Genomic DNA, 72,089 nt, shown 5'->3' with positions numbered 1-72,089 from the left:
GAGCTGTGATCTGTGACTATAATTTAGGTACATTGCCTAATCTGAATTAGTCTGGGACACACCCCGTTTAATCATTGGTTGCAGTGGAGGCAGGGGGCGTGTCTCAGTCATTGTAGCTAAACTAGTCACAGCTCTGTTCCAATGGAGCTGAGCTAAAAAGTAACCAAGGAGCAAGATTTGTGGCTAATAAATAGCAGGTAAACATTCCCCTATAGGTACTGACTTACATATCAGTTTTGAGCTCCTGGCTGGAGGGTCACTAAGTTTCCGTTGTTTCTTTTTGCTAGGATACAGGTTTTATAAACTTCAGACACACCTGATCTTTTATCGTAGGCCTCCTGTGATAGCTCATATTTCTCCACGCGGGATAGATCCTCGTACTCGCCGGCTTTGGCGCCGCTCTTATCTATCACCTAAAAATACACATCCATTGTGTTAGCATCAGTAGAATTATACAGATATTCTCCCACACCCTTCACATTATACGCCCAATACAAGCGTGAGATAAGAAGTATGTGTCACTAACGTGTATCCTGCATCCGTCATCCACAGGGTAGGAGCCCAGCAATGCGTCGTCCTGATCCAGGTTCTGGATAAACGTGTTATCAGTACTGAATAGCTGCAGGTCCATACATGATGCTGGCGAACCGACCACCAGCTCCAGCTTACACTGAAACAAAAGTCATTACAGACATAAGTCACCATCACTCAGATCAGACATCAATGCTCCTTTGGTAACAGCGTTGTGTCAGAAAACACTATTGCCAGAGGGGTTTGTGCTCACTACAGAGAACGTGCATGCTGGTAGTCAGTGGTGGTCCCGGATTACACACTTCATAACTAGGATCTCAAGGGCGGAGCCTGCTTCATACTTGCAATGGCCAGGATCGAAGATATGTCCATTCTCAGTTATTCAGCCCCTGTTCACACAGCAGAATCCGATGCAGATTTTTCCAAGCACAGTAGAAAAACACAAATGTCTACTGCAGCTGTACGATCACATATGAACACTTGGATTTAGTCCTTTTTTAATGGGCAAACTCATACGGAATTCCGGATGCAGAATCCGTGCCAAGAACCTTCACTGTATAGACTATGGCGCAGAGTCCCACTAACACCAGTGGGGCACAGAACTGATGTACATTCAACATCAAGTCAGCTTCCAGTTTTCCACCATGTGAACTGGGCCTTAGATGCTGCAGTCAATAGCAACCACAGCATATAGACTGCTAGACAGAGGAGGGCTCCCTCTCTCGCCCCATTGTGGGGTTCCTAACGGTTGTGATTACAACCCAGAACCTAATAATGGCCTCCAGGCCTGCCATGTCTGCGCTGCCATACAGGAAGTGTCAGGGACTGCGATACTCAGCGGCGCCCGAACTGGAGGGAGGGTATTTCGTGGGTGCCACTATTATTACTGCGGGCCATGATTATTATTGGGGTCACTACAACTATCCACATCCCCTCGAAACTAAACTGAACCCTCCACTTCTTTAGACCACCAAGAAAGGTTTAATTAAAGCAAGTCATTTTAGCATATTTTCTATTGTTTAAACTTGGCTGCATCTTATAGTCCCAAAAATACGGCAAGCATCATAGTATTATACAAGCGATCGCGTGTTCAAGCCCGCCGCAGAATCAGACTGAAAATAACAGGACACGGAAGCCACACAGACTCCACACACATGTTCCATAGGGGGTTAAAGGGATTGTACAGTTAGGATTTAAAGGGGTTTTCTGGGCACTGTCAACATTGGAAGTAAAATAACAACCAAACAAAAAAAAAGACAATACTCACCTACCCCACCGCCATTCTATTTACTTCAGCTGCAGTGGTTACATAGGCTGTCTAACCATGTGACCACTGCAGCCAATAGGAGGCCGGACAGGGTCACCATCAGTGATGTCCTGTAAACCTGCCTTGGGGCTTCTACAATAAAGCAGGGGCCCGATTCCACGGTGAGTATATTACTATTATATAGCTTTGGCCACGGGGTGGGGGAGGGAAATATAAAGAAAAAAACTCAGAAAACCCTTTTAAATCACTTAAGATAATAGGAGAACTCGCCCATCTCTCCAGCGCCACTGCTCTCCAGAACTCTGCGAACAGGTGACCGCCACCTGCCAATCAGAGGCCACCGCACCCATTCTCCTTACATTAGCGCTCACATCCTGGCCACCACAATGCCAGGCGCCCCAACTGGTGATGCTACGCCCTCTGATTGGCATCTGCGCATACAGGAAGGGTTAACGACTGCCGTACTCAGCAATCACACGACTTCTGTTGTCAGCAGAGACTGGGAGAACCGCAGCGCCGAGGACAGGAACGTAACCGCTTGTTTTAAGTGATTGGACTCTAAACTTAAAAGGTTAATTTCTAACCAGTTAACCCCTTCAAGGCCAAAACCACCTCTGACAGTCACATACAGACTAGATAAATCTGCTGCATAAACCTATGCTTATATTATATCCCCACTCACACATAGGGCATCTGCCATACAGCCCTGCGCTCCTACAGCCACCACTCCCACGTCTGTCACATGTGTCTCTCTAGGCCACCATTTTTTTTTCTCCCAACCTTTAGCTCTGCCAAAGTGAGCCCTCTGTCCAGCCTCTTCTCTGCTATGAATGTGTTGAGGCTGCTGCTGATCAAAACGGTTACCACCGGGGCCGACCTGACTGTAACGGAGCTCATGGCTAAGACGACGTCTGCTGCTGCTCCAAATCCCCGGTATGAACAAGACAAAAGAAGCATCCAATCAGAGAGCGCAGTGTTGCCTGAGCAGCCAATAACAGCGCTCGTTTTAGTTTAGTCATAGCCAATAAAAGACGCAAAGTGTGGGCTTTGTTTTGGCCAATCACTGTCTGGTTCTGGCCAACCATTAGTTATCCAAACCAATCATATGTGAGATTTTTACGAATGGTCCCGCCTTATTCCGTAAGAAGAGCCAATGGGAATAGATGCTGTTTTTTTTACCAAGGCGTGAACTAATTGACAGCTCGTTTTGTAGACCAATAGGAAGGTCAATGCCGCCCTACCCTCAACCAATCACAAGACAGAGGCGGATACCTACTGCTGCCAACTGGATACTGGAACGCAACTAATGAGACGCAAACAACTATGGCTTTGGGGAGGAGACGGTTGTGCATAGCAACCAATTAAAGGGGACGGTCTGCTTTTCTATATGCTTTGTTAGGCGACATATAAAGAGATCATCTGCAAATAGCAGTTCTCCTCCCGGAGGCTGAGCTCTTTGTACTGATTGTAACGGCCACCATGCACTGCTTGCTTGCTGATGATAGCGAATCACAGGGTCTCAGCAGTTGTACCCCCACAATGAGCAATTAGTAAAAACCTTACAAGGGTACCAGTGATTGTCAAGAATAGACTACTTGTCTATAGTATTGCTTTATACACTACTGAGCGATTGCAAGTTCAAATCCCCTAAGGGGACTAAAAAATGATGTAAATATTACTTTTTATTAGAAAAAGAAAAATTTGGTAACACTGCATATACAAAGGTCCAGATTATTAAAATATATTATTTATCCCATAGTCAGAAAAAAATATACGCAATACCAGAATTGTGCTTTTTTGGTCACCCCCATATCCAAGAAAAAAACGGAATAAAAAGCTATCAAAAAGTAAGGTGTTTTTTTCAAAATGTTACTAATAAAAAATACCTGTCGCCACACACAAAATCAGTCCATTCACAACCCGATCAACAGGGAAATAACAGTGAGGGCTCCTACCCACTTTTTTAACACTGCGATATCGCTGCGTTTTTTTAACATGATTGTCAATGAGACTTTCTAATGTTAAAAACGCATCGCACAAAAATCGCAAAGCACAGACTTGCGATGCGTTTTTAACATTAGAAAGTCCCATTGACATTCGCGTTAAAAAAACGCAGCGATATTGCAGCATTAAAAAAACGTAAGCGGGTGTGAGCCCTTATGGGGGTAAAAAGATGGCGGCAGAAAGCAAATGTTTTTTTCTTAAAAGGTATTTTATTGTTTGTAAGTAGAGATGAGCGAGCGTACTCGCTAAGGCACATTACTCGAGCGAGTAGTGCCTTAGCCGAGTATCCTCCCGCTCGTCTCTAAAGATTCGGGGGCCAGCGGGGGGCGGGAAGCAGGGGGGAGAGCGGGGAGGAACAGAGGGGAGATCTCTCTGTCCCTCTCTCTCTCCCCCTGCTCTCCGCCGCAACTCACCTGTCACCGGCGCCGGCCCTCGAATCTTTAGAGACGAGCGGGGAGATACTCAGCTAAGGCACTACTCGCTCGAGTAATGTGCCTTAGCGAGTATACTCGCTCATCTCTACTTGTAAGTCATTCTACATAGAAAACTATATAAATTTGTTATCGCCGTAATCGTACTAACCCCCAGAATAAAGATAACGCATCATTTTTACTGCATAGTGAATGTCGTAAAAGCAAACTCTTACCAAACGTTGTGCTATTGCATTTTTTTCCATTTCTTCCCAATTTTTAAAAACTTTCCATTCCATTATAAAGTGCCCTAAATAATGCTATGAAAAATACAACTTGTCTCACAAACAAGCCATGGTGTAGCCCTGTACCCAGAGGAATAGCCGGAAGTGGTTAAAGGGGTTTTCTACAAAAATACTATTGATCAGCCGGGACCAGCCACTCAGCTGATTGGACGCCAACTGACAGTGCCACCATATACTGGGGTCAGAGAGGAAGCTGCTGCTCTGCCCCCTGGGTAGTGGCCGGTGCTTGTAACTGCAGCTATGACTTCCGTGATCACTTTTATTGCATTTTTTGGGAGGTGAAATGAAAAGAATTTGGGCTCCATAGTTTTTTCATTAACTTTTTTATAGCGTTTGCCCTGCAGGACAAAAAGTGTGTTCAATTTATTGTACAGATGGTCACGGATGATACCAAATATGTATTTTTTAAATTCTCTTTATTTTTGCAAAAAAAAAAAAGGAAACGTTTAGAAAAAAGGTTTTTTACATGCATACTTTATTGACTCTTTTTGTTTTTGTATGTCCCTGTAGGGGATTTAAACCTGTGATCTTATGATCATTCAGATGATACACTGCAGTACTTCTGCAGTGTATTATCTCTTTTTTTGGTTGTAACAAGGCACTGGCGTCCATTCAAATGGGCAATTTTTGGTCGCTTAATAAAAATATCGCCGTCACAACCTAAAATCGGTGACCATTTTCAGTCGCCGATTTTTCTCATCTGAAAAGATAGGTTTTCTTGACCTATCTTTTGATGAAAAACGCAGAAAGCTCCCATGGACTCCTATGGGAGCTACAAAAAAGGGGAGGGAGTTTACCTGTGTCCAACGCTCAGAAAAAAAGATAGCTGCCGCTATTTATGCTATTGAAGCTATTAGACGTCATTGGAAGGATTTCTGTCAAACGAAGAATTTCCGTGCCGCTGCATATTTTTCCTGCGATATGCCCGTGTGAATGGACAAGAAAACTCTAATTAAGCTCAGGACTTGAACGCGCCTATTCTTCATTGATGCAATTTTCTGCTGCGATGCGGACAGCATAGAAACACATACGCTCGTGTGAGTGAGGCCTTACAACCAGCTCCTGCAATGCATAGCATGTCCTCAGCTCCAGAGTTTGCGTCACTACATGCTGTACATGTATTTCATTTCACACGAACCACCTTCCCTCTATGATGTACATGTACTCCATGGAGCGGGAAGGGGTTAATTTTTTTAAAGACACACTGGAAAATACAAGCAGTAATGTGATTGGTATCGTTGCAAACTTTTTTTAAATTTAGGGCCTCTTTTACACGACCGTATGCGCCATATAATCTCATGAATGAAGAATTGCCGCGATCGAGTCTCGATCTTTATTCGCGTATTTCAAGCCATTCACAGGGGCTGCTGCTGTGTATCAGCAAAAGAAATGCAAAAACGATAAAAAGCATTGAACGCTGTTAAATGCTCAGAATGATCAATAATGGTTAATTCGGGCCAGCTGTGGTCTTTTCTCAGCGTTGTACGCAGGGTAACTCCCGCCCTTTTTTACAGTTTCCATTGAAGTCTATGGGAGCTTCCTGCGTATTTCGGCAAAAGATAGGGCAAGACCAGTCTTTTCACATGGCCTATAAAATCGTCCACTGAAAACGGTCAGATATGTGCTATTTTTCCAGCGCCAAAAATCGTTCATCTGAATGAATACATTGGACTCTAATAGTTCGGATGGTCGCCATTTTTGGGTGATTTTTTTTTTTACGCGGCAAAATACCTGCATAAATACGGTCATGTGAATAAGCCCAAAAGGGTTGTCCACATACCCACTGATTAGTTTTCTAAAGCAGAAGTAAGCTGGATGTTGTATTGTTATCACTTTCATCAAATATACTACTATTTCCTTTTAGAGATGTTTCACAGATGGCGATTTTCAGATAAATACTGTGTTTTTGGAGATCTTTCCTTGCATTTTTTCTGCAGTGTTCCTTCTTTTTTAAAAAAAATATGATGAAAATGTGTATATAAAAAAATTGGCACCCAAAAATACACCTATAAAAATCCCATGGTCCATTTAAAAAAACTGATTTCTTTCTACATGTGGTTTTTGGGTTAAAAAAAAAAGAGCCAAAAAAGGAAGTCTTGTTGCACACGGCTGAGAATCTCACAAAACTCCTGCAAGTATGAACTTCATTCTTTGAATGGAGTCATGTACTACGATGCAGCGAGGGAAAAAATTGTGGCGTGTTCTATTTTCTTGCGCTCCTCACTACAAATCGCCCATTGATTTCAATGGGACCTGAAATACATTGAATGACTCTCGCATGCATTGCGATGTGCATGCGAGGTTTCCCAGTGAAATCCATGGGAAACACTTTCAACCCGCTATCGCACGTGAAACTCGAGTGAGAGGATCGCAATCTCATAGAAGGGATACAAGGCGATTTTATCTGAAAGCCACCTCGCATCCACAGATTAAACACAGCTTGATGAGTGCAATATCAGGCCCAAAATCTCGGCTCGATATCGCACTCCCCCGTCTGTAGGTAGCCTAAGGGCACACGCACATGAGCGATAGAAAGGTTGCAACTGAGATGGGACTACATATGGATATCCTGACCGTGTGCTGTCCGATGTGCTGAACACTGCACATTGATGTAGTATTCTCATCCGAAAATCAGATATGCTGCCATTTTTTTCTTTTTACTTGGACTATTCGTCGGAGTAAAAAAAAGCTGGTGTGTATACACCCCTTCAAATGAAATATTGCCCATGTGCCTGATATCACGCTTGAAGTCCTGTATTTTCACAACAATGCGGCGAGTTTTTTTTTTCTCAAAAAATGCCTTGCATCACTTCTGTGAAATTGCAATCCTCAGGTGTGTATTTCACGGGCGTCAGAGGATCACAAGTGTTATTGATTTCAGTAGGAAACATCACATCGCTCTTGCATGCACATCGGATGGCATGTGAGTGCCAGCCGATGTCTTTTAATGTCCCATTGAAAACAATGGGCGAGGGGTTCCATGACAATGCCCAAAGATGGAGCATGCTGCGATTATTTTTCCAAAAATCGCTCATGTGAACAAATCCACTAAAGAATGGATTTCATATTCGTGCAAATCGCATTGCACAAAACTTACGTGAGAATATCGCTCGTGTGAATAAGCCCTTAGGATGAATAATCATACTAGTCATCGTTCGCACACATAAGCCGATTCTTGGCCCATGTAAAATAAAAAGAAAGGAGCACCGATCGGCGTGTGTGTTGATCAACACTCATTACATTGGGCCAATAATTCCGCCAGCGTTAAAGGGCCATTACCGTCTGATCGTTACCTCCCAGACATCTGCCCTTGAGGGGCAGTTGGAAGGCTGCCGTGCACATTCGATGATCGGCAAGATCTCCCAAATTCAGCAAGTTTGGCCAATGCATATCTGATAAACTGCATTTTTGCAGCATTTTTCTTAGTTTTTTTGTTGCGTTTTTCCTTTATGGCCGTATTTTGGATCCATTGCATTTTTTTCCCCAAAACGAAGCATGATCTAGGTGTGTCATATGCCTTTCAGATTCTCCTTCATCTAGAAGGCTGTATGATTGGTTTGTGACAGCTGGGTGGCAGCAGCGGACTACAGTATATGAGGATGATGGAACTAGTCGCTGGACATCCTAGATTGCTGTTGGTGGATCTATTGCACTTGTGGTCTGCCTTCACCTTTACTGTTTGGCTGGATTACCATGGGTGAACTTGCCAACGTGCTTTTTTCACGCGGATGTAAGCGTTTTTGCACTTCTGTGAAATTGCGATCCTCAGGTGCATCTGTCACGCGTGTCCTAGAGGGGTGGAAGCAGGCTGAAGTAGATGGACATTGTCTCCCTTCAGCCTAACATACTATGTTACTATGTACACTACCGTTCAAAAGTTTGGGGTCACCCAAACAATTTTGTGTTTTCCATGAAAAGTCACACTTATTCACCACCATGCGTTGTGAAATGAATAGAAAATAGAGCCAAGACATTGACAAGGTTAGAAATAATGATTTGTATGTGAAATAACATTGTTTTTACATCAAACTTTGCTTTCGTCAAAGAATCCTCCTTTTGCAGCAATTACAGCATTGCACACCTTTGACATTCTAGCTGTTAATTTGTTGAGGTAAGCTTGTGAAATTGCACCCCACGCTTCTAGAAGCATCTCCCACAAGTTGGATTGGTTGGATGGGCACTTCTGGCGTACCATACGGTCAAGCTGCTCCCACAACAGCTCAATGGGGTTCAGATCTGGTGACTGCGCTGGCCACTCCATTACCGATAGAATACCAGCTGCCTGCTTCTGCTGTAAATAGTTCTTGCACAATTTGGAGGTGTGTTTAGGGTCATTGTCCTGTTGTAGGATGAAATTGGTTCCAATCAAGCGCTGTCCACTGGGTATGGCATGGCGTTGCAAAATGGAGTGATAGCCTTCCTTATTCAGAATCCCTTTTACCCTGTACAAATCCCCCACCTTACCAGCACCAAAGCAACCCCAGACCATCACATTACCTCCACCATGCTTAACAGATGGCGTCAGGCATTCTTCCAGCATCTTTTCATTTGTACTGCGTCTCACAAACGTTCTTCTTTGTGATCCAAACACCTCAAACTTGGATTCATCCGTCCACAACACTTTTTTCCAGTCTTCCTCTGTCCAATGTCTGTGTTCTTTTGCCCATCTTAATCTTTTTCTTTTATTGGCCAGTCTCAGATATGGCTTTTTCTTTGCCACTCTGCCCTGAAGCCCAAAATCCTGCAGCCGCCTCTTCACTGTAGATGTTGACACTGGTGTTTTGCAGGTACTATTTAATGAAGATGCCAGTTGGGTACCTGTGAGGCGTCTGTTTCTCAAACTAGAGACTCTAATGTGCTTATCTTCTTGCTTAGTTGTGCAACGCGGCCTCCCACTTCTTTTTCTACTCTGGTTAGAGCCTGTTTGTGCTGTCCTCTGAAGGGAGTAGTACACACCGTTGTAGGAAATCTTCAATTTCTTAGCAATTTCTCGCATGGAATAGCCTTCATTTCTAAGAACAAGAATAGACTGTCGAGTTTCAGATGAAAGTTCTCTTTTTCTGGCCATTTTGAGCGTTTAATTGACCCCACAAATGTGATGCTCCAGAAACTCAATCTGCTCACAGGAAGGTCAGTTTTGTAGCTTCTGTAACGAGCTAGACTGTTTTCAGATGTGTGAACATGATTGCACAAGGGTTTTCTAATCATCAATTAGCCTTCTGAGCCAATGAGCAAACACATTGTACCATTAGAACACTGGAGTGATAGTTGCTGGAAATGGGCCTCTATTCACCTTTGTAGATTTTGCACAAAAAAACAGGCATTTGCAGCTAGAATAGTCATTTACCACATTAGCAATGTATAGAGTGCATTTGTTTAAAGTTAGGACTAGTTTAAAGTTATCTTCATTGAAAAGTACAGTGCTTTTCCTTCAAAAATAAGGACATTTCAATGGGACCCCAAACTTTTGAACGGTAGTGTATGTTACAAGTGTTTCTCATTGATTTCAATGAAAAACATCACATCGCACTCACACGCACATCACGCAATATGTGAGCGCTATGCGATGTCTTTAAAGGTCCCATTGAAAACATCGGGCAAGTTGTTTGAAGGGAAACCCAAAGATAGAACATGCTGCAATTCTCTTTCCTCGTTGCTGCCAGGAAAAAGTCGCTCATGCAAATAAGAATGAAGGTTTGTTCTAAAATACAAACCGGTTTTATGCTTACCTAGTGGTTTCCTGGTGTGGCTGATCGCGGCTCCTTGACGTGTATTTTCTGATTGCCTGACATCAGACCACAAGACATGGGGTGGAGAAGCTGGCAGTACATTACATGCCTGCACAGTGTTATTCACAGTTTTAGCACAGTATAGGCGTGTGAAAAGGTCGCGTCTAATAGAACCAATGGTTGCACCTAATAAAAATAGGACATGAGACTGCAAAGCTCGCATCTAAGGTCCGCGGTGCGTGAAAAGATAGGACTGGACCTATCTGAGGTGCGTAATGCGTGGGAGTCTCCATAGACTTCTATGGGAGCTGGATAACACGCACCCCGCAGCTCCCAACTGTGTGAACGGGCAATTTTACTGCTAATTAAGCTCGAGACTTAACAGCTGGAAATCGCCCGTTCATGCTATTCTTAGTGCAGTATAGTCACGCGCCTATACTGCGCTAAAACCACGCTCGTGTGAACAAGAACTTAATCGCAGCCCAGGCAGATCTCACATTTGTAGAGATAACATACCGCTGGTGGGTCCACACATAAGATGCCTCTTCCTCTTGTTTATTCAGATTATTTGTCCTTACCATAAAATTACACCACATATGAATCCATATAATACAATAAAGATAAGTTGCGCCCAGACCTCTCAGGCACCGCTGATGTTACCATACAGCGCGGCACGGGGTCCCGCGGTCGGCGCGCGTCGCTCCGGCGTCGGCTCCAGCAGCCTGGAGCCCTGTGTCGAGGTTATCCTAGCAGCTTGGGACGGCCGGTGGGCGGCGGCATGGGCGTGTCCGCCCGTAGGGTGCCGCCCGCACTCCTCCGTTCTTCTTATACAGCAGTGGGTGGAGTTGCCTCCTCCCACTCTCCGCCCGGGGGCGGAACCTTGTGGTTAAGAGACTGGCAGTGATGTGAGCTCACTGCCAGTTATTGGTTCTGCTTTCATCTAGTCAGTCTGTCTGCAGTTTACCTCAGCCAGTCCCTAGTTGTCTGTCAGCCCTGCTATCCTTTCTCAGCCTGTTTCTGTTGGTCCTGTTAGCCCCTAGTCTGGTCTGTCCCAGTCAGCACTAGTTGCTATTCAGGTCCTGTCTATCTGCCTGTGAGCTCCATCTCCAGCCCTGCTTGTACTTGTAAGTTTTGTTGGTTTGTTCCACCTGCCTCTTCTGTCGGCACTCTGTCCCCTATTAGTAGTTCCATCTAGGTAGTCGCCAGGTCCCTAGCCAGCGCAGGGACCGCCGCCCAGTTGTCCGCCTGGAGTTAGCCAGGGCCGAGGCAAGTAGGCAGGGACAGTGGGGTGCGGGAAGATCAGGGCACCCCATCTGGCGCTCTGGGGGGCAGAGTGCCGTAACATAATAACTGGCCCTTAAAATACTTTTTTTTCATGGCGGCGATCAGCGCCCTTGCAAACCAGCTGCAAGACCTGGTGCCGGTGATCCGGGATTTGTCAGCTCGCATGGTGGCCCAGGAGCAGTGGGCGTTGTCGCAGGGGCAGAACGCCTTTACCAGTCCCGAACCCAAGTGCCCTCTCCCCGAGGTGTTCTCTGGGGAGAGGAACAAGTTTTTCGTTTTTCAACAGGCGTGTCGCCTGTTTTTTCGGATGCGTCCCCGTTCTTCGGGCTCAGAGGCCCAGAGGGTCGGGCTTATAATGTCCCTGCTGCGGGGCTCTGCCCAGACTTGGGCCTTTTCTATTCCCGAGGGTTCCCCCTCCCTGCAGTCGGTGGACTCCTTTTTTCAGGAACTCGGGGGCATCTTCGATGAGCCGGACCGAGTGGGGTTGGCGGTTTCACGGTTGCTGGCGCTGCATCAGGGGTCGCTTTGTGTGGAGGATTATTGCTCCAGTGTCAGACGCTATGCGGGCGACACTGCATGGAACGAGAGTGCCCTGAAGGACGTTTTTCTGCAGGGTCTCTCGGACGCGGTCAAAGAGCTGTTGATCTCCCATCCCATTCCCGGGTCCTTAAAGGAGGCCATGGAGTTAGCGGTGAAGGCAGATAGGAGGCTCAGGGCTGGGAAGCAGGACAGGCAGACCAGTAGAGTCAGGGAGGTCGTTTGTCCGGTTCCTTCCTCTTCCGTACCAGTCTCTGTTCCCGAACCTATGGAACTGGACCCGCTGGACCCCAAGGAGCGACGCCGAGTTCGGTTATTGCATCATCTCTGCCTCTACTGCGGGAAAGCTGGACATCGGGTGATAACCTGCCCCCTGAGGCCTCAGCGCCCACAGTCCGAATCGGCAGAAAGACTCCCAGTCCTAGGCGATTGCAGGGAGGGTCGCCTAGGACCACAGGTACGTCCTAGACTTCTAATACCCTGCCAGGTTAGATTCCGGAACTTCTCCCGCCTAGGGCAGGCGTTTATTGATTCCGGAGCAGCCGCTAACCTGGTAAGCATGCGTCTCGTTGAGCCCCTGAGGGCGGAATTTTTGGCGCTGAAGACGCCTATTCGTTTTGCTAGCATTGATGCTACTCCTCTGGCTTCGGGCTTGGTACGATGGAGGACCCCAGTGTTACAACTCACTGTGGGGGGTCGCCATTCGGAAGGTCTATCATTCCTGGTGATGGAGAAAATGTCGGTAGACATGGTACTAGGGATGCCGTGGCTGGCGTTGCATAACCCCCAATTCGATTGGGCCACTGGGGAGCTAACCCAGTGGGGGCCGTTCTGCCATAGCCATCGCGCTTCCCGTCCTCCCTGCTCAGTCGATACCGCACTCAGTCCCCGAGGTCTCACTTACCTTCACACCCCGTCCGCCTGCCCTGCTGCTGATGTCGCCACCGATGCCCTGCAGGGGGGACGGAAGAAAGGGGTGGGGTCTCGTATGCAGTTGCGTTGTGAGGAGAGTCTGTCGGTGTTTGAGCCGTACAGGGCGGGACAGAAGGGGTACCGGTCCTCTGGAAATCGCAAAAGGAGGGGTCGCAGGGGGTTCCATAAGTCTGTGTCGAAACCTGTTGTCCCTTCGGTGATGCCCACCTCCGGTCCCCCGCCGCCCAACCCGGTCCGTGATGAAGTTGAATACGAGGCCCAGGAGATCCTGGATTCTCGCCGGGCTACAGGAACCTTACAATATTTGGGGGCCCGGAAGAGTTTTTTGGAGTATGATAGCTCAGATGACAGTGATTTTAAAGTTGGAGATGCCTCAGATTTTGAAGGCAGCGTCATTGGTAGCGAGGATGGGTCAAAAGACAGTGGTGAATGGTTGGACATTGACTCGGAAGACGACCTGAAACATGACGATATGTCAACGGTTGGCCCTGAAGGAAATGGGGCAGCCACAGACTACCGAAGTCATGGACCTGAGGATCAGCCCATGGTGACCGCTCAGGAGGGTCACATTCTCGGGTTGGTACAGCGTTTTCACAGCCGCCTCCTGGATAAGCCTGGTCGAGTTTCCGGGGGCCCGGAGGTCCCCCGTCAGAGGGGGGGTAATGTTACCATACAGCGCGGCACGGGGTCCCGCGGTCGGCGCGCGTCGCTCCGGCGTCGGCTCCAGCAGCCTGGAGCCCTGTGTCGAGGTTATCCTAGCAGCTTGGGACGGCCGGTGGGCGGCGGCATGGGCGTGTCCGCCCGTAGGGTGCCGCCCGCACTCCTCCGTTCTTCTTATACAGCAGTGGGTGGAGTTGCCTCCTCCCACTCTCCGCCCGGGGGCGGAACCTTGTGGTTAAGAGACTGGCAGTGATGTGAGCTCACTGCCAGTTATTGGTTCTGCTTTCATCTAGTCAGTCTGTCTGCAGTTTACCTCAGCCAGTCCCTAGTTGTCTGTCAGCCCTGCTATCCTTTCTCAGCCTGTTTCTGTTGGTCCTGTTAGCCCCTAGTCTGGTCTGTCCCAGTCAGCACTAGTTGCTATTCAGGTCCTGTCTATCTGCCTGTGAGCTCCATCTCCAGCCCTGCTTGTACTTGTAAGTTTTGTTGGTTTGTTCCACCTGCCTCTTCTGTCGGCACTCTGTCCCCTATTAGTAGTTCCATCTAGGTAGTCGCCAGGTCCCTAGCCAGCGCAGGGACCGCCGCCCAGTTGTCCGCCTGGAGTTAGCCAGGGCCGAGGCAAGTAGGCAGGGACAGTGGGGTGCGGGAAGATCAGGGCACCCCATCTGGCGCTCTGGGGGGCAGAGTGCCGTAACAGCTGATCTATAGAGGTAAGAACCAGTAAGATAGGTTTAAGTTGAGCCCCAGTGACCCAGCCAAAAACCCTTAATTTGTAGAGGTTTTGCTGCAAATCGCTGTTGCAGCTTTTTAAACGAATCATGGAACTAATGGTGTGGAGAAGTGCTGGATGTGACAAGAGCCACAGTGTATGACAAAAAGCAGCACCAAATTCCCAAACTGGATAGTCCTCCTGATGTGTTCAGGGACGCCAGGCTATATGTGCCACACATGGTGGACTTGACCTGCCCAAAGCCTACAGATGCCCTCATCTACATGCTCAGCCAAGGACTCATGGGAGTCTCCTTAACAAGTGTCCCTAAATCAGCCCATGTTCTCTTGTCCTCCTGGATGTTACACTGACAATTATGGAGTCTTCAAGAAGGTCCACATTGGAGTTCTTTGTAGTCTTAGTATATGATAAAGGAAAAGCTGACTTCCATTATAAAGTACAGACAGACAATAATTATAGTATTGCTGGTGCGTGGACCCACTTTGCCCCATAAGGCATTGCTGCCTTTATAGTTCCTACTGTAGAAGCTGCTCAGACCCCTTGTGTGCTATCATTCTCAGCCATGTTTACCTTCCATTGCCCTCCCCTCTTGCACACCATTGGTGGTCAACGCTTTTTCAGTATTCCTTTCCCTACCCCCTTTTTTATCCCTTTATTCTCCATCTCCTCCTTTCCATTTTATCCCCCCTTTACTTTCTCATTTATCCCCCCATTTTGACCAAAATCACACTGCATGTGCAATGTCCATTTGGCATATGTAGCCGAAAAGCTTGGAACACATTCATCAAACATACCTATAGGCCTCCAGTTACCTAATAGAGAAATTGTGTCCTTTTGGCCTTTGTCGAGCAAGTACGGTATATGTCAGTAGACTTTTTTTCAACTGTATGGAATAGCACGGTCTGCTGCAGTATATAGAGGCATCACACAAAAAAAGTCTCAAGTACAGTATACATTTTTTTCAACATGGGATCCTATGGGCTATATATGTCACTGTATAGTTACACAGAGACATCCGTCAAAGATAAAGGTCAGGAAATGCTCTAGACCAGGACTGTCAAACTGAGTGCCACATTGGCCTTATGGATGCCTTCAAAGGGCCGATTATGATTGTATAGTAAGGCCTTGTTCACATGGGCATACTTGCGCAGCGTAATATGCGCACAATATTTGCACGCAATGCACAGTGAATAGAACCCATTGAATGCAATGGATTCATTCACATGAGCATATTAGTTCATGAAATCTAAAAACTAAACATATTATGCACCATAAGAGGTCATTGAAGTGAATGGGTGGGTGCAAATATGCAGGAAACCCTGTAAGCTAAAAAGAACACTTTTATGGACCTATTTGGAGTATATAAGCAGGGAATACAAACAGGGACAACATAACAGAACAGCAGTGATGGCAGAAGGTCCCACGCATTTAATTCTATCAAGGGACCAATAGAGGTAAAAACATGCAATACGATCATAGATTGCACATAGTCACTGCACGGCGTTTCACAAAAAGTCACAATGCAATTAAGCAGCATCAGGTAAAAACTAAAAACACACCACGAATCTAATTTATGGGAGGCAAAGGGAGTATAATGGCGTCTATCCACTCTATAGTGCGGCACTATTTAAAGAGGCGCGATCACACATCAGGTGCATCACTTCCTGGCAACCAGGTGCCGTCAGGGCTGGGAGAAGTGCATCTGTAGCTGCCTGCACTGGTGTGTGTGTAGCTCATTGCAAACATGGACAAGAAATGGAATTGTGAATAAACCCTAAAAGACATGAGTGAGGTCACCGCTAGCTCGTTCGCTTGGGCAGCCTGTTTATACAGCAGATACATCATCGGCTCGTTCAGAATCGTTCATTCTTTCACATTCGCTGTATCACTGACCGAGAAGGACTGGACGAGCGCTGGTTAATCCGAACGATAAGTGAATGAGCCAAGTGTGATTTTTATACTTGCATAAAATGAATGACGATGAAAAGCGTACGATTCTTGTTCGACATTCAGTCGTTGGCGCATGTTTAGACCAAGCGATTATCTTCACTTTCGCTCATTTGAACTTTTTTCTTATAATCTTTCCGTCTAAAAGCACCCTTTGTGTGTTATTAGTTAGACCGTGTTTGTCTATACAATCGTGACTTAGGGCTCAGTCACACGGGCGTTTATTGCCGCGATTTGCGCATGCGCATGCGTCCGGCGATTTTTTAAAACCATTGCTTTGCAATGGTATCGGACACATGAGCGCTTTTTATGCGCTCGTCCGATAAATTAGAGAACAGAAATCGCAGATCGCACCTATCTGCGATCTGCGATTCCTGTTCTCTTCTCTATATGCGCTCAATGGGGCCGGCGGCAGCAGCGCCGACCCCATTGAGAACATATAGAAGACAAATCCTTCTTCTCTGCCACAGCTGGAACAGCTGTGGCAGAGAAGAACGATGTTTGCCCATTGAATTCAATGGAGCGGCAATACAGCCGCTCCATTGAAAGCAATGGGCTGCCGGCGTGCGCGGGGTTAATTGTCGGGAAGGGGTTAAATATATAACCCCTTTCCTGCAATGCATCCTGAAAAGTGAAAAAATAAAAAAAAAGGATGTACTCACCTGCTCCCGGCAGCCTGAGATCCCCGCGGCGGTCCTGCAGTGGGTGTGAAGGGGGTGTGACTCAGGTTTGCCCCTGATTGGCTCAGCCTGAATTCATGAATGGGTGTGACTGAGACTTGCTTCTGATTGGCTCAGCGCTGAGCCAATCAGGGGCAAGCCTGAGTCACACCCCCTTCACACCCACTGCAGGCCGGCCGCCGGGATCTCCAGCTGCCGGGAGCAGGTAAGTACATACATTTTTTTTATTTAAGTACATACATTTTTTTTATTTTTTCACTTTTCAGGATGCATTGCAGGAAAGGGGTTATATATTTAACCCCTTCCCGACAATTCATCCCGGGCTCGCCCGCAGCGCTTGCATTCAATGGAGCCGCTGTATTGCCGTCTCCATTGAATGCAATGCGCTGGACAGCTCCGGCCCGTTTCTAATGAAACAGCTGTGGCAGAGAAGAACGATGTTTGCCCATTGAATTCAATGGAGCGGCAATACAGCCGCTCCATTGAAAGCAATGGGCTGCCGGCGTGCGCGGGGTTAATTGTCGGGAAGGGGTTAAATATATAACCCCTTTCCTGCAATGCATCCTGAAAAGTGAAAAAATAAAAAAAAAGGATGTACTCACCTGCTCCCGGCAGCCTGAGATCCCCGCGGCGGTCCTGCAGTGGGTGTGAAGGGGGTGTGACTCAGGTTTGCCCCTGATTGGCTCAGCCTGAGCCAATCAGAGGCTGATCTCAGTCACACCCATTCATGAATTCATGAATGGGTGTGACTGAGACTTGCTTCTGATTGGCTCAGCGCTGAGCCAATCAGGGGCAAGCCTGAGTCACACCCCCTTCACACCCACTGCAGGCCGGCCGCCGGGATCTCCAGCTGCTGGGAGCAGGTAAGTACATACATTTTTTTTATTTTTTCACTTTTCAGGATGCATTGCAGGAAAGGGGTTATATATTTAACCCCTTCCCGACAATTCATCCCGGGCTCGCCCGCAGCTCTTGCATTCAATGGAGCCGCTGTATTGCCGTCTCCATTGAATGCAATGCGCTGGACAGCTCCGGCCCGTTTCTAATGAAACGCGGCTAGGAGCAGATTTTCGGGCGATTTTTGGGCCTATTTTTCGGCGCCGGTCACGCGATTTGCGCATGCGCATCCGTCATGCGATGCGCAAATCGCGTGAAAAAACGCCCGTGTGACTAAGGCCTTAGATAACGACCAGACCATATTTTAGTCCATATTTTGCAGATCATTCCAAAGGGTTCACTTACTTTTTTTGCAACTCTAAATCCTGTATACTACAATAGCGCACTAGTAAATGAGCGCAGCGGACAAATCGCACCAATAATCGCACATGGCGAGATCTCCATAGGAAAATTGTATCCAGAGTTGTAAGGAGTGGAGAACAATTCTCCTCTTGGGTATTCCATGATCATTTAAGCATATCTGGAAATGTAATATGGCAGCTAGTCATGTGCTTCTTATTTGTGGGGGATAAAAGGTAATCAAACTGGTTAAAAATTTGCCGTCTCCACTTCGCTGGGTCATCTGAGGGCCGCAATAGAGATAAGAGAGGTGCCAACCTCTCTCTACCAGTAACCCACCTTCTAGCCGCGCCAATCACAGGTTGGCCAGAGTTTTGCCAAGCAAATAATTACACAGTAACCATATACTAAGCATACACACCACATAGGGTTAAGGGTTGTGAGCTGCACACAAGAATGGTTCTCTAATCTCACGTCATGCCGTTTATTTTGCCATTGATTCCATGCAGAAAAGCTGAGGATTAGCCCCGTTGATGACAATAATCGTGGAGATACCCTCTTTATCATTGGCGGGTACGCGGCAGAAGTCCACGTGTCATCCGGATTCCTTGTAGGAACCACATCGCACTTGTCATAGGCAAATCTGTTACCTATAAACATACCGTTAGGAATGATAGGCGGCACCATCGGTTTGGTATCCTCAGGGTATGCCTGCGGGGTCCTGTGCCAACACACGGTCTATGGGACTCTCAGGCGCTGTTTTTTACTCTCTGTAATCAGTACTATTTGGATGGGGCTTTATTTCCTCTCTACCTTTTTATTGTTTTGTACGATGCTTTTGTTTTAACTAAATATGTTGTATCTGCAGCCAAGAGCAACAACATGCATTATTTTACTCTGATATGACCTTTACTTTCTTCAGATTGGGATTTTTCAGTGGTGGTGTGCTGGATCTAAGGTTGCCACCCGGCTGGTATTTTTCCCGCTTGGCTGGTGCCGGAATTTTTTTTTTTTAACTGTCCATATTACAAGCCAGTATTTTAGTCAGACTCATGTACGGCTTCATTGAAGGCAATGGTCTGCCGACACCCCTGGAGTGATTTTTTGAGGGAAGAGCTTTAAATATAAGCTCTTCCCTGAAAAATCATCCTTTTTAGCGTAAAAAAAATAAAATAAAAATGTGAATGACAGGTGAGAGCTGCCTGTGATTGGCTGAGCACCTCAGCCAATCTGAAGCAGCTGCTTCAGGAGACTTTTTTTTTTAACACCAGTTTGGGTTGTTTTTCAGGGAAGGGTTTATATTTAAAGCCCTTCCCTGAAAAACAATTACGGGGTATCAGCAGCTAGATCCTCTACCGCAGCTGTCATCTGTGACAACTGCACTAGGGAATTCTTTATTCCCCGAGGGGATGAAGAACTCCTTTGCCACATCTGTCACATCTGTGACAGGTGCAGCAGGGAATTCTTTATTCCTCACGGGGATGAAGAGAACATCTGCCACATATATAATTCTTTTTTCATTTATTAACTTACACTAAAAGAGATGATTTTCTGGGAAGACCTTATATTTAAAGCTCTTCCCTGAAAAATCACTTAATGGGTGCCGGCAGACCATTGCCTTCAATAGAGCCGCCAGCGGCAGCCACAGCTCCATTGCGTGCAGGACCTATGGTGCATGCATGTTCTATCTTTACAGGCGCATGCCTGTAAAACATGGACATGTGAACACACCATAGAGAATTCAGTGGTTGTAATAGAAGTGTGTTTTTGTGCGCGCGTGGAGTCCGCCACAGCGCACCCCAAAACCCTCATATTTACCTCCTGGATCCAATGCGCTGTTCCTGTCCCTCCAGCTGGCGGGCATGCGCAGTACAGTGCTTTACGCACCGCCAGTATGGGATGACACAGTGGGAGGGGATGGGGTTTCACGTGCTACATCGGAAGTATAGCATGACAGCCGACTTCCATTGACTACAATAGAAGGCAGCCGCGTATATTCCTGTGGCAACTAGAACATGCAGTGGTTTGTTTCACGCTGTGGAATTCCGCAGCATGGACATTGAGCTATTAGGTTTAATGGAAGCTAATAGCTCCTGGGTAACATCGCGTAAAACTTACTGAGCACTTTAGATCTGGGGGAGGACCTGCCTGTCAGTGACAGCCTACAGAAAGTTACTGGGAGAGTCGTGTTATAGACTGCACACTGCACTGACCTGTTGGGATCTGTACGGGGATTCTGCTGGCATGCGATACAATTGATTATTGCAATGCAAATATAACAAGTCTGTAATAGCAGTCATCAACTGTTGACAAACTACAACTCCCATCATGTCATGTCATTCTGCAGCTGGCAGAGCATGCTGGGACTTGTAGTTTCACAGGAGCTGGAGGCTAGCAGGTCGGGGCTTACTTCCTCGGTGATGCACTCAGACCTGTGACATTGATGCAGCTGGGGTGACAAGTTTTTTGCCCCCAGAACTGCAGCAGTGATGAATAATAAAGGAGAAAAAATTGCTGTGATAAGCCACGCCCCGTAGACACGCCCCTTTTATCATGGTCTGTATTTTTTCGTGACAAAGGTGGCGACCCTAGCTGGAATCCACAGGGACACCAGCAGAGACCCCTCGTTGGCATAGTAGGGACTTATAGGGAATTTGTCATCAGAAAATGGCCTATTGTATAAATCCATTTTTTGTTTTTAAATAATTTTTGGTGATTTTTTTGATGCTGCATTCTATATTTAAAAAAATCCTAAAACATCATTTTGAACAAGCGAGCAATGTCAGAGTTCGTTTATACTCTTGGGCAGCCTGTTTATACATCGTTGATTCAAACGAGAAATCCTTCAGTCTTTCTCATTCACTGGTTTGCCTATGGTTAATGCGATGTGCTTCTTACAAGGAATCCGGCTGACACTTGGACTTCTGCCGTGTATCTGCCAATGATAAACAGGGGATCTCCACGATTATTGTCAGCAATGGGGCTAATCCTCAGCTTTTCTTCATGGAATCCGCAGCAAATAAATGACATGACGTGAGATTAAAGAACCATTTTTGTACACAGCTCACAACAACCTTTAACCCCTTCAGTGGCGGGTTTCCTACCACCCTGTCAGACCCACCAGGGCAGGTTCTTTAAATGGGCCAATCATTTAACTTCAACTAATTTTCCAGTCGCGTTCCAAGAGCCATAACTTTTTCATTTTTCCATTGACACGGCCATATGAGGGCTTGTTTTTTGCGGGACAAGTTGTACTTTTTGATGGCATCATTTTTGGGTATATATAATGTATTGCATAACTTTTGTAAAAAAAATGTAGGGAGATTGGGGGAAAAAAAGAAATTCTGCCATTTGTTTTTTTAGATTTCATTTTTACGGCGTTCAGCGTGCAGAATAAATAATGTGATAACGTTATTCTCTGAGTCAGTACGATTCCGGCGATAACAAGTTTATACAGGTTTTCTTTTATGTTTTGCTATTTTTGTAAATTTAAAACATTTTTTTTTCTTTGAGGTTTGCTTTTGTGTTGCCACATTCCAAGAGCCGTATCATTTTATTTTTCCATTGCCAGAGCTCTAGAAGGCCGTGTTTTTTGCGGGATGAACTCCAGTCTTCATTTATCTAGTTTTTAGGAACATGTAAAATTTTGATCGCTTTTTATCCATTTTTTTTCTAGGGGCGAGATTAACAAAATCTGTAATTCTGGCATTTTTTTTTCACTGCATTCTCTGAGCAGTATAATATATTAAGTAATTCTACAGGCCTGTACGATTATGTCAATACCAAATTGTAATAGTTTTTTACTTTTTCACTGCTTTTTCACAGTTTATAATATATATACAGTATATATATATAATTTTTTCAAAGACCCCTAGCATTTTAATTTTTTTAATCAATGCAGCTGTGTGAGGGGTTTTCGTTTTGCGGGATGAGTTGTACTGTTTATTAGTACAATTTGTTGATCTGTACAGCATTTTGATCACTTTCTATTCCATTTTTTGTATGGTGAGATAGGCTAAATTAGCTATTTTTGCCACATTTAAAATTTTATTTTTCATGCCGTGCACCGTGCAGATTAACCCCTTCCCACTCCAGGACGTACATTTACGTCCTGCAGCGTTGGGGTATGTATGAAGAGAGATCACAGTATTACAGCTGACACCTGCGGGCAATATCTGCAATCGCACAGCATTATGTCATACTGCAGGAGCAATCAAAGCATTGCTAGTTGTGGTCCCCCAGGCATATTATCAATTTCTGTAGCACCTCTGCCATATTCAGCAATTTCAGCAAACAGATTGGTTCTGATTCACAATTCCAGCAACCTGATTGGTTCTGATTCACAATTCCAGCAACCTGATTGGTTGTTTGGGTTGGCTGCTTCAACCTGATTAGTTGTTTGGGTTGGCTGATTCAACCTGATTGATTGTTAGGGCAGAGCTGTAGCAGAAATTGATAAAAATAAAGTTTTATTAATTGTAAAAAAAAAAAGTAATGAAAGTTTAAATCGCCCTCCTTTTGCCATTTCTATAATAAAAAACTCTAAATCATAAAAGAAAAATACATATTTGGTATCACCGTGTCCGTAAAAGTTTGATCTATCAAAGTAGTGCATTATTTACCCCACATAGTGAACGTAGTCCGCTTCAGCAGACTTTTTTTTTTAACACCAGTTTGGGTTGTTTTTCAGGGAAGGGTTTATATTTAAAGCCCTTCGCTGAAAAACAATTACGGGGTATCAGCAGCTAGATCCTCTACCGCAGCTGTCATCTGTGACAACAGCACTAGGGAATTCTTTATTCCCCGAGGGGATGAAGAACTCCTTTGCCACATCTGTCACATCTGTGACAGGTGCAGCAGGGAATTCTTTATTCCCCGCGGGGATGAAGAAAACCCAGAAATGCACTGCTTCCCAGAAAAAAATGCAAGAAAAAGCAATCAATAAGTCTTATGTATTCCGAATTCATACTAACGTAAACTACAGGACATCCCACAAAAAATGAGCCCTCGCACAACTACATTGACAGAAAAATAAAAAAGTTATTGTGCGCAGAAGATGCAGCAGAAAATAGTTTAAAAAAATTAAATGTCTGAAAAAATACAGTTACTACAGCAAAAACAGAAACAACTATACAAGTTTGGTATCGTAGTAATCGTACTGACCCATAGAATAAAGTTGTCATGTCATTTTTGTTGCAGTTTGTGCGCCGTAGAAACAAAACGCACCGAAAGATGGTGGAATGTGTGTTTTTTTTTTTCATTTTACTTCACTTACAATTTTTTAAAGTTTTTCAGTACATTATAAGGTACTTTAAATAGCACCATTGAAAAATACAACTCGTCCCACAAGAAACAAGCCCTCATGCCGCAATGTCGATGGATAACTAAAGGAGTTATGATTTTTTTAAAAAGGGGGAGGAAAAAAAAAGGGGAGCATCATTAAGAGGTTAAATAATGTACTAACTTCTTTCTCTGGGTCATTACGAATGCCGGGATACCACATATGTAATTTTCCTTAAAAATTTTTTATTTTTTACAAAGTAAAAGGGAGAAAGGTGGGGTTTTGGCGTTTTTTATTTTTATTTTTTATAATTTTTTTACAATTTTTTTTTTACTGTTTTACCTTTTTTAACATTTTGGTCCTTTAGGGGACTTGCATAATACTTTTTTATTACTATTCTAATACTCTGCTATGCTGACGCATAGCAGGGTATTACACAGGCTATGACACTCAGAGTCTGAGCATCATAGCCAGCTGGCAGCCCCAGAGGCTATATTCAAGCCTCCAGGTGCCACAGAGACCCCTCTCTGCCTCCTTTCCACCCCCCTGCACTATTTTCAATGAGGAGAGGCGGGACGGGGGTGGAGCTAATTTCCTGGACTTAGCCCCACCCTTGTTCTGCCTCCTCTCATTGCAAATAGTGCAGAGGGGCAGAGAGGGGACGGGAGCTCAGAGCACTGCTCCCGGATCTTCCAGCCTCCTCCCCCTGCAGAGAGAGACGCCGTATATCGGCTGGGCGTGAATACCTGGCCAATATACGGTCATCTGAATGCACCCTAAATACGCGCAAGTTAACAAACCCATCGAAATTAAATTTTACATGCACAAATATGCCTGTGTGACGCCGGCCTGAATCTGTGTTTGTTGGTCAGCTGCATTGCAACATTCCTGTGATAACCCCGACTGACACCAGCCGGCCTCGCCTCGTTTTGTTCCTGTTCTGTATCCTGTATCCATTACTGTTCCCATCAGCCATGGGTGCGGTACCGCCGATTCCTGCTTATTGTCACCTCCAAGCACCACACTGTCATCTTTAGGGACTCGGTCCCCCTAAGGACTATACATGCCCATTACTACCCCTAAAGTGAGCATACAAAGCTGCAGAAAGCTGCGTCTAAATGAGGCCATTGATGTTTATTTTTAGAGGAAATGTTTATTTCTCTGCAGGATGTGACTGAACAGGTTGAACAAGGTTACAATTTGCAGGGCATGACAAGGTATTGGGGAGTTCTCTGTTCTTTCGCCTAACAGGTTCTTCTTGTAGTTACATGGGGATCTTATCTGTAAATGAGTTTATTCTGTTGACAAAGAGGGAGTATCCTATGAGAGGGGTGAGACTGTTCCTCCCTCACTAGTGCCACTGTCACACACCTTGTCACTCTCTCCTCGCAGGCTGACTATAGGACACTTCACAGGTAACGTACCATATACTCCTCTATAGGGTTTGGGATCGTGCGCAGCGGCTGGCAGTGACTATCCGTATACTCAGATAGTGTTGTGATATTGATTTACGTTTTTACCTTGAATCATTATGTGACGTCGATCATTGCTGCAGTTGCCTCACTCTAGGATCAAACGATACTACTGCTTCAGGGCTCATTCACTTGAGGGACCTGGTAGAACAAAAATTCTGCGCGCAAAAAACATCACGTGAATGGACGATTTTCCTCGGTTGAGTCCTGAGCCTCGTTAGCATGAAAATCACAGAGCTGCGTGTTACAGAAAAAATGCGCTACTGTTCGGAATTCTCTCGGTCGCTAGAAATCCTCTTAATGACTTCTAATATCTTAAATACCGGCACCTATTTTCTTTTCCAAGCATTAGACACAGCTAAACTCAATCCCCCTCCCTTTTTTTCAGCTCCCATAGGAGTCTATAGATACTCCTGTGTTTTGCGCACCAAAGATGTGGCCTATTTTTTTAGGTGCGTTTTTTTTTTGTCTGAATGTTTCCATAGAAAATCATTGGCTGTAATCCAGTTTAACTTGGCTGCACAAGTTCCCTCATGTGAATGAGCCCTAAACATGTAACAGTATTACAATGGATAGCTACAGAGCAAGTGCAAAAGTATCGAGCGATTGCAGAACCGTGATAATAAAGGTAAAGCAGGGAGAGGACCCTGGTGTCACTAAGTGTATCCGCAGGTTCGGATGCTCACATTAACAGCATGTATTTTAGTTAGCCATTAAAAGGACTGATGGCTACAAGATTACTTGGTTTCTATTGCTGGGAACAATCACATTTTGAGCAATGGCTGTCTTTTACTTATGGAGAAGATTCTGATTTGGGTCGTATCCTTAGACAAGTTGCAATGCCTGCTAAAATGTCGCAAATTGTCTTAAATTGTTTAAACGAGCGAAGAGGAACAATAATTGTTCAGTATAAACCCAGACAATGATCGGGCGATGAACAATAAATTGTTCGCTTTTTGTTCATTTTATGCAGGCATAAAAATCAGTGTTGGCTCATTGACTAATCGTTCGGTTTAAATACCGATCGTTTAGTATAAACAGGCTACCCAAGCGAATTCTGACATCATTCGCTTGTTCCAACGATAAATCGGACACTAAGGTTCCATTCACACGGGGCCGTTCGGTTGCAATAAAACTTCACCAAAAAGTGCATTTGCAAAACTGTGTGCGTCTTTTGCCACATTTTACTACAAACATAGTAAAAACACATATGGTTTCAAGAATGCACTTTTTGGTGAGCGTTTTTTATTGCAACCGAACTGCCCCGTGTGAATGGAGCCTTATAGGGATGCTACCTTCCAATACCTGGCGCCACAAGGGATTTATACTATCCTTTTTCCCGAAGAAGCATTGCATGACCTACTAATCTCACGCCAACTTGGCAATCTCCATAAGAAGTGGCACCCCTCCAGACCTCATTCTAAGGGCTTATTTAGATTACCGTATATCGGCCGTGTATTCACGCCGGCCGATATATGGCGTCCCTCTCTGCAGGGGGAGGAGGCTGCAAGAGCCGGGAGCAGTGCACTGAGCTCCCGCCCCCTCTCTGCCCCTCTTCACTATTTGCAATGGGGGAGGCGGGGCCGGAGTAGAGTTAATTCCTGACACTTAGCCCCACCCACTCTTATTGCAAATAGTGCAGAGGGGCGAAGAAGGGGTGGGGAGGAGGCAGAGAGGGGGCGGGAGCTCAGAGCACTGCTCCTGGCTCTTCCAGCCTCCTCCCCCAGCAGAGAGAGAGGCCGTATATCGGCCGGCGTGAATACGAATGTACATTTTCTCCATATTTGGTAATATGTATCTATTTAGGAGCTAATATGTATCTATTTACATGACCATTATTATTTACCTCCTTGTTTTACAATGCAGCATGCGCTACTCTTGTCCGTTTTTGCCTCCGTATTTGCATTCATCAGTGTTATTTTATTGGACAAATACAGATCCATATTTAACCAGCAGAAAATAAAACCAATGACAGCAAATACGGATGACACAGCGATGAGACACTGATGACATTCGGTCGCAATGTCAGCTGTAACACCTCTGTATTACGGATGCGTGACAGTAGGATCATCTAAAAGATGGTCCCAGATTTTGGATCAGGCTCTAGAAGCAGCTCAGTAAAGACGTCTCTGTAATTCCATCCGCAGGTGACTCGTTCCACTTCCGGTTTTCCATCATGGGTAATAAAGTGGTAAGGGATAACTTTGAATGGGTGTACACAGACCAGCCACACTCAGACAGAAGGAAAGAGATTTTGGGTGAGTACAGATTGTAACATATATAAGTGATATCTGTAGAAATGCTAGAGTAGAAAATGACAAATGTAGGGCGGCTTTAGATGACCGTATGCGCAAATATGCTCCCCTCAGCACAATGTATTTGTGCAGTGAACGAGGTTGATTTACCCACGTATTGGTGCATAGAACTGTACTGTTTTGCGCACGCAGGGCCAGATCATATGCATGCGGACCCCTTTCCTCCCTGATGTAAAAGGCTAATGAGCCAGATATGATCTCGTTTTCACTAAATTGCATGGCATATTGTGCACGGGCGCACCTCCCATAGACTTCTATGGGAAACTTTGCTGCATAAATATGCAGAAAAATCGGGTAGGTCCTATTTTTTTTTTGTTCGCGTGCAAAAAAATTGTTAATGAGAACAAATTCATTAACATCAACTGGTTCTATTCTCTATTCATTGCGCATGCTAATTATGCGGGCAATGTGCGGCGCAAATATGTCTGTGTGAAGCCACCCTTTTATTGATTTTTACGATGTATAGATTATGTGATTTCCGATGAACAGAAATTAAATGGGTATTTTATTTTGTCTGCTACGCACAATGGAGATAACCATTTTGTAGGATGCCCCCTGACTCCCAAGATACATACCTTAGTGATGTCACTACTTTCTAGCAGTAACTAAGGGAGCAATTTATTCATTATGTGCTTTTTTTTTTTTCTTTACAGTAGTTTTGCTGGAGGCTATGTTATTGTTATTTCCAACAAATTTGAATGTTGCACACTGATAAAAAATTAGTTGCATCTTTAAATATGTCTAGAGATATGGAGTCACTTTGTAGACCCCCCAACTAGTGGAGTAGAAGTAAAACGAATTTTGTAACTATTTTAAAAAGTTACATTAGCAAACCTGTTTAAGAAGCTCATTCCACTCAAACCCCAGAAAACTAGAGTGAGAGGTATACAACAGTAAAACGGCGCAACATTCTTTAGCAAAACCCTACATGCACAAACTTTGCGACTTTTTAACAGAAAACTATGACACAGTCTTAAAAAAAATCCCCCCTCAGTTTTTATATAATTTCAACTGCACAAGTGCTAATGTTTAATCCAAAACTTAAAGGGATAAGGAAGCGGAAGCTGGGATAGATCGGGGTCGGCGGCTGGTGCTCGTAATTGCAAGCGCAGCTCTCATTGAAATTAGTGGGAGCTACAACTGCAATCACAAGTGCAACTCCCATTAACCTCTTAGTGACGGCCCAATAGTGTTTTTACGTCCTGCCATTGCAGAACGTGTATGGAGGGAGATAGCGCCGCTATGTCCCTCCATACAGCGCAGGCGTCAGCTGTTTATTACAGCTAACACCCACCTGCAATAGCTATAATCGGTCGCGCGGCCGATCGCAGCTATTGACCCTTTAAATGCCGCTGTCATTTCTGACAGCGGCATTTAAATCCCCCGAACAGTGTTCGGGGGTCCCGTACGCCCCCTCGCCGCAGTGAGATCGGGGGAGCCATGCAGGTGTCATGGCAGCCGGGGGCCTTCTGAAAGGCCCCAGGGCTGCCTTAGGAGACTGCCTATCAAGCTATCCCCGTGGGGTGGCTTGATAGACTGCATGTCAAAAAGCAGTATGACGTAATGCTATAGCATTACGTCATACTGCAGGAGCGATCAAAGCATCGCTGGTAGTGGTTTCCCCTGGGGACTGAAAGAAAGTATAAAAAAAACAATAAAGTTTTACTAATTATTTTAAAAAAAGTGATAAAAGTTCAAAAAACCCCACTTTTGCCATATTTGCAATAAAATAATCTAAATAATAAAGCAAAAATATGTATTTGGTATCGCTGCGTCCATAAAAGTCCGATCTAGCAAAGTAATGCATTATTTACCCCGCACAGTGAACGTCGTCCAAAAAAAAAAAAAGAACGCCAGAAATGCGCTTTTTTGGTCACCCTGTCTCCGAGCAAAAATGTAATAAAAAGCGATGAAAAGTTGTTTGTATACAAAAATGGTACCAACGAAAACGTCAGGACATACCGCACTTAATGAGCCCTCACATAACTATGTCGCCAAAAAAATAAAAAAGTTATTGCGCAGAAAATAGAGACAGAAAATAATTTTTAAAAATGTAATTAAAAACTATACAAGTTTGGTATCGTAGTAATCGTATTGATCCATAGAATAAAGTTTTGTCATTTTTGTTGCACTTTGTGTGCCGTAGAAACAGGACGCACTGAAAGATAGCGGAAAGTAATTTTTTTTCAATTTCTCTCCACTTAGAATTTTTTAAAAGTTTTTAGTATATTATTCAGTACATTAAATAGTACCATTCAAAAATACAACTCGTCCCTCAAAAAACAAGCCCTCATACAGCAACGTTGATGTATAAATAAAGGAGTTACGATTTTTTTAAAGGGGGGAGGAAAGGAGGAACGAAAATGGAAAAAAGCAAAAAAGCTCCGTCACTAAGGGGTTAATTTCAATGAAATCTGCGCTTGCAATTACAAGTATCAGCCACTATACAGCGGTCGAAGCAATGCTTCCGCTCCGACCCCAATGTATCCCGGTGGCCACTTCCTGGACCATAGAAGCTTTCTCTGCTGTGGCTAATATGGTGCCTATAGAGGGTCTCAAACTGCAAACAAGCAGTAATAGTAACTTATGCCGCAGCCCTCGTACACACATAATATCTGAATAAAATTGCACAACTATTGTTTATACTAACCACATAAAAATGTAAGATTCTAAGTGCATATTCTGATCAAATAATGTTGGCATTCTAATCAAATAATGTGGGCCCATCTGCCACGTCATGGTGAACCTTAGTGGATGGGTTCCTAACTCTAAAAGACCTCGCCAAGTGGATTTAGGGAAAGTAGAATACTTGGCTATATACTTTCATGAAAGCACCTGGGACAGATTGCTGAATGGAATGCTATACTTTGGATCCAGGTATCCTACTTTTCCTGGATCCATTTGGAGGCCCTTTGCCCTTTTAGAGTTAGGTACCATTTAATAAGATTGGGCTGGACGCGGCAGATGGGTCCATATTTTTTTATCAAAACATGCCTAAAGCACCTTCCATTTTTATGCAGTTAGGTCAGATATTTAGTGTGTATGAGTGCTGACTCGTGTGTTTCTGTTACGCTTGTGTGATGGAGACCTAACTAAACAATGTTGCAGCTGTGGATTTGGCGGTGTCAAGCCACGTAATTCCGTACTGCATGTAAGTTTCTTACTAGGTCTTATTAACACCTGTCGGTAGTTAATAACACATAATTCTAGGTGTTTGATGGCAGTTCACAGCCCGTGCCACACTACAGCCCTAAAGCCTCTTCCACGCGTTTGTATCGCAGGCACATTTTGGCATCTATATTCCGAATGCAATTATGGCCTACTGCGGTCCTGCTGAGATGGACTGTTCAGTAGAACCATAGGAGATGCGCCCATATTGCTGCTGCCTGAAAGCAAACTTAGGGCTTCGGCCTCTTTCAAAAAGGCAACATCAATGTTTGCCGCAAGAAATCGCAGCAAAATCGCATCTTTGTTCGGTTTTTCAGCAATGTCGCTGCTTTTTTGTGAGAATAATCTCGCAGCGCGACTGCTTTTTTATTGTGAACGTCCATAGGAGTTTCTAAGGTTAAAATTGCATCGCATGAAAATCGCAAGTTCATGCTTTGTGATGCAAAGGAGGCTCATGGGAAAACATGGGAGAGAAAAGATAGCACATCGCAGAAAGAAAGAGCATGCGCCACTTTTCTTTCTCGCAACATCGTATCAGTGAAAACATCGCTAATGCGATGGCTATGATTGGTTCAGCGAGTGCTGCAGTGATTGGCTGAGCCACGGTGCTTGAAAACCAAGCAGCCAGCGCTTCCTGGAGGCAGGATTTATGAACATCCTGACCTATAGCCCTGCCCTCTCTCTCCCCCTGCTATGGGGGAATCCCTCGGGGAGTCTCCTCTAGCACTGTGGGTACTAATTGCTGTTCAGGACTTCGGAGCTGTTGCTGCGATCTCTCTCTTTCCCTCTCTCCCGTCCCCGAACTCCGGAGCAGCAGCGCTGTGAATGGGTGATTTTAATGCTAATTAAGCTTGGGACTTGTGCACACAAAAATCATCCATTCATGCGTTTTTGTGCGCAGTTAGCCACGTTTTTTAACACACATAGCTCCCTTGTGCTAAAGAGCCCTTAATCTGTTACTGTGGATACTGTAATTCTCTGAGTGTCTAATAGCCCTTTTACAGCAAACGAGAACCTCCCGATTCTCTTTTGTCGAAGTGATCGAGCTGATAACGTCATCACCAACTCTTTTGTGCTCATGCAGCCTGTTTAGACAGCCAAATTATCATTGGGAGTCGTGAACTTCTCGTTCAGTGTAATACTTAATTTTGCCTGTGGGAGTGCTGCAGGGAAATTGAACAGTGCAAGGGACCACATAATGATCGCTGGGAGTGCCAGACTTGTAGAGAACCCATTTAATGGATAACTAATGTCCCATGCACAAGACTGTATGAAATGTAACAATAAACGATCATTTTAGCCGATTGATGACAGACTGTTATTGTAAAGAGGGTGGCAGCAAATGACTTTTTTTTTTTCTGGTAGTCGGACAAAAGATCTTTTGTGTAGGAGAGATCTTTCATTTACAAATGATCTTTCCTTAAAAGACTGTTCCCAGACAGATTGTTTGTCTGTTGCCTGGTATCACTGAACATGTACGGTCATTACGGACTAAGATGTGTGCGGCTGCGGCTACGAAACCATCATTTTACCTGGCAATTGTTTGTTCAACAGTTGTTCAGCCATCCATCTTCTTCTGTCTAATGTGTATGGCCACCTTATGTGTACACACTGCAGATGGGTATCTGCAACTGAGAATCCATTCCATTCATCTTGTAGTTTCTGAAGCCCGTACATAGAAGACTGGGAGAGACACAGACGTTTCTGCAATAAGGGCTCCTTCACACCAGTGTGTGTGCAAAAATGTCCACCACAGTGCAATGTATTTGCACATAATCAAGGCTGGATGAGGTTGATTTGTGCACGTCTGCATATAGTACTCTACCTTTTGCGCGTGACACACCCTCTCCGTGGATTAACCCCTTGAGTGGCGGGTTTCCTACTACCCTGTCGTGCCCACCAGGGCAGGTTTTTTAAAATGGTCTAATCATTGAATTTCAACTAATTTTGCAGTTGCGTCTCAAGAGCCATAACTTTTTCATTTTTCCATTGACACAGCCATATGATGGCTTGTTTTTTGCGGGACAAGTTGTGATTTTTTAAACAGGGGGGAGGAAAAAAAGAAATGGGGAAAAAAGAAAAAAAGGGGCCATGTCATTAAGGGGTTAAATAATGCATTAACTTCCTTCTCTGGGTCATTACGACGCATGGATACCACGTGTGATTATATTTTTGATTTTTTTACAAAGCAAAGGGAGACATGTGTTTTTATAATTTTTTTTATAATTTTTTTTTTTTTTTGTCCCTTTAGGGGACTTCCACAGGGACCCATCAGGACCCCTGATCACATTCCGGGGGTCCGATGGTGACAGCCCTTTACATGCTGCAGTGACAGCCCTTTACATGCTGCAGTCACATAGACTGCAGCATGTAAGGGGTTAACACAGCAGAGATCGGAGGTTTTCTGTGATCTCTGCTGTAAGAGCAGGTACCTAGCTGTCCTCTCACAGCCAAGCACCAAGCTCTCCCTGCCACAGAGACCATCGGCTTGCTTCTGACAAGCCGATGGTCTCTATGGCAACCTGTAAACAAAGCAGGAGATTGCCGACATATCGGCAATATTTTCTGCTGGTTTTTCAAAGCCCTTGCTTTGTTCTCTGTGGGTCTGTGCAGGCAGAGCACACTGTCACAGCTTGTGGCATTGTGCTTTGCAGCTCCCATAGTGATACATAGCCCGGAAATCTTCCGGGCTATGTTGCTATGAACAGTGGAGCTCGTCCCGGAAATTTTCCGGGCGTGCCACTCAAGGGGTTAAAAGGGTAAATAGCCTAATGAGATCCAGATGCGTTCTTTTTCCCACGTTTAGCGCAGTGTCTCAATGGGTTCTATTCTATGTTTTGTGTGCGCAGATTTTGCATGCGCAAATACCCGTGCAAACACTTTTGTGTGAAGAAGCCCAAAAGTAAATAGTAAATTATAATACCTACTACAAACAGTGCTTTTTTGTGTGTTTTGAGGTCAGGCGGCTCTTGGGGAGACTGTTTTTTTTTAAGCATCTACCCGGGAACTTCTGTTTTGAATTAAAAAAAAAAACGCATAAAATAAGGGTGTGATTTAAAAGAAAAAAACACCCAGAAAAGGCTTGTAAAATATGCACGAAAATCATGGTGTGTTTTACAATCTAAAAAAAGAACCCCCTACCACTAAAACTGTGTGTGAAGGAGACCTAAGGAAAATTTCTTTAAAGGTCTAATTTCTACAAAAATGAAATCCGCAGGGACTTTTCTGCAACGATTTTTCTGAAAGAAATAGAACATTCTGCTGCAACACTCCACAACTACCGTGTTTCCCCAAAAATAAGACACTGTCTTATATAAATTTTTGCCTCAAAAGAGGCGCAGTGTCTTATTTTTGGGGGGTGTTTAATAATACTTACCTAGCAGACGGCATTCGGGTCCCTCGTGATGGCCTACAGTGCTGCTGCAGGTTGCCGTGTCTTGCTTCACGCCGACAGAGCAGTTCTTCCTGGAAGCAGGGCTTGCCTCCAGCAAGCTAATGCTCTGATTGGTTAATCGAGCGCCGCGTCAGCCAATGAAAGACGGCGCTCGATTAACCAATCACAGCCATTTATCATTGAATGGCTGTGATTGGTTAATCAAGCAGCAGTTTTCATTGGCTGACGTGGCGCTCGATTAACCAATCAGAGCATTAGCTTGCTGGAGGCGGGGTATTCAAGCCCCGCTACCAGAAAGAACTGCTCTGTCGGCGTGCAGTAAAATGTGGCAATGCCGCAGCCCAGCGCGAGGAACCCGAACACCGGCTGCTAGGTGAGTACTGTTCTTTTTTTTGTTTTTTTTACATGTAACCTAGCTTACAGCTTATTTTTGGGGAAGGGCTTATACTTGCCGTGTGCAAATGAACATGGCTTGCGGGTGCAAAAAGTAAAGTAAAATACGCCGATGCTTCTGCAAAAAAGCATTGTTCTTTCTGCAATATACAGCGCTTAGGCACGCGCAAATACACATGTGTTTGTGAAAAGGGGGCCTTACTCAACCTTGGAATTTCTGCACCAGTCTCATCGCATAGACTGGTTCATTGACGTTCCTCATAACTGGACTGCGCTGAACAACACTGTTAGTTGTTGTTATGGAGAGACCGGTCTCCAACAAAGACTAATGAATTGTTGCCATGCTGGGAGCCGGTTGCTAGTTTACACTTCACAGGTAGGTCTAAGGGTAAACATATGATATAACCATCCTTGTGTCTTTGTTCATAAGAGCGATACTGTATATAATAGTGGTTTAATCGCTATTTGGTGAATTTATCTGACACATGCAGATCTATTATTATAGTCATTACATATTAACCCCTTAAGGACCAGGCTGTTTCAGTCCTAAAGGACCAGACACTTTTTAGGGACTTTACGGTTTTGCAGCCTATTTTTTTTTTCTTCAGCTACTGCATTTTTTTCTGGAATATTTTTTTTTAAATATCATTTTTTACTGATTTTTTTTTCTGTTTTCTAGTTTTATTAGGGGTAAAAAGCTAAACAAAAATTTAAATTTATAGTTGCTTATTTTCAAAACTATTATATCTATGCTAAAATAAAGTAGAGGAATGGGTTCCTCATTTTGTTTCAGACATTTTGATATATAGTTTCTATATTCTCATATACAGGGCGCATAAGGCGATGCTTTTGGTTGGTGTCGGCGCTGCTCTTTTTCATTAAATATTTTTATTTTATTCTGTCACTTTTGCGTATCTCTATTGGTTGGCTAGTTCTCGTGGAAAATTTTGGCTCACATTTAAACCATACCTTTTCCAATTTTCTTCAAAGGTAGGTCTAAAACTTGATATGACATTATGCGCCCGAAATGCATCTTTAGATGTTACAAGAAAGTCTAGGGACAATCACATTACCTGCACCATTATTTGAAAGCACTGAATACTCCCCAAGGCATCCTCACGCCCTGCAGCCGGTTACCTGTTCTACCTGTTCAGCTACTTCCTGCAGGGAAAGAAACATTCTTTCTATGAGAATCAATGGCTGAATCAGGGTGCATTCACATGGGAGACAGCGAGTCCTGCCTGAGACTCCCCATGGACACCCCACCCCTGTGCTGTGTGATGACTGCACATCCGCATGTTCTCTTCTTGTGCAAGACTCGCATGCAAATAGGACTTACTGCGATCTTTCCGACTCAAAGCATCATTGCAAGAGAAAAATCACCCATATGGATACACCCATTGAAAGTAATGGCTTGTATTTTCGTGTCCCACCAAACTCACCAAATTTTCTCACCCGTTTGAATGCACCTTTATTCTGTTTGTAATAGTATAATACTTTTAGGGCTTATTCAAGGCAACCATATTTGCGCAGGCATTTCCGCATACTAAAAAGTTGCAGATGTAACGCGGCCATGCAATGCATTTGATTTCAATTGATTCATTCAGATGAACGTGTTTTTTCTGTGCAAAATATTCACGTGAGAAAAAATAGAACCTGCTCTATCTTTCTCGGCCGGTGTGAATAGATAGGTCTTGAGTCTTATCTTTCGCCATTCAGAAAGCTCACATAGGCTTCTATATGAGATAAATGTAGGAAAAAATGAGGTTATAGGCGCAATCCTATTTAACTCAAAGAGGCATGAGACGTGTTTTTGAGCACGACTCCTCTGTTTTTATTGAAAATTAATCCAGCATATAATAGACGCGTTTTGGAGCCATTGCGCCCCTTTCTCAGTATTTTAGCTGGGGATACACAGCCAGCAGTGGTGTGTTCTCTTTGAAAAGTGAAGTGAAGCCAAAGAGCTCTCCACTGTCCTCAACTACCAAGATCGCCATTGCTGCAACTTCTGGTCTCACCCCCATTTTCTAGTATCTGGACTAGGATCAATGAGCATATCACCATATGTTCACCTAACTGTCTGAAGAAGAGGTTGTACTTCGAAATGTGTAACCAGCGGGTTAAATAAAGCATTCTTGGTTCACCAGAAACCTTTGGCTTCACTTCACTTCCAAACTGATAGCTGTTACCAGGTTGCACCAGAGCCCTAGAGTTTTTAGACCTGTACTTAGGATACTATCTAATACTAATTTGACCATGGGTCGACCAGCGCACTAGGCTGGGAGCGCCGTCTCGCTACACCATTTTACTACCTCTTTTAATACCGGCACTCCATGTCACAGTCTCCACTACGTGTTCTCCTATGTCGTGGAGCTCTGTCCAGATTATTTTCCTTCTTTCTTCTTGAGCTACATCAGAAAAATCCAACATGGATCTGACATTTGTGAATGAGGCCATACATGCAGAAGTAGATCTAGCAGCATTTCCTACTATCCAAAAATATTGTAACAAAAGGACATAGGTATATTGGAGAACATGTATATGTTATATGACACTACCTAAAGTCAAGGTCAATAGCTGAGTTAGGTGCCCCTCCCCAAGTCACCCTGCTTTTGTTCCAAGTAAATGTGACTGTGCTTTCAGTACCATTCTTAGCCACTGTACAATGTATGGAGCTGTGTTAGCTCCAATGCATAGCAGCAAACAACTGAACTGCAGAGTGACAGGGGTTGGACCCCCACCAAGCTGATATTGATGACCTATCCTAAGGACTGGTCTTCAGTAAGAACTCTCGGAATGCCTCTTTAAAGGACTATGAAGACTCAGTGGAGAGGGTGGGGAAACCAATGACATAATAAAGCTCATGTAGGTGGAAGGGGAATGTTATCTCTATCACTGGTCAAAGTACCTGCTTGAAGAATTGTACAAATAAAGATTACTCCTCCCCATATTGTGTTATAGCTGCACCTGACTAAATACATTATGTGGCTATTGTTCTGTATATCACACTCAGAAAATCCTAAGTACATAACATGAGAAAAAAACATGAACTGCTTATACTCTAGGACATATGGCCATAAATTTATATATTCTTTGTTCCAGCAGAGCAGTCAACTTCCACCTTAGTGGGCAACTTTATTACATCCTGATAATTATTAGCGAACTCAATGATATAGATATGCAAGATGAAGTCACCACGATTGATTGGCATCTCTATCACAGTAACTTATTAACTGCAAACACTTTTTATGAGTGGAAAAATACTTGATTAGGATGATAGTAACTCTTGCACTATTAGTTTTTAGGGTAAAAAGTCTTGAAAGATTTGGATCCTATGCACTGGTATGCAGCCACAGCACTCCTAGAGGCCTGGATGGCAAACTTCTTAATTATCCAACAATACAAATTCTGTAAATGCTGGTAAATTTGCCATAATGGACTCTAGAAAAGCTGAACAACAACCCCTGAGGAGAGGATATACTGGTGGTGATACCGATTGTAACGTGGCTTTTCCAGAGACACATGTAAATCAGAATCATATGAATAGGAGTTTTAATGATCTGACAGAAGTGGGCAACTCAGGGACTTTCAGTGGTTGTCCAGCTGTGAATGATTGATAACCTGACCTCAGGATAGGTCATCAATAGCTGATCGGCAGGGTCCACCTCCAATTAAATGTTTGCCGGACCACTGTGTTAGTATATGGAGCCAAAAGCACAACAGATGTGCATACATTGAGTAGCACAGCATGGTATTACTTTAATGGAAGCTGTGCCTGCAATATCATACCAGCATACAGGGTCACTGCAGTATGTATGGAGTTGTGTGTTTCTAGTTCCGTACACTGACAGTGGTCTGGCAAACAGTTCATCGGTGGTGGACCCTTGACGATCAGCTTATTGATGATCTTTCCTAAGGATATGTCATCAATCATTCCAAGCTGGAAAACCCCTTTAAAGAAGTAATCCCAAGAAATAACCTATTCATAGTATAAGGGATAGCTAGCTAATTGGTTGGGTCTGATCAGTGGAACCCACACCGATGCCAAGAACAAACATCTAGAACAGTGTTTCCCAAATATCAGTCCTCATGGACCCCCACAAGTCATGTGGGGGTCCATGATGACTGGAGTTTGATAAACACTGGTCTAGAGTGTTCCACAATGAATACAGTAGCCGTCACAAGTCAGCATATATATGGGAGTGTTGGGCAAAGCACCTGTCGACCAAGTGAGCTTCTGGCAGACAGTTATCTTATATCTATGACCATACCTAATGTCACACATTGCAATCATTTTGCACTTTTTAAGATATTGATTACTTATTATCAGGATAGGTCACCAATATCCAATCGCCGTGTGTCCGCTGCTCGAGATTCTCCACGATCAACAGTTTGAAGAGGTCGCCGGACTTGCATGAGCTCCGCAGACTCTTCTCAGGACCGTGGCATCACGTTAATTGGTCACATGTAGAGATGAGCGAGCATACTCGCTAAGGGCAATTAATCGAGCAAGTATTGTCCTTAGCGAGTAGAGCAGGGGGGAGCCGGGGGGAGAGAGATATCTCCCCCCCCCCCCAGCACCCGAATCTTTTTTTCCGAGCGGGCAGGTACTCACTAAGGACAACGCTCACTCGAGTAATTGCCCTTAGCGAGTATGCTCGCTCATCTCTAGTCACATGGCCTTAGAGTGACTCAGTGTTATTCATGTGAATGGAATTAAGTTGCTAAACCAGGTACAGTTGCTATACAGTGTACGACACTCTGCCTGGTATTTACTTGAGTGCCGTGGTCACTTCAAACAGCTGCTCGAGACCCCCACTGATATTATGATATTGATGACCTCTCCTAAAGATAGGACATCAATACTTCAGTCTTAAAGAACCCCTTTAATAGGACTGGTCTCCTTATATAGGGAACATAGACCTAATGGGCCCACTAGACCTGCAGGGCTCAGGTGTGACCATATCTTCTGCACCCATTATAGTTCTACCCTTGGCAATGGATAAGTGTTTCTGAAGGCCCTTTAACATGGAATGATTATTGTTCAAAAAATCATTCAAATGAGCAAAAGTGAATGAAAATGCTCAGTCTAAAAGCAGCCAACGACCAAACAACGTACAATAAATCGTTCACTTTTTGTTTGTCGTTCATTTTATGCAGGTATAAAAATCATCATTGGCTCGTTCACGAATCGTTCAGTTTAACTCTTTCCAATCCAATTTGTATCCTGGTTTTCCTAGGGGGGTATTCTCTTTCTTCTGTTATACAACTACGCTATATGCTGGCTAAAGCTAGTACTGCATGAAGTGACTAGAGATGAGCGAGCATACTCGTGAAGGACAAGCGAGTATCGTCCTTTTCGAACATCTGCCTGCTTGTATGCAAAGATTTGGGTACCGTCGGGGGGCAGCCGGGGAGAGAGGACGGGGGGCATTAGTCTCTGTCCCCCCCCTCCCCCTTGCTCCTCCCTGCTCACTCCCGCAACCCACCGCTCACCCCTGCCGGCACCCAAATCTTTGTGGACGAGCAGGCAGATACTCGAAAAAGGACGATGCTCTCTCATGTATTTGTCCTTAACAAGTATGTTTGCTCATCTCTAGAGGTGACACGTTGGATAGGCTCTCACAGCAGAGAGGCTGGCAATATACAGTAAGAGAACCCCGACCGACGTCTTCCAACATCGGAGCTCTACAGCCTTAAATCATAATGTCTTAAGACGTCAGACAGTGGATTGGAAAGGGTTGAATATTAATCGTTTAGTTGTTCTTACTCACTTATACATTGACTTTGAACGACTGAACAGTTTCTCCATTGAACTAGGGTGATTAATGAGTGGAACACTTAGCCATGGAAGGTGGTGAGTTCTCCTTTAATGGAAGTGTTCAAACAAAGGCTGGACAGACATCTGTCTGGGATGATTTAGTAAATCCTGCACTGAGCAGGGGGTTGGACCCGATGACCCTGGAGGTCCCTTCTAACTCTACTATTCTATGAGCCAACGTTGTATCTGTCTTTATAAACAGTCTGCCCGAGCGAAGGAGAGAACTCTGACATTGTTCTCTCGTTCAAAAGGTATACTGTTTGGTGTAATAAGACCCTTAACCATTATTAATTACCTTGATTAATTACCATAATTAAGACCAAACATCTTATTACTGCCCAAGGCTTGTGCAAACTGTAAGGAATATTTTCAACCTTTCTTTACATTAATCCAGCACATTAAGCTCTTGGCTCAGATCACATAAAAAAGGGAGTGTAAGAAATTCTTAGCAAAACAACGCACCCTTGGAAGAATGGTGTAAGTATTTAGATGCTCATAGGCATTAGTGAAGTCTTTGTGCTGCTCAGCTCTAGTGTTTACACCATATAAAAAGAGCAGAAGCCCTACAACACCAAAAGTATTAAAGCCAAAGCGTTACTAGACAGGTATCCTAGGAAGAGTAAGTGGCATCAAGTGGTACTTCAAGGGGGTCTGTCCTCAGTTTATAATGAAGCCTTGATAAGCACGACTTAGATGCTATAGCTTCCATTTGCAGCAGCGGCTTAGAGTACTTTTAAGGCCCATTTACAAGGAACGATGATCGCTCAAAGATCGTTCAAACGATTATCGCTCCTATGTGAAAGCACAAGAGCAAATTGCTGAGATGGCTGTCAGGCATTTAACCGCTCAACAGTCATCCTGTGTAAAAGATACCGTTAGGGCAGCTTCAATGAGCATATGCGCAAAAACGCTCTTGCCTCAGTACAACGTATTTGTGCAGTGACCTAGATTTATTTGCTCATGTATCAGCATATTGTATGGTACTTTTTTTGAGCACATAAGCCCTGTGCATATGGCGATCCACCCCTGCCTTTATTTGAAAGGCTATTTAGTTTAATGAAGTTCAGATGTGTTGTATTTTTTTGCGCGCGCTAGAAATGCGTGGGAAAAGAGGAGATGAACCAATGGGTTCTATTTTCTGTGTTTTTTCGCATGTAATTTTCGTGCGAATTTAGGCTGGGTTCACACGGAAATTCCGCGTGTGTTTTTAAAACTGAGACTAAGCAGCAAAGTGGACAAGATTTGCAAAAATCTTGGCAACACACTGTCGACAGTCCGCTGGGGACAAGCTGCACGGACACGGACTTGCAGCATGGAATTCAAATCCGCAACAAGTCAATTTTGGTGCCGTTTCCGCTGCGGACTCTTTTCTCTCTATGGGGAAATCTCACAGAATTTCCGTGCGGTCTTGCTACGGACATTCCGCAAGATTTCTGTTCCGTGTGACCCCAGCCTAAGGGTATGTTTACATTTTGCGGAAATGCTACAGATTGTCCGCAGCAGAAAATTTTGCATCAAAAACTACGGTGCGAATGTCGGCTAGGAATCAGCTGCATATCCGCAGCTGCTTACAGCATCTACAGCGCCCCCCTCATGTCACACTGTCAGCACCAAGAGTGCTGCGCTCGCAGCCCACCCAAGCAGCCACTACTGAGTACTGCGCCGCTGGTCATGTGATGTGGAAGTGGCATCACCTGAGCAGCGGTGTGGTACTCCCTAGCGGTTGCACTGCTAGGGCAAAGTATTCCGAGGTGGATGCTGATTCCTATGATTCGGATTTTATTACGTATATGCTGCTGATTTTTTGCAGAATTTTCCACTGCGGAAAACCCACAGCAATTCTGCTACGTGTGAACATACCCTTAGACCAAGGGCGTAACTATAGGGGATGCAGGGGATACGGATGCACCCGGGCCCAGGAGCCTTAGGGGAACCATAAAGCTTCTCTTCTCCATAAAGGGAGCCCAGCACTATGACTAAAGCATTATAGTTGGGGGCCCTGTTACAGGTTTGGCATTGGGGCCCAGAAGCTTCAAGTTACACCTCTGCCCTAAGACTACATTCAGACAGCCATGTGCAAGGTGCACTTGAGATTTACGGGTGCAAATCGCATCAGACAGCAGACAGATAATGTCCGTCTGCTGTCCGATGCACAGGACAGTGGACATTGCATGTGGTACTCTCCCCCATGATATGGACCAGAATAGGACATACTGCGATTTTTTATTTATTTTTTTTCTTTTATTCACATGGACCATTAGTTTGTGACCGCACACGGATGGAATATCTGCCTGTGTGAGAATGGCCCTTTAAGTTATAATTCAAACAACAACAAAAAAGACGGTATTTTGTTTTGACTCCAAAAGATGGAGAAATGTATTGAATGTCTAAATAGGTAGCATTTATGGAGCTTCAATCTCTCTGTTATGATATTCCAAACTTCAATATTGGTTGACGTCTTGGTCAGTGATTGAGAGTTGCGGAAGTAGTGGGCTCTAAGGGTTGCCATAGAGCTTAAATATCTGTTTTCTAAACCCTCTTTTGGCTGACTGCTATTTCTCCTGGCTCCTCCATACACATGAACACTTTGTGTGACCCAGAAGTGTAACTAGAAGCTCTTGGGCCCCTATGCAAAATCTGTAACAGGGCCCCCTACCTACTATGTGCTATTGATAATACTGGTGTCGTCTTATGTGATGGAGGGGCCTTTGGGCGACTGCTACCCCTGCAGCCCCTATGTTTATGCCCCTGGACTATGACCAAGCTTTTATGTGTTTTATATGGGGAGAGTGGAGAAAGCCACAGTCAGATGGCTTTGGCGGTGGCTTATCCCCAAGATGAAGGAAAACGTTCAAGCGTTTCAACATGCCTGATTCTTCTCGTGGCAGAATTAGGAGGCCCCCCATACACATAAGTCTTCTTGTCCCACGAAATGAGCGAGTTCAGATAATTAAAGTTTGATTGTGGGGGGTCCTTAAAGGTCCTTTGACATGGGAAGAATTTATTCTCATAAAGAGTACTGACAATATTTACATGGAGCAATTGTGGCACGTAGAGCAGCTTGATCCAGCTTCACGGACTTAAAAACATGACCTTTATTAGGAATAAGGCATAAGGCAGGAGTTCACATATGATATGCTACCAATGACATGATTATAATGTCTGCATAAAGTGCGATTATCCTACAAATGAGTATTTATTCGTTTATTGGCTGAACGCTGGGATGTTTACATGGGTCAGTGATCGAAAGAGAACATTCATATGGCCAATCATCGGCCCATGTAAACGGGCTTTCAGTTTGCCCAATGAGTACCCAATTCAGATTGTGAATTTGGGTCAACCCTTCCTCAGATTAGGATTGGTGAAGACTCAATGTTTCACACTTTTTCTAGGTAGGCAGCCTCTTCTGTCCCTAAACACACTCTATTTCCTCCTAGAATAATGAAACAGCTAATAGAGCAGGTAATAATAAGCAGGTGACCCCTATCTGTTATGTCCATAGTCATTGTGACGCGCCTGCTTTAAGACCAGGTCCCACATAGTGTTGATTTTTTTATGTAGACCTGAGGATTCTTTTTGGTTAACCCTAGAAGTAGATGCAAAGAAGTAGTATAGGACAACCCATACATATTAGCTAACTTTCATCAGAATGCTCGATCAAGCAATAGCTATCTCTTCTGACCTTTCCCATACACATGCACACTCAGCCTATTGTACATGTGTTTTGTATATAGTGAGGGGAGAAAGCTGCTGCCAGACATCTCTGACGACTTATATTCTGAGAACAGAAAATTGGTGCAGTAGAAATCCAACACCCAGTACTTATCTCCCTCGAATCGGCTGCTGAGGGAGAGTCAGGAGGCTGCAATATACACTAGATAATCGCCTGGTCCTGCTGAAATCATCAAGTTCAGCGGCTCTATATTTAATGTGTATAGTTCGCCTTAGTCTTTCCACCATGTTTTTCATTCCTTACAATTGACTTTGTTTTGCATGTCTTCTTCAATTCCTTCAGAATGCATCATACTGGTTGTCCACGAATGATCACCTTATGCAATGTATTTCAATATATTTTTTTTTGTCTTCAGCTAAATACCCACAGATCAAGAATTTGATGGGACCAGACCCACAGCTTAAATGGACTGTCTCCTGCATGGTACTTGTTCAGGTTCTTTGCTGTTATCTCGTCCGTGATCTCTCTTGGAAGTGGCTCTTTTTCTGGTCCTACGCATTTGGAGGTGTGATCAATCATTCATTGACTCTTGCCATCCATGACATCTCTCACAATGTAGCTTTTGGTAACAAATCAGCACGTTGGAATCGTCTTTTTGGAATGTTTGCAAACCTCCCCATCGGAGTGCCCTACTCAACATCCTTCAAGAAATACCACATTGACCACCATCGATATCTCGGAGGAGATAGTCTGGATGTGGATATCCCAACAGATTTTGAAGGTCACTTTTTCTGTACTCCTACACGGAAGATAATCTGGATAATTATACAACCTCTTCTCTATGTTTTACGACCACTATATGTTAATCCTAAACCTGTTACACATATGGAGGTTATGAATGCAGTTGTTCAGTTTTCCTTTGACTTAGTAATATACTCGTTGTGGGGATTAAAGCCTATTGTGTACTTAATAGCTGGATCCATTCTTTCCATGGGTTTCCATCCAATATCTGGACATTTTATTGCTGAGCACTATATGTTTTTAAAGGGTTATGAAACCTATTCTTACTATGGACCACTTAACCTATTGACATTCAATGTTGGTTACCACATGGAGCATCACGATTTTCCGAGTATACCTGGCAGCAAGCTTCCAGAGGTAAGACTGCATTTATTACATTGCTGCAGAGCTACATATCACCTACTTCTGCTAAAGTTGTATCAAAGACATCTGAACCCAACGATTTTGGAAGGACTAGCTGATTTTATGTGTATGGGGGTGTTCCGAAAGAGAGATTAGGCATGTTAGTTTTCAGCATGCCTAAGCCTTTGTTCTAAACAAATGAGTGTTCAGCTAACAGCTGTTGAAAGTGTATGGGCACTTTAAGTGGCACACCTTTTTGTCTTGGACACTTAAAGAGGTAAGCTGGCCATACACATAAAATAGCTGTTGTCTGAATTTTTACTCCATTGACAGCTATCCCCACGAATACCCACAAAACATGCTTGCTCATATTAATCGTGCATGTTAACTACTATAGGGAGAGGTCTATAAGATTGGCAATTCTTATATCCTGGAACAATGAAATACAGCATTCTCTATCAGATGACCAGTGCCAGTCAAACAGAGCCGTCTGCAGGGTTTAAAGGGCCATTTGCAGCAGACAACTATTGTTCAGAACTGTTCAAATTCCCGCTGGAATTTGCATAATTGTCCCTTGTAAACGCAGGCAATGACTGAATGAGAATTGTTCAGTCTTTCCCTTTCTGCATGCAGAAAACTAAATGACGAACTGTTCAGTGTAAACAGCAGTCGGTCACTTGGGAACGACTGTTTAAAAGTGATTGGAGGCAGGTGGGGTAAGAACACTCCCCGGCCGATCCGCCACCATGCCGGCAGCTCTTTGTTGGTCACTCCTGTGCTGTTACACAGGAGCATCACAGGGACGAGCTGTCAGGCATCGTTTGCCCAACACCTCGTCCTATTTAAATGGGGCATTAGACTACCAATGCACTACTAAAGCACAGTGTGTATCAAGTACTCAGAGGAGTGATGCACCTACCTTGGTTTGTCTGGGACCAGAGGATTGCTTTAAGGCCTCCTGCACACGGCAGGGCTGGATTCCGCATGCAGTTGGATTAGTATTGGGCTCTGAAAGTAACTGGAGCTATCAGAGACAAATGGGTGGAGGGCAAAAAAGAGAAAACAGCTAGTTAGGAACAAGAGTGTTTGTCTTCTGATATAATTGGCATGCGTAACACATCCTATGGACTCTTTCACCGAGGGTAAGGATTATGTTTGTTGTCATAGCTCAATCTAAATACCCCAACCAAGGAGTTGATAGAAATTTGCATTGCTTTGGCAAGCATAGCAGATAGCTGGACATCAGGACCGTTTGATTATTCTTTCAGACTCTAAATGTGCCCATACACCTTCAATAGCTGTCAGACGAACATTTGAGTCACCTGTGTCTTACATGAGGGTAGTGGAGAAGCCTGCAGCCAGACAGGGAGACAAGAGGATCAGGCATTGAAATTCAATGTGCCCAATACTTTCCTCGACATCATCTGTTGGGCGAGAGTTGAAAGGCTCCTATCACAGACGGAGTTGTTGTGCTGAGATCTGTCAGTGTAATGTGTATGGGAGTCTTAAATGGGTTTTCTGAGATAATTTCATTAAATATATATATAAAAAAAATAAGAAAACAGTCTCTACTCACCTTCCCAGGCCAATGCAGCTCCTATGGGGCATTCTTCCTGCTGACGTTCTGTTTACAAGCTGCTGTCAACCTGTATGCGGAACTTTACATGCTGCTGCAGCCAATCAGACTTCAGCTGTCCACCACTGAGGTCTGTGACTGACCGCAGCAGTTTGTGACGTTCTGTTCATATGCTGACTCTGCAGCATGCTAACAAGTCAGGCATGGTGAATGGAGTTGTAGAGACCAGGAACCGCGAGTATAGGCCCTTTTATTATTTTTTAACATGGGCAGCTTATAAAAAAAATGAGCTTGGAGAACCTCTTTATGGGGAACCTATCACATTGATCTGCCAACAGCATGTTATAAAACCATAGAAGCGGAGCAGATTAATATATAGTTTTGTGTCAGAAGATTTAGGCTGGGTTCACACAGGGCGGATTCCTGTCGGAAATCTCGCGGTTTGGCCGCTTTTCCGTTGCGGCCGGCGCTCCCATAGAGGAGAGCGCGGCCGCGACGAAAAACAAAAAAAGAAAGGTAAATAGACATGCTGCATCTCCTGAAACCACAGCTGCGGCCGCCGCAGCCGCGGTTTCAGACGGATTTACCGCAGCGGATTGACCGTCCCGTGTGGACGAGGCTTTTGAGAAATCTCGTCCACATGGCTGGCTAATCCCGAGATTAGCGGCCGCGGGCGGATTTGCCGCGGCCAAATGCCGCACGGCAAAGCCGCGGCAAATCCGCCCTGTGTGAACCCAGCCTAAATGTTACCTATAACTCATTGATTGAAATGAGTCCTATCAGTGATTGACAGTTATCTCTGTGTGCGCACTAATACAGACATAGCTATAAATAACTGAATGGGACCGCCCACTGGACTCCTAAACTCATATTGCGCAGCGATTTCAATCAATAAGTTATAAGTTACACCGAGTCTTTTGACACAGAACTATGTATCAATCTGCTCAGCTTCTCCGGCTCTATAACATGCTGCTGGTAGATTAGACCACATGTTCAGTGTATTCCACGTGATGGAATGAGAGAGCTAATTATATCATTTTGGTTAGAATTAGCAGGATCACAAAAACTACTGCACACAATATCCAAAGGGAAATAACAGAGAGGTTGCAAAATACCATTTGCATTCAGTATTACTCATTTGGGACAAGATTTGTGTAACCATGCAGGTGGTTATTATGTAAATTATAGGGAACAGGAGTATGATAAATATTATAGTAATCGAAAGTTTTTTTAATTTCGATATGACAGTAACACTTAGGGTGCGTTCACACGAGCGTAGGCGTATTTACGTTCACACGTGCGCGGCGTATAATCGCCGGAAAGAACGTTTTTCGGCGATCATGACCAGAGCTAGAAAGCGTATTATCGTTTGTTCCTACTTTGCAAACTATCTTTTCGGCCATCGAATATGCGTTGGCGCGTATTTCGGTCGCGTATGTTCCGTTTGTTTTTCGGGTTGCCGTTTTTACGCGCTGTAAAATCGCCCGTGCGAACGAATACATTCAAAACCAACGCCTCAGATGGCCACGTATATACGATTGGGCGCAAAAACGCGCCGTTTATGCACTCGTGTGAACGCACCCTTACACTTACACTTGGATTTGTAAAGCCATGGGAAAAATCCAAAGCTGAACCGCAGGTTTTTGCCCCAGAACTGCCCATGGATTTAGTTCTTATCTATTTCTCAAAACCAATGTGCGCAATTTCCAAGGAAGATTCTGTGCGGATCCACATTAGGAAGTGCCATGCCAGTTATAATTTTTTTTCTGTGACGCAGATTTGAAATCTATGGCTGAAAAGGCTGCGTTGAAAGACAGTGCGGCGGCATCCTATTCAAATGAACGGGATGTGTATTGTAAATTGATTTTAGTCCGGCCACTGCTCCAAAATCCACCCTGTAAATATACTCTAAGGCCTCTTTCACACGACTGTATGCGTTTTTACGTTCACCCTATATGCTGTACAATCACACAAATGAAGAATAGCCGCGATCAAGTCCCAAACTGCATATTTTATGCCGTTTACATAGGTGGCTGCAGCGTATTGGCAAAAATACATGCGCTGCAGCGCCGAAATCCCTCGATCAGAAGATATCCTTGGAATGACTACTAATGTTTAAATAGAGCCAGCTATCTTCTTTTCCCAGCATTGGTCGCTGCTAAACTCCTTTCCCTTCCCCTTTCTTCAGCTCCCATAGGAGTCTATGGGAGTTTACAGTGTATCTCGGCCAAAGAGGTTTCTATTTTTGCCAGTACGATTATTTACGTGGCTAACAATCATACATCTGAATGAATATATTGGTATCCAATGTTTCAGATGGTCGCGATTTATGTACACAGTTAAATAGCTGCGTATGTACGATCGTGTGAATAAGCCCTAAGGGTGAGTTCACACAAACCTTTTTCCCTCAGGCGTTTTTCCACCGCGTATTACACGTGTGATGCATGGCCGCATAATATATGCAGACAATAGTCAATGAAAGTCCATGGGTTTTCATTGATTGATGCACATGAGCGTGTAGACACTGCGTGTAGATACGTGTAAGAAAAAGATCGCAGCATGCTCTTTTTCGCGGTGTACCATGCAGCGTGAGCCCTATATTTTTGTATACAAGCACTGTCCATACGCCACCCTGCTATGAAACAGAGTGGGGAATTTATTTTTTAAAAAGTCACACTGTGTATGTCCGTGTGCGTGTGATAGACGGGCATGCGCAGTACACTTGCGGTCCATACGTGGACAGGAGGCCTAACAATGGAGACAATCCACAGTGGAAGATAGTTACTTTCAAAACTACAGCATGCTCTATAACTTGAGGAAAACCTCAGATTTTCACGACAAAATACGAGTAACGCAGCGAGTGACTTCCATAGTGAAAATCTGCACGAAAGTTCGCATGCGTATTTTGGTGCATATGTTGATGCGGATTGACTGTGTGATGTGTGATACTACACTAAATGCAGCCCACTCCACCCAGCCAGTACAAAGGAGGCTGATAGGGCGTTAGTCCAGGTTCCAAAGTACAGGCTTTCAGGTAGGGCAGGTAGACAGGACTTTGCCTTCCGCAGGTACAGTAATTGATCATTTTGTAAAACATTACCTAACACATCATAAACCCTGCGGTCACCTTGAGTTCAGGCATGATGAAATTCTCTTCTGCTTTGAAACTTTCCTCATTCTGTAAATTCCTACCTTTTCCTTTTTTGTATTAGTTACAGAATGTATGACCTCTATCATGGACACTGAACATATTTTTTTTGTCTACTTTACTTTTTTTCCAAGAAGAACCCAACACTCAGAAAGCAATGCCCAAGTAGGGTTCTTCCTGGAAATTGCCTCAAGGAGTAGAATCCTACCTGTCCTCAGAGTGCTGTGCGACTCTTATACCATACTTTACTCACTACGGCTGTATTAAAGGAGTTTTCCAATGACTTACATGAGCATTGTCCATAGCCCATATTTGTATCTCATGGCTCAAACATGGTATAAAAGTGTAGGATGAGAAATGGCACCGTGCACATATGTAAATGTGTTGCCTGCACATTTATAGAACTGGAATACTCCTTTAAGTGACTTTAGCTCTCCCTCCAGTATTTTTGCTTTGGCTCCTTACTTCATTTTTTTCACACACTCCTGTGAAAATAGCTTTAGGCCTCTTTCACACAACCGCATGCCTTTTTATGCCTCAAAATCCTTTCAATGGTTGCTAATGCTTTAAATAGGGACAGCTGTATTCTTTTCCCAGCGTTGGACGCAGCTAAACTCTCTCCCTCTCCCTTTTTTTCAGCTCCCATAGAAGTCTATGGGGGCTTTCAGTGTATCTCGGCAAAAGATAGGGCAAGACCTATCTTATGACGCAGCGTATAAAATCGGTCGCCGATGTCCTATTTTTTATGTGCCCCAAATTCACTCATCTGAATGAATACATTGAAATCCAATGCTTCAGATGGTCATGATTTTTTGACATGGCTACAATAGGTCCGTATGTACGGTCATGTGAATAAGTCCTAAGATAGCTGTCTGCCTAATGATCATTTTTCTGGACCCCATCATAAACACAACTCAACCAAGTGAGGATGTTTTTATTCAATGGGAGGGGGGATAAGCTGTTACCAGATCACCCTGACAGCAGCACATTTCCATGGGAACAAGGGATTATTCTTTTCACCCAACATCTACTGTCCTGGGTGAGTCTTTAGACCTTCATACACATTAGACAATCCCACTAAAATCAATTTGTTGAGCTGACTTTAATGTAATGTATATGACCAGCTTAGGATAGGTCATCAATAGTATATTGTTACAAGTCCAGTTCCCCAACAATAAGCTGTATTTGGCTCGCTGGCAGCGTGGATGGAGGCAGAAGCTGACAACTCTTTCCACATTGCAGTGGCCTAAGTTGGTAATGCAGGCACAGCTCCCTTTGTATTGGGAGCTGTGCCTGCATTACCAACTGAATTGTTGCAATGTGTACAGAACTGTCAGCTTCCGGCACTATCCACAATAATAGCTGATCTCAAGGAGTCTCGGGCGGCGGACAACCGACAATCAACTATTGATGACCTATCCCAAGGATCGGTTATCAGTAGTGAAGTCTCTGAAAACTCCTTTGAAGAGGGCAGTCAATAATGAGTAGATATCTCATGGACATTCATAGTTAGCAGGACATAGATGCTGCCAATGATACATGATGATGATCTATTTTGTAGTCTCTACTATGGATAAACTCGTTTCAGTTTTTGTCCTTTCTCGCTGTCCCCTTGTCTGATAAATTACATAGTTATATATTAATTCTTTTCTTCACCTTCACAGGTCCGTAGAATCGCTGCTGAATACTACGACACTCTGCCTTACCATACGTCATGGGGACGCGTACTTTGGGATTTTATATTCTGCAAGGAACTTGGCCCTTTCTCCCGAGTAAAGAGGGAATGTGAGCTGGCCAAGAAGGACTGAAACTCTATAGAGGATTAATTAATTTATTTCTTTGTCAATACAAATACTCTGTATGTATTCGTTTTTATAGCTGTGATGTGTTCTAGTGAAACACCCTTACCTGGAAGTGTACGGCTTTGTGTGTCCGCCATTCTGAGCCTTCTTCATCTCATAATATATTACCAATTAAAAAAATGTCTTTTTCCATCTAATTATGGAGGCCATGAAGTAATCAAAGTCCTAAAATAGTATTTAAAGTCTTTAAGGTGCATCTGCCAACTTATAGGACAGGCAGAACTTTTCTGGGAGCGCTGAGGTTGCTTGTGGCCAGATCGTTTTTGATGATCGTCGGTCCAGAGAAGTTCTGCTTCGATATTCTTGTGCTGATGCATCTTAAGTCATAAGGAAGAATGTTGTGCCAACTACAGCTGGTAATGATGCAATGACATGCTGAATGCAGTGTTATGTTGGCATTTGGCTATCGTTAAAATGTTCTTTTTTAAGTGAAATTGAAAGATATTAATATTAAAATTTGATATTAACATGAAGAAAGACCCTGAATCTGTTTGCGGAGTATTTGTTCTTATATCTTTATGGAAGCTAATATCAAGTGGTTGATAAGACGCACAGGCATCACTTTAAATGGTGGTTACTGTGCAGGGTAACATTATCATGGCTATCACACCCATATTGCACTTTTGGAGCAAACAACTATATTGTATTATTACTTGGTTCTGGTACTGTATTTATGTTATGAGCCTGGTTCTGGTACAGTATTTATTCTTTTACCTGTTCTGGTGTGGATATTCAATATTGTCCACAGAACAACCCCCATCTCCTTGAAGAGGTCTTGATAAGTAGATGAACGGTGGGCGTCCTACTGCGGGAAATGACCACTCAGTCCTCATTACTTGAAATCACAATGATAGAGCCCCCTTTATTTTATCAGTATGCCTAAAAAACCACATAGTTAGGGATGTATGACCTATGAAACCACGAAATGAGAATGTACCTGTTTTCCCTTTTAAAAAGCCTTCTCACGATGTAATAACATTAGCTTTGACTTCTGGCCCAGGACATGTAATGACGTCCTCAGGTTGAACGGCAACTTGTATTCTCCATGTTTGACAAGTACTTGTGCCCTTAGCAGTAGCTGATGCAAAGCTTTTTGGACTTGATTTCATTATTACTCAAGGCTGTGGTTCCAAACTAACTAGAATATTCCCGTTACCATACATGAGTAGTATGTACGTAGTGTATTATCCACGTATTTACGCTGTAACTTCAATTGGTTCATTCACAACTGCGTATATTTCAGGCGACTTGCGGTTATGTGAAAAACAAATGCTGCATGCCTTATCTTGGTGCATATTACGCACAGTAATAGCCCATTGAACTCAATGGACGTGCGTAAATATGCAGGAATTTGCTTGGACCCTGCATATATGCTGCATATTTACATACAAAATCAATGGGATTACATGCGTTTGTTTTACGCTCGTAAAAAAACTGCCAATAGACAGAAAAATGCAATGCAACAGCGTATTTTGGCCCGCTAATATGTTGCGTATTCATGGGCCGAAATACGCATAAGGCGTGAATGCACCCTAAAAGTGTGAGTGATTCAGTGGAAGAATTTATTAATATAGTATTTAATTACATCACAAGCGTTATACTCGAAATATAGATTTTACAGGCTGAATGCGTGCTCCTATATGGGAGAGCTCCCTGGTTCCTTCAGTCGCTGTTCTTTTTGCATTGCAAGGGCGGCTTCACACGAGCGCGTTTGGCGCACGCATTGTGCAGAGAATAGAATCCACAGATTTTAATGGGTTGATTCAAACTTTTGCTTTTGCACACGACATGCTTAATTTTTATGAGCATTTGCAAACTTAAGGCACCATAGACATCTATGGGGATGCGCGTTTCCTCGAATAAACTGTGCAATTTCATGGGGGAATTGAAAACACCGGAGACTAATTAGGCTGCACAGCCTTTTAAATCACGGCGTGGGTGTGTCTCATCCTAATGTGAATAGTCCCGGCAGTGCAAAAAGTGCAGTAAAATGCGCTAAAACACACGCGATAGTGCAACCTTAACTGCACAAAAAGTCGCACTATCGCGAATCATGCAGATCCTGACTGCTAGGCTGCATTCACACTGTCTGCAGTGCACTTTGGAGGAGTCCATTGCGAGGGCTTTCCAATATATACAGATCCCTGTGACACATGCCACTGTATGGGCACACACTGTCATGCGTTCACCATAGTCTCCCACAGTGAAAACATGTACCTCACAGTATAAACTGAGCGGCCTGTTTATTAGACCCTCTGCCCTTTATTGGTTCCTCCAGCCATCTAAATATTAGATCTTTCTTGTATAGAAATTATCACCATGACCCCGGAGTTCGGCATAAAATCACGTGGCAAGTTTTCCGTGCGTCAGTTTCAGTGTGAACGCACATTAGATGGGAAAATCCAGCCATCTGAGTGACTTCCAACAAGGTCTGGTCATCAGTGCTAGACTAGCTAGACTAGCAGGGGTTTCCCTGCCAACCTTGTGGGGTATTCTTCTGTAACAGTATGGAATGTATACTGAGAATGGTGTGATGGAGGTAAGACGAACAACGGAAGGGGATCCTGTGGATGCAAACAACATGTTGCTGAAAGGGGTCAGAGGAGAATGTCAAGAATCGTTCTGATGAGCAGGCGGTGCACAGTAAGGCAAATTACCACCCGAATGCAACACTGGTGCTCTAACTAACGTGTTCGAACACAAAACTCATCTTTCCTTAGCACGGATGTTCTATAACAGCAGACGACCAGCTGTCTAAGAAAAAATCCAAAGACAAGACTAGAGTGGGAAAAGAGTGCTAGCAATACAATTTATACAATATTCACATTCTTTTAAACGATGTGAAATCTCCAGCTCTGACATACTGTCTCGTATTACAGCGGTATGGAGAGTGCAATATCTTTTTATAATAGAAGATCTCATACAACAATCCCGGTTTATCCAGTTCCAATGTCAGTTTCTTCTTGAAAGACTGATGAGTCACTGTTTACGTTCTTACAGGTAGGTAAATCCTAATCTTTCAGCACTGATGGCTCTAGCATTATTATAATTTACCCCATATAACCCCCTTTTTTAATGGTACCATTTAATGCATAACATATTGAAAAACTTTAAAAAAGTATGGTAAAATGGAAAAAAAAACAAATTGCAACATGTTTGGGGAGGTTTTGTTTTTATGATGTTCCATTCTATAGGAACATTACCATAGCAACTTTATTGTATTGGTCAGTATGATTACGATGATGTTAAATTTATATATTGTAGCTTTTTTTATCTTTTACTACTTTAAATGGGCTGTGCCAAGCTATAAAGTTAACACCTATTCACAGAATAGGGAATACTTTATGATCAGTGCGGTCCGAAAGCTGGGACCATTCCGATACCGGATATTAGTGTAATATGTCTCCACCGGAAGTATGGGTTTGGCTAGGCTCAGCTACAGGTAAAGTCCAGGTCACGCCCACAGCTGGCAAAAGCTCCCGATTGTCTCCTGCACTTACACCTTCACAGATTCTTGAGGTCCGATCTGAGTTGCCGAGCAAGCGATCAGCCCCGAGGCTACAGCCACGCCAACCTCGGAGCTCCGAGCTGAGCTGCTGGGCGAGCGATCAGCCTTGAGGCTACAGCCACGCCAACCTCTGAGCTCCAAACGGACCCCATGCCCACCTCCAAGCTCCCGACCTGAGCTCCCGAGCACTACCGGTTTCTGCTCAGCAGCTTTCATGATGCCTTTTTGGAACAATTCACAGAATGGGGAATACTTTATGATCAGTGGGGTTCGAAAGCTGGGGCCATTCTGATCCCGGATATTAGTGTAGTATGTCTCCACTGGTAGGGGTTGACCGGGCTCAGCTACAGGTAAAGCCCAGGTCACGCCCAAAGCTGGCAAAAGCTCTCTATTGGCTCTCGCACTTTCACAGATTCCCGAGGTCCGAGCTGAGCTGCCAAGTGAGCAATCACCCCTGAGGCTACAGCCACACCAACCACAGAGCTCCCGACCCCAGTGGGCACGAGCTTCGAGCTGAGCTGCTGGGGCGAGCGATCAGCCTCGAGGCTACAGCCATGCCAACCACCGAACTCCCGAGCAGGCACCCCGCCCACTTCCGAGCTCCCGAGCGCTACAGGTTTCTACCCAGCAGCTTTCATGATGCCTTCTCGAAACATGCACAGGCCTAGTTTTGGCAGCGAAGTAAACATTCGTTTTAAGGTTCAGAGCTCATGTGGACGTGTCTGTAGCCTCCTCGGCGTGACCTAGGTGTTACCTATAGGTGAGCCCGGCCAACCCTTACTTCCGGTGGAGACACACTACACTAATAGCCTGATCCCGAAACAGGGTTGTAGTCAGTCCACAAATAAATGGAGCAGAGGTTGTGTAGGTACTTTGGTAATTTCTGGTGCTGTCATTGAAGTGAATGGAGCAGTGGCATGCCTGCGCAATCTCCTGTCCATTCACTTGGAGACCAACTGGACCCCCGTTCTTGGAAGCAGTGAGGGACTCAGCAGTCAGACACCCAGCAATCATAATGCTATCACCTATACTATAACAGAACACAAAAGCGCTTGGGCAAACCCAGCTGAATTTTAATGGAAAGAAACGCATTCAAGCTTAGCCAACTCTCTATTGAAGACCATATAACAATTGGCCAATTTGCATCACCACGTGAAGGTCAATGGACCCATGTTTTCTGGATAGGTGCTGGAAGTGGAACCCTCAATAATCAGTCATATGTGGTATATCCTGTGGATACGCACTCAGCATGTATACTTCACCAATCCTCCCCCCCCTCCCATCTATTAGTCACTGTTGCCTCTAGTCTACGATGGCAGAGATATATATCACCTGTTAAAAAATAAAGATAATATATGTCTTCCTCCATGGATTGTGAGATTTCAGCAACAGCTTGATGCTGAGAATTAATTAGCCCTTCCAAATTATTACAGACATGTCAACTCTCCTGGTTTTACAAGGAGTCACCCTATTTTTAGTCTCTCTCACCCAATGATACATAATGTTCACCCTGTTGTAGGTAAGGGACGCTATAAAAAGGTGAACAAAAAAACTAAACCATTTGATTACACCATTAAATAACAACCTATATACACTATCCTACCATCACCTGAGCAAGAATCAAAAGTAGCATTTATTTCCATATGCTACTGTGTTTCCCTGGAAATAAGACCTACCTCTAAAATAAGCCCTTCCCTGATTTTCAAGGAAGGTCTTGAAATATAAGCCCTACCCCCAAAATAAGTCCTAGCTACACTACATGAAAAAAAACAGCAATACTTACCTAGCAGGCAGTATCCAGGTCCTTCCCGCCGGTCTCAGCAGTTCTGGAAGGGTTCCTTGCAGTTCTCAGCACTGACACTAGATCGCTTGCTGATAACGGAGTTTGCTCTGAATAGTTCTTGAGCGCTGTGGCTCCGCCAATCACTGCAGCGCTCGATGCACCAATCACAGCCATTGCATTGAATGGCTGTGATTGGTTAATCGAGCAACATTTTTGTTATAGGTTGCATTTCAAAGTAGAAAATAGGTCACTTCAGAAGGTGTTTATAGTAAACAAGGTGACACTTCAGTGTTTGGATGCAAGATCACTTTACAATGCAAAATAGCCACACCCAGCTGCACATTTTGTGAAAAACTTATGTTTTGTAATCTCTAAAGGACATCTGTTGGTATATTTTTAGCTACTAAGATAGAAGCACAGAAAACGTGCTCACATGAAGTACATGCTGGTGACAGTCGTCCCAGAGATTATCACTCCTGTGCTTTCACATAGGAGCGATGATCGCTCAGTGAATGGAGGTGGAGTGGGCTAGAAACTGCTTCCATTCACAGTAAACAGGCAGTCATTCATAGATGATTACACAGGCTGATCATCATTTGATTTTTATGCCTGCACAAACTGAATGACAAACGCTAAGTGAACAACACTGGGGAGCAAAATAAAACTATTTTTCATAGGGCCATGAGCTCTAGTTTTTGAGATATTAATTTTGTTGTTATTAGAGATGAGCGAGCACGCTCGGAAACAGCAGTTACTTGAGCGAGCATTGCTCTTCTCGAGTAACTGCTTACTAGTCCGAATGTGCTTGGGGGGGCGGCAGGGGTGAGCGGCAGGGATTAGCGGGGGGGAGAGAGAGAGATCTCTCTCACTCTCCCACCCGCTACCCCCCACCGCTCACTCCCACCCCCCACCCCCCGCTGCCCCCCTGAGCACGCTCGGACCAGTAAGCAGTTACTCGAGAAGAGCGATGCTCGCTCGAGTAACTGCTGTATCCGAGCGTGCTCGCTCATCTCTAGTCGTTATCCATTGTTGTTATATTAACTTTATTTTCCCGTCAGCATTTGCTTACTCTTAGTACATATGATACATATCGCCACCACTGCACATTAAACTTCGTTTGATGAAACAATTTGTAAAGACATTGAAGAGAAATGGAATCGGTTTTGGCTACAAATGTAGAACATTTCCTGTGATGAGCATGGAGAAGCTAAAACCAGGTAAATTCGATGGACCACAAATCTGGGAACTCATGAAAAAGCTGCGTTTCCAAGATTCCGTGGACAACTTTGAGGCGCATCCGTGGTCGTTGTTTTGTATGGTTGTATCACCTGTTAAAAAATAGAGATCATATGTGTCTTCCTACATGGCTGCCATAATTTTGCAGTCTTTGTATTGTGACTAGAGAACCTGTCGAAGTAAAAATGACCTTGCCAGCCTGGTATACACAACACTGACCAGAAATACAATTGTGTCCTTTGTATTATCCTGGGCGTTGTTATTAGTTTCATAGTGAAAGCACTGGCAGGCATTCCTGATTATGAGATTTCAGCAACAACTTGATGTTGGGAATTAATTACTCCTTCCAAATTATTACAGACATGCCAACTCACCTGGTTTTATACGGAGTCACCCTATTTTTAGTCTCCCTCACCCAATGATACATAATTTTCACCTTTTTGTAGGGAAGGGAGGCTATAAAAAGGTGAACAAAGAAACAAAATCCATTATTATCCATTTGATTAACTCTTTGCAATCCAATTTTGGATTCAGGGTTTCCTAGGGGGCTTTCTCTTTCTACCATCATACAATGCCGCCATCTGATGGCTAGAGCCAGTACTGCGATATGGGACATACTGGAGAAGCCCCCGACAACAAAGCGGCCAGTGATCTACAGTAAGAATACCCTGTCGGACGTCTTCCGACATCGAAGCTGTACAGCCTTCAATCAGAATGTCTTTAGACGTCAGACAGTGGATTGAAAAGGGTTAAAAAACAACACTTACCCCAAAATCAGCATCTGATTCCATTGCGCACTGCATGTAAATTCGGATAGAATTGCTAGCTAGATGTCCTGGGCTTTTTACATTATGCGATGCTAAAGCCCCTCCTCTGGCTCCTGATTGACAACTCTAGAATGACACTAGCAGCCAATCAAGAGCCAGAGAGAGAGATTGAGGATTGCATAATGCAGAAAGCCTAGGACCTCTTGCTAGTAACGGACCGCCCATCAGACAGTTCTAACCTAATTTACATATGGCATGCAAGAGAATCAAATGCCAATTTCGGTGTAACAGTTGTGGACAGAGTAACGAGGGAGGTGTGTTACCCTGTCCTCCATACCAGTGGGTTTTCCATGCTACTGGTTTAGTAGCATGGATAGTATATTCTGGCAATTTCCTTTGGGTGTAAGGAAAAGTAGAAAGATGGCGGTACAAATGACACTGAAGTCGTCCCCAAACCCTTCCATTTCTACAGGACTATCAAATGATCCAATATGCGAGGGGGCAGTACCCACAGTCAGCCAATAGCAGAGGAGACAAATGTGGATTTGAATATGCCTAATCTTTTCAACCATACAGGAGATAAGCAACTGGCATAGGTGACTTTTTTGCATGTTTGCTTCCTTACAAGGATCCGCATTATAAAAAAAAGTTTGGTGTAGCATTGCAAAGTCTTAATGGATTCTTGGGGACTTTAATACTGATGGCTATCCCAATCACGGTTGGTCTGTGTCAGCTGTCACTGTGGAAGACAATGCCATAAGCTAAAACAATGAACCAATCTCTGATCAATCTCTGCCTTGCTCTGTTACCTGGGCTAGGGTTCTGTCTATGGTATGTCCATCAATGGTTTGGGATGAATAGCTTTCTAAAGCCTGGTTTAGACACAACGATTATCAGATGTCTTTTGAACAACTTTTGAGCTATAATCGTTGTGTGCATTTAGCAAAATGATCGCTCAAGTTTGTAGCGATCACTTTGTGCTCCGAGCGGGGTATGCAGAAGACAAGAGGGGCCGCTTGTCTTCTGCATCTAGCTGGTCTCTTCTCAAAGTGCTCAGCTATTATATAGCTGAGCGCTACGAGCGGGGTATGCAGAACACAGCTGGAACGCTGTATTCTTCATACCCCGGCTGTGTTCACGGAGCTGGATACAGCTGAAACAATAGTATTCTCGCCGCGGGACCCGACCCGAGCACCTGCAGGGTAAAAGCGCGTACTCACCCGTGCCCGCGGCTCCGGCTGTTTGATGTACCGGCTTGCCGGGCAGCTGGCGCATGCGCAGACCAGAGCCGGCGGCCGGTGAGTGGCATTACTGTGCGGGGCTCGCAGAGCCCCGCACAGAAATAGGACATCCCGCGGTTTGTTTACCGCGTGAGATTTCGCGCGCCCGTCTGCATAGGATTGCGTTTGTTAATGCAATCCTATGCAGGCTTCCAGCGGCGGAAATCCCGCCGTGGAATTTCCACTCGTGTGCAGGTGCCCTTACTGATATCAAGTAAAATATCAGTCACCTGCCTGTAAGAATACACAATACATAGCTCCTAACATGCAGTAGTACTCTTTTTAGGTGGTAAAGTGCCCTATAATGTTCACAGATACAAAGCCATCATAAAACTACTACTACAGCAGTCCCGTAAGAAAGTCACTCATGGTGACCCTAGAACAGAGTCAACCATAGTGGGCCCATAACAGTGACAGATCCCATAAAAGACAGTCTAATAGCCTCCAATTCAGTCAGACAAATGTCAGGTATGAGGGGGTGCTGATAAGTCATTGGCTTTACCCAGAAAGAAATGAGATAGGAAGATGAAACTTTACATTTATTCCACATACTCTCCACTGATGTTAACACACTTCTTACATCGGTATTCCAAGTTCTGTAAGCTTTGCAAAAAGAAGGATTTCGTTTGTGCCTCAAACCAGTCATCAGTAGCAGCCATGACATCAGAAATCGTGTGACATTTGGTACCCTTGAGGTGTTTCTTCAGGTTTGGAAACAGATGATAGTCGGAGGGAGCGAGATCTGGTGAATAAGGTGGGTGGTCAACCAGCTGGAAGCCTAGCTCCACCAGTTTTGCCGTGGTCGCTTGTGCAGTGTGAGCGGAGGCGTTGTCTTGCAGGAACAATATTCCTTTGGACAGCTTGCCGCGCCTTTTGGCCTTCAGAGATGCCTTCAATTGGTCCAAAAGTTTAATGTAATACCTTGCATTGATGGTGGAACCATTTTGAAGGTAGTCCACTAGCAGCACACCCTCCTTATCCCAGAACACAGCCGACATCACCTTTGTGGCTGATTTTTGCACCTTGAACTTCTTTGGGCGAGGAGAACCACTGTGCCGCCCCTCTTTTGACTGCTCCTTGGTTTTAGGGTCATACAAATGAATCCAGGTCTCATCCATAGTGACTAGTCGATTCAGCAAGTTCTTATCAGTCTGGAAACGCTGACAAATGGACCGGGAAGTTTTCACTCACATGCTTTTCTGATTTGTTGTCAAACATTTAGGGACCCACTGTGCAGATAGCTTCTTCATGTTCAAATGTTCATGGATAATGACACAAACACGTTCACCAGAAATCCCCATGATGTCTGCTATTCCTTTAGCTGGCCGATTCTCCAGTATGAGGTTGTGCATAGCATCGATGATCTCCGGAACAACAACCTCTCTCGGTCGTCCAGGACGTTCCTCATCATTGGTGCTGAAGTGGCACGTTTTAAATTTGGCAATCCAATTCTTAACTGTAGAATATGAAGGGCATTGATCCCCCAATGTCTGCGACATATCACCATGAATATCCTTCGTGAACTTTTCTTGCAGAAACAAGAATTTTATCACTCCTCTGCTCTCATTTGCGGTGAATATCGCCTTAGACTTCGCCATTTTGTTTTCTCGTGTGCCTAGATCACTGTTGCCATAAGCTACAAGTACAAAATTTTAAAAACATACATTAGACACGTAAGGCTTTCATGTGATGTAACATTCGTTACCACAGAAACAAAAAAGAACACAAAGCCAAAGACTTATCAGCACCCCCTCATATAATACAATAGGGGGGCTGAAAATTTCCCAGCTCAAACAAGAAGGGAATGAGCTACAGTATGAGCATAAATATTTAATGCTATTCAACATAATCCCCCTGAAGAATACTTCACATTTTGTTACATCGTTTCTGAAGCTTCTTTAACTCTTTCAAAAAGAAGTTGGGTGTTTGATTACTGAAAAACTGCTCTGTTGCTGCTATCACCTATGAATTATTCAAATATTTGCATCCCTTCAAGTTTTTTTCTTGGCTTTGAAATAGATAATAGTCTGACGCTGCAAGATCTAGTGAGTAGGGTGGAAAGTGTATGCACTCAATCCCCAGATCCTTCAAAAGATCCATAGTTTTGTCAGCCTTGTGTGAAGGAGTGGCGTCCTAAAGAAGTAAAACACTTCCTTGCAGCTTTTCCGTATTTCTTTTCTTTAACTGTGGACTTTAATGGGCCCAGCAAGTGACAGTAGTATTCTGCACTGATGGTTTGGCCCTTCTGAAGATGGTATGTTAATAAAATACTCATGCTATCCCACAAAATGGTGGCCATGGCTTTCCTGCTGACCCCTGTGTCTTAAATTTCTTTGGCTACAGAGATTCAGGGTGCCACCACTGTGAGAACTGTTGTTTGGACTCAGGATTGCAGTGCTGTAACCAAGTTTCATCAACACTTACCAGTCATTGGCTTATAATTCCCTGTCACTGTTACAAGGCTTGTTAAAAGGTCTGTGTAATGTCAAACAGGGACATGAACACTCTGCACACTCTTACCGGCACATGAACTGCAGAACTGCGAACTGGACTCAAAACTTGTGGACATGACTGGGAGACAGACATAAATGTTACGCCATTCACACTCACGAACAGGCGAAACTAGACCTGCAAAACGGACTTCATACTCGCAGACAGACATAGACCAACGGCTGATAAATGCTTAAAACACACACCAAGCATACCGCATGTATAAACAGATGGTATAATAATACAAGGTATTAGTTCATAATTTGGCCAACATACTTAAGCCCGCGAGCCCACTTCACGGGGGCCTCATTGTCTTGCGGGTCCCTACACTAACGAGACAATTAACCCCAGGAAACCTCGTTCTAGATGAAATGTGAAAAGGTGTTGGTGAACCACCAGGATCTCTCCGTCAGGTAGGTCTGTAGCCAATGATTCTAGCATTTATATATTTAACGCTCTTCTTAAAATACACTTAGTAAGCATTTGCCATATGGAGGACCTTGGTGCCGCAGACAAAGGAAGCTCCCCCAAATTCTTCGCTGCCTGGATGGCCTGGATTCTATTTAGGAACTCTCCCGACCTGAAAACTTGGCTTCTAACAGGTACACCACCTCCTTAACTTAACTTAAACTAGCAGTCCCATTGTCCCACAACCCACGAAATCTGACACAGAGCGAGGTCACTGGCAGCTGAACCCCACCCCTCCTCTCCACCGTGGCAACCTCCCACGGTCTCACCCCACCCTCCCCCCGTCTCGTTCCCCTCACCTCTCCCACCCACCCTTTATATACGTTTCTAGTTCTGATAATACCATGTTGCGTCATTAACCACAGAATAGCAGCCCATTAATAACGCCAGGAGTGGGCGCGGGCGCTGGAGGATGGATGGAGCGTCTCTTGCACTGCCTGCTAACATCATACTGTGCTCAACAGGTTGCCTAACCGCATGCTAACTGTCTCTTATTTTTCTTATTGCAACAGTATCGTTAGTTTTGTCGATGTTGATGTTAACCTGTCCTATTATAAAATGAATAAACGCATTTTGAACCATAAAATACACTTAGTAAACTTAATGAGTTTTCTGATATTGGTACCTGGAGATTATCACTTGGCCAACAGAGAATCAGTATTGAAAGGTATATGCATCCCAACCTCCTGTGGCCAGTACATCCATTGTGTTAACTCAAAGGGCATATTGTGACATATGATGTGTAATTTGGAGCTAACTCTCTTTCAAAGAGTAACTCAACCAGGGACTCCACATGGAGTTGAAACCAGGTAGGTAGCAAGCGCAAATATTTTCTCATATATGCAGTGTTCTGCTATCATATTATGTAGATCTTTCATGTTAGGGGGAAAAGCAAATTTCCACTTCCTAGTCAGAGCTAGCACTCGCAATTTTTTGAGCCAAAGCCAGAAATGGCAGGGGAGAAAAGTAGAAGTCTTTCCTTTATAGTTGTCATTTTTTTTTAACACAATCCACTTCCCCTCCCAGCAGTTTAGGACAAGCTCTGCTTGTTCTGCAGGAAAATGCCATTACAGTTTTGGATGAACCGAGCTCATCCTACTTTAAATGGCTGTAGCTCCGATTCTATCAGAGCTATCAACAAGGTTTGGTGTCATTTTAAAGCTTTGCATGTCAATAGTACTGATAGGACCAGAGCTACAGCCATTTCAAGTGGAGTCAGGGATACTGAATTTACAGCTGTCAGGTTTTAGCCAGTATATGCAGAGGTGGGGGAGTTTAATCAGACAGCAGAGAAGACCTGTGATTCTCCTGCATATTTCCCTATCCCAGGGAGACCTGACATGAACCTTTCTTCATGTTAACACCCCCTCTTCATGATAGAGTATATTTGCTCTCTGATTGTCACATTTAAGGGTCTTTTTTTTTTTTAAGAGTGAAATATTGAGGACTTGCTTATCTAATCATTCCTCTACACCTTTTAACACTGTAAAAATGACTGTGGCATCTAAATGTTTTTAACCCCTTAGTAACGAAGCCTGTTTGCGCCTAGGTGACAAAGCCAAATTTTGGAAATCTGACATGTGTCACTTTAACATAGAATAACTCCATAAAGGTTTTGCAAATCCAAGTGATTCTGACATTGTTTTTTCACCAGATATTGTACTTTATTTACGTGGTAAAAATAGACCGGTAGAATTTGTGTATATTTATTAAAAGCACCAAAATTGGGAATACTTTGAAAAAATTGTCACTTTTTCACATTTTCAACAGCAATATATCAAATATGTGCAAACATTTTTGATAAGATAAATATTTCCATCTGTTTACTTTATTCTTGAAGCGCACTGGAAAATTGTTAGTTTTTTTTAACCATTTAGGAGACGTACAAATTTAACATTGATTATCAACATTTTCCTACACCAAACCAAGATTGCAAAGGCTCATAGGTGTCAGAATAATAGATACCCCCACAAATGACCCCATTTTAAAAACTACACCCCTTAATATGTTCACTGAGGGGTGTTTTGAGTATTTTAACCCCACAGTTTCTTTTCAGGAGTTAATGCAATTTCGAGGAAAATAAATAAAATGTCATATTTTTGCAAATATGGCATTTTAAAGAGAGTTTTTTTTTATAGTACACACTAAAATGAGGATTTGCACTCCAAAATGGATACCCCTGTTTGTCCTGTGTTCACAAACATACCCGTTGTGGCCTTTTAGGCCCCATTGAGCAGTTGTAGAGCGCTTGAGCGGCCAAATCGATAGAGAATAGAGATGAGCGAGCATACTCGCTAAGGACAATTACTCGAGCGAGCATTGCCCTTAGTAAGTACCTGCCCACTCGGAAGAAAAGATTCGGGTGCCGGCAGGGGCAGGGAGCGGTGCAGGAGAGCAGGGGGGAACGGAGGGGAGTTCTCTCTCTCCCTCTCTCCCCCTGCTAACTCCCGCAACTCACCGCTCATCCGCGCTGGCACCCGAATCTTTTCTTCCGAGCGGGCAGGTACTCGCTAAGGACAATACTCGCTCGAGTAATTGTCCTTAGTGAGTATGCTCGCTCATCTCTAATAGAGAACCCCCACAAATGACTACATGTTGAAAACTAGACCCCTTAACGAATTGATCTAGGGGTATACTGCGTATTGACCCTACAGTTTTTGAATGAATCTAAGCAAAGCATAAGGAAAAAAGCACGATTTTCTTTTTTTAACAATTATGTCATTTTAAAAACTGTTTTTTTTTTGTGCAGCACACATATGAAGACTTGTAACTAGAGATGAGCGAGCGTACTCGGAAAAGCACTACTCGCTTGAGTAATTTGCTTTATCCGAGTATCGCTGTGCTCGTCCCTGAAGATTCGGGTGCCGCTGCGGCTGACAGGTGAGTCGCAGCGGGGAGCAGGGGAGAGCGGGCGGGAGAGAGGGAGAGAAAGATCTCCCCTCCGTTCCTCCCCGCTCTCCCCTGCAGCTCCCCGCTCCGTGCCGGCACCCGAATCTTCAGGGACGAGCACAGCGATACTCGGATAAAGCAAATTACTCGAGCGAGTAGTGCTTTTCCGAGTATTCTCGCTCATCTCTACTTGTAACACAAAATGGATACACCTGTTTGTCCTGAGACATATATTATATCGTATGCACAACGGGGCTCAAGACAAAAGGAGCGTTAAACTTCAACTGTTTTGTGACCGAAGACAGCTTACCGTGGCCCTCAGTCACTGCTCAAGGCTCTCAGCTACTTTTAGTAGCCAGTAGCAAGGAGATTTTAAATTTCCCGGACCCTCTCTAGCTTCTGCACTTATGTCTGCCATTTTGCCAACGTGCGCATGCGCCACGAGGTGAGCTGAATCTTTAACTTTTTAAACTTTGTTTACTTTTATGTGATTGCCATTATCCATTGGATAACGCCGCTCGCATGACTGGGGTCGCTCCCCGCAGCCCCCCATGACAGCTCCAGGTTGTTGGCTACCTCCGGCAGTCATCAGCATGGAGCTGTCACGTCCACAGGCCCTGGGGCTTTAATCCTCAAGGCTAGCATGTTTTTACGCCCTGTGGATTAAAGCTCACTTAGCTAGGATGTAAAAAGGCAACTGGGCCATTACTAAGAGAGTTAAAGCAAAAGAAAATTAAAACTTTTTTCTCCTTACACAAGGCTTTAAATATTGAAAAAAAATCAAAAGAACAAATAAGCCTACACATACTTGGCATTGCAACATCTGCAACAACCTATACTTTAAATATTACATTATTTATCCAGCACTGTAAATTTCATTAAAATAAATGAAAGAAAATGCAATAAAAAGACATTTCTGGTCATCTTTCTCCCCCAAAATAGAAATAAAAAATAATTCAAAAATCGTATATACCTCAAAATGTTACCAATAAAAACTCTAAGTTGTCCTACAGAAAACAAGCCCTCATACAGCTCTGTCGACTGAAAAATAAAAATGCTCTGGTCCTGGGGTGACACACAGAAGGTCTTTTTGTAAAAAAAAAAAAAGAAAAATTAAGTGTTTATGCTGTGCAAATGTAGTAAAACAGAATAAAATCTCTATAAATTTGGTGCTGTCATAATTGTAATGACTCGTAAAATTAGGGTAATATAATATTTATACTATATTGGAACGCCACAAAAATAAATCCCCAAAAAACAATTGTGAGATAGCTATTTTTCTATTTCCCCAGCAAAAACAAAACCCAAGAAACATTATGCCATACATTATAGGTACCCGAATTTGATTCCTATATAAACTAGAACTCGTCCCACTAAATACAAGGTGTCATAGAGCTACAGCTATTAAAGTTATGACCTCTGGAACACAAAAGTGAATATGATTCACTGGCTAGTAAGGGAAGGAACCATGTTAGGCTCCCCTTAACTGATGCTTACAAAATCACACTGCACAAGTTCTTGGAAAGGAAACATGTGGCTTATGGGCCATTTACATGGGGCGATTATTGCTCAAAACTAGCTGTGACATCAGTGCTCATGCAGTCATTTGAAGACTGTCGTCCCGTCTAAATGGGGCATTACACCATGCTTTATTTGCAGGGAATACATCAGGGAGTCTGACGTTAATGGCAGCACAGACTCCCTCTTTTGGTAATTCGAGTGGGCCTACGCCTGCCACCCAACCCCTGAGGTCCCAGCCTGCTGCCCGACTATCATGCACACTTCCAGACGCATGCAGGCAATGCCAGCTTGATTGCCTGTGTGCCCTACCTCCCCTTTTTGACCTACTATGACCACACATGCATCCAAGAATAGCCACCACCTTACCAACATTCAAAATGGGGGGCCCCCAAACCAACTATCTGCCAGCTTACCCATCAGTCTCTCTTCTTGCCAAATAATCACTAGCCTGGTCACAGGTTTGCCATCGGCCTACCGAGGTCTGTCTGAACATCTGCGTGATCTGCCCAATAGGCACTGGCTCCGCCGTTGACAATAGTATCACTATGCATTGTGGGACCGTGTGTTACCTCATCCTCTTATTCGCCCTACTTTTTCCATTACTGTTCTTATGGTAGTGACACATGCCACCATGCTTGAAGGCTTTCCTGTATGGCACTGTTAAAAATGTCCAGCCCTATGTCAGATAGGTGCACATCATCCCACCAGTAGAGGCCTTTGCATATGAATTCTATTAGATTATGATCTAGTATGACCCTACCCTGGTGCTTTATAAACTATGCAATAGCCCTGTTGCCTTCTTTCTCAGTCTTTCCACAGATGGTACGGATGCAGCGAGACTTTTTTTTACACCTTTGTACTACTGATGACCATACAACGACCAAGCCGGGGCTACCTTGCTAGCCAGAAGTTAATGTATGCTTAAATTGAGCCCATGAGCCTGATTCTAAAGGAGTGTGACATGTATTTGCCTTCTTGCAGACAAGCTACAATTACTTCTTTCATTAGCACAGCGTTAAATTGGTAGCGTATCATTGCCATTCCATCTTTGTGCGCTAAAAAGGCTCTGTGGCTACGGCCATGGATATGCATGAATTTGGTTACAGTGTGCCATGGGTTTTATGGCCTGCCTTTTTTCTGTAGAGTGACCCAAACACATCCCCCTTTTTTGATCAGTTTTTGACTTTACAAGGAAACACATAGCTTTGTTGTCCAGCAACCTAACATTCCCCAATCTTATCTCTGTCACCTCACCAAGACAGGGCTATTATCTCGCTTATTCTGAAGGTACCTGCTGAGCCTAGCATGAATGCTGTGGTGAACAGTTATGTTTCCTATGTGTTGATGCATATATTTGGCAATGCTGATACAATTTTCCTTATTGAATTGAATGGTTATCCCGCATGCTAATAGAGCCCCTGGCCCAATCCATTATGACTCATCTGACAATGGAAGAAGTTCTTGGATTATTAGTATTGTTTAATCTGGAAAAAAATGACTCAGCCCCCACCATAGTGGCAGCTTTACCTTTTCCTCCTGTGTACTTAGTACTATGGAATTTCTGACAAGGCTATGTAGGATGGAACAACAACCTGTGTAGCGTCCGAGGAGCAGGCCCCAGCCTAGGAGACAGCAGGGTAGAGTTTGGGCCTTGTCACGGTGGCTCTACTGTCTCCCACCAGGAGGGTTACCAGGGACACGTCCAAGGGGCCGAGGGCAGGCTATTAAATAGGTTAACTCAGTGGTGGTTTACCTTAGTCTTTTTGTCACTCGTGACGCCACTGTTCCATCCTCTGTGGTGAATCCAGTTGTTAACAATAAAAAGTCCACACACAGAGATTTAACTTTCAGAGCCAAACTGGGAACGGTCAGTGAAGCTCATTTACTTGAAATAACTTTGTACAGTTCAACAATACATGCCAGCAGAAAAACAGTACAAAACATAAAGTGGTGTGACAGGGAGGATTCATGGGTAGGCAGGAGAAATCACAGTCCTATTATCTGTGGGTCCTGATAATGGCTACACTCTTCCTTCTCTCTCCAGTTCTCTTCCGGTCATCACTCCCATTTGGAAAGTGGGTACGCTGCATGGTGGCGTTGCATTCTGTCTCAGTCCTTCCAATCCATCAACACAAAGGTCTGGGTACATTGGGCCCAGGACATTCACAAGGCATCCTCTCGGCCTCTTTCATCCTAGTGCGCCTCTAGGGCCTGAATAAAGTCTGTCCTACTCAATTCTCTCTGGAGTAACCCAAGCACAAGGCTGACAGCTAGAGATGAGCAAGCACGCTCGGTAAGGTCAGTTACTCAAGCGAGCATCGCTCTTCTCGAGTAACTGCCTTCTCGTCCGAGCATGCTTGGAGGGGCAGCAGGGGGGCAGCGGGGGTAGCAGGGGGGAGAGAGAAGAGAGAGATCTCTCTCACACTTTTCCCTGCTCCCCTCCGCTCTCCCCCGCCCCCCGGAGATCCCCCGAGCACGCTCGGACGAGAAGGCAGTTACTCGAGAAGAGCGATGCTCGCTCGAATAACTGACCTTACCGAGCATGCTTGCTCATCTCTACTGACAGCAAAAGACCTCAAAGCCCCAAAAGACCACACTCATACACCTTGCAAACACATTTATATCACGAGATTACATGATATACAAAAGATACATTTCCAGACATAACCCAGACAGTAACCCATTCAGTGCTGCAGCTATGCAATACACATCATATTCACACACATAGAAGACACTGACAATACAGTAAGCACAAGACAAATACATTCACACTTATGGAGTGGCCCCGCTCATTCTGGGCCACTATACTTGTCACAGGTGGTTAGGGGTTTGCACCTTATATTTATTTGTATTGGATACTAACTTAAAAAATTTGCTCAGCTTTTCTCTAGAGAGCGCGTCTGCAATGTTATTGTTGACCCTGGCTATGTGTTTGGTTTTGAAACTAATGTTAAACTGTGTGCATTTAAGGACAAGGTACCTTATTAGGTTGATAACTAAGTTGGACTTAGAAGACATGTTGCTTACCGTATCTACGGCACTTATGTTCGTGTTTCTGGCCACACTTCTACTCTATTGAATTATTGTAGAAATGTATGCCATACTAAGTCCTGTTTGAGTGCTTTCTTTATTCTGATTTTGTGAAAAGGTTTTCTTATGCCTGCAGTACTTTTCTCTAGTCTTTTGCAAAAAATCCAGTCAATTGCTATCACTCTGCATGCGAAGTTCAGCAAAAGCATTAAAGATTGCATCTCCCTCAGGTTACCTTTTTCACTGCTTTTAAATACCGCAACCATGTTCCTCAGGACCTGTACTCTGTCGTCTGATAGTCCACACAGCCTCTATACCTAGCTAGACCAACCTGGTTGTTGGCTCAATAGTTTTGTCTTGGGCCAATGGGACTCTGAATTTACACGTAAGGTTTTTGAGCTGGTGTTTTACTGACTCACAAATTTAAGTTACTGCTGGCCCCATAAACCCTTTGCAATCCAATTTTGGATTCAGGGCTTCCTAGGGGGTTTTCTCTTTCTGCCATTATACAATGGCGCCATCTGCTGGCTAGAGCCAGTACTGCAGTGTGGGATATGCTGGAGAGGCCACCGACAACAGAGCGGCCAGTAATACACAGTAAGAATAACCTGCTGGACGTCTTCCGACATTGGAGCTGTACAGCCTTCAATCAGAATTTCTTAAGACGTCAGACAATGGATTGGAAAGGGTTAATAGGAAGTCGTCCAAATATTGGGCGATACAACTTAACCCTGATGTATTTTCCAGGCACCAATGTAGGATGCAGCTCAAAATTTCAAATAATATGCATGGTTTTGTCAATGTAATAGCGACTATCAAAGAAGCAGCCTGCGAATTTGTGGCTGTCAACATGCAATGGTCGTAGCCAAAAAGCCTCAAAGAGAAGACACCTTAAGCTGTAGACAATGAGACATAACCTTTCAAGATGGTTTTATTACTCATTATGCAGAGGGTGTCGCCCATGCGAACTGACTGGAGAACACAGGATCCAGAATGTAGTAATATGGGTAAAGGATTTCTTCCAGGAATCAATGCAGGAGCTCAAGGAATCCTTTACTCAGCATTCCAGGTGTCCAAAATGCAAGAAGAGACCGTTACCTAAACCCTCTTCTGATGAGGAGTTTCAAACTGTGGCTGAAACATATTATCCTTACACTTCCGAAGACGATGACGTTGAGGGGAAGTCATATATTTCCAGTAGAGAAGATTCACAAGCTTCTAAGATCCATCCAATTAAGGGACCAAGATGTTGATTTGGGGGAAGCCTCAGAGTCCTCCTCAGGCTGAGCCAATCAGGGGGCAGGTCTGACTCACACCCCCTTCACACCCACTGTAGGCCGCACTGAACTCCGTCTGCCGGGACAAGGTAAGTATATATATATTTTTTATTTTTACACATTTCTGGATGAATTGCAGGGAAGGGCTTCTATATTTAAGCCCTTCCCGACAATTCATCCCACGCACGCCGGCAGCCCATTGCTTTCAGTGGAACTGGCTATAAGCATGTAACCCAGGAGAAGTGGCAGCGGAGTGTCATGCAGGCAGTGATTGTGCTTTGTTGGAGGTAGTGTGGTGCTTAGCTAAGGTATGCATTGCTAATGAGGGCTTTTCAGAAGTAAAA

At 44.1% G+C, this 72,089-nt stretch overlaps 2 protein-coding genes across 2 annotated transcripts in view; one reads left to right on the top strand and one right to left on the bottom strand.

Moving 5' to 3' along the window:
• TBCB (tubulin folding cofactor B) overlaps positions 1-2,750 on the bottom strand; it is an 8,136-nt gene extending 5,386 nt beyond the window's left edge. Inside the window, exons 1-3 of the mRNA XM_066581104.1 lie at positions 2,579-2,750; positions 527-670; positions 317-413 (exon numbers count right to left, since the gene is read on the bottom strand). Coding sequence (XP_066437201.1) covers positions 317-413; positions 527-670; positions 2,579-2,695 — 358 coding nt within the window. The 5' untranslated portion in view covers positions 2,696-2,750. The remainder of the gene's footprint in view (positions 1-316; positions 414-526; positions 671-2,578) is intronic.
• A 22,069-nt stretch (positions 2,751-24,819) lies between these two features.
• LOC136580501 (sphingolipid delta(4)-desaturase/C4-monooxygenase DES2-like) lies at positions 24,820-51,973 on the top strand. The gene is made up of 4 exons (XM_066581103.1): positions 24,820-24,946; positions 27,151-27,261; positions 44,183-44,925; positions 51,299-51,973. The coding sequence occupies exons 2-4, from the start codon at positions 27,180-27,182 to the stop codon at positions 51,440-51,442; spliced, it is 969 nt and encodes a 322-aa protein (XP_066437200.1). The 5' UTR covers positions 24,820-24,946; positions 27,151-27,179; the 3' UTR covers positions 51,443-51,973.
• Positions 51,974-72,089: the final 20,116 nt, after the last annotated feature.

Source organism: Eleutherodactylus coqui, chromosome 10 (assembly GCF_035609145.1).
Source record: "Eleutherodactylus coqui strain aEleCoq1 chromosome 10, aEleCoq1.hap1, whole genome shotgun sequence".
Classification (NCBI taxonomy): domain Eukaryota; kingdom Metazoa; phylum Chordata; class Amphibia; order Anura; family Eleutherodactylidae; genus Eleutherodactylus; species Eleutherodactylus coqui.
Note: the sequence above shows the minus strand (reverse complement) of the source record. Positions and strands in the feature narration are given on the sequence as shown.

Excerpts from the sequence above, each read along its gene's own strand:
- LOC136580501 (XM_066581103.1), top strand. The coding sequence starts at position 27,180 with ATGGGTAATAAAGTGGTAAGGGATAACTTTGAATGGGTGTACACAGAC. Across the intron at positions 27,262-44,182 it reads CAGAAGGAAAGAGATTTTGG|CTAAATACCCACAGATCAAG; the intron begins GTGAGTACAGAT and ends TTTTGTCTTCAG. Across the intron at positions 44,926-51,298 it reads CTGGCAGCAAGCTTCCAGAG|GTCCGTAGAATCGCTGCTGA; the intron begins GTAAGACTGCAT and ends TCACCTTCACAG.